Source organism: Protomyctophum parallelum (assembly GCF_964188405.1).
Source record: "Protomyctophum parallelum genome assembly, chromosome: 16".
NCBI lineage: Eukaryota > Metazoa > Chordata > Actinopteri > Myctophiformes > Myctophidae > Protomyctophum > Protomyctophum parallelum.
In genome coordinates, this window is record NC_139711.1 from 30,761,329 (window position 1) to 30,833,417 (window position 72,089).

The 72,089-nt window shown below is 42.7% G+C and overlaps 5 protein-coding genes across 6 annotated transcripts in view; all 5 read left to right on the top strand.

Annotated features, from left to right (window-relative positions):
- Positions 1 to 26,636: 26,636 nt before the first annotated feature.
- LOC310872941 (protocadherin-10) lies at positions 26,637 to 33,269 on the top strand (the record flags this gene model as incomplete). Its single annotated transcript, XM_083785146.1, has 4 exons — positions 26,637 to 29,162; positions 31,966 to 32,015; positions 32,570 to 32,697; positions 32,962 to 33,269. 4 exons carry the CDS (start codon positions 26,637 to 26,639, stop codon positions 33,267 to 33,269), a joined length of 3,012 nt encoding a protein of 1,003 aa, XP_083641272.1.
- Positions 33,270 to 39,975: 6,706 nt separating this feature from the next.
- LOC310873716 (protocadherin gamma-A4-like) lies at positions 39,976 to 46,799 on the top strand (the record flags this gene model as incomplete). Its single annotated transcript, XM_083786265.1, has 3 exons — positions 39,976 to 42,342; positions 44,416 to 45,489; positions 46,734 to 46,799. Exons 1-3 carry the CDS (start codon positions 40,039 to 40,041, stop codon positions 46,797 to 46,799), a joined length of 3,444 nt encoding a protein of 1,147 aa, XP_083642391.1. The 5' UTR covers positions 39,976 to 40,038.
- Positions 46,800 to 46,913: 114 nt separating this feature from the next.
- Positions 46,914 to 53,182, top strand: LOC310873718 (protocadherin beta-16-like; the record flags this gene model as incomplete). The annotated part of the gene is made up of 2 exons (XM_083786267.1): positions 46,914 to 49,307; positions 52,076 to 53,182. 2 exons carry the CDS (start codon positions 46,914 to 46,916, stop codon positions 53,180 to 53,182), a joined length of 3,501 nt encoding a protein of 1,166 aa, XP_083642393.1.
- A 1,506-nt stretch (positions 53,183 to 54,688) lies between these two features.
- Positions 54,689 to 61,402, top strand: LOC310873719 (protocadherin beta-16-like; the record flags this gene model as incomplete). Its single annotated transcript, XM_083786268.1, has 3 exons — positions 54,689 to 57,010; positions 59,835 to 60,908; positions 61,313 to 61,402. The coding sequence occupies exons 1-3, from the start codon at positions 54,719 to 54,721 to the stop codon at positions 61,400 to 61,402; spliced, it is 3,456 nt and encodes a 1,151-aa protein (XP_083642394.1). The 5' UTR covers positions 54,689 to 54,718.
- Positions 61,403 to 63,866: 2,464 nt separating this feature from the next.
- The window catches only part of LOC310872944 (protocadherin alpha-C2-like), an 8,272-nt gene continuing 49 nt past the window's right edge, over positions 63,867 to 72,089 (top strand). Inside the window, exons 1-3 of one of the 2 annotated variants that reach the window (XM_083785160.1) lie at positions 63,867 to 66,335; positions 68,858 to 68,893; positions 70,396 to 72,089. The exon at positions 70,396 to 72,089 is cut by the window's right edge and continues 49 nt beyond it. In XM_083785160.1, the coding sequence (XP_083641286.1) occupies positions 63,894 to 66,335; positions 68,858 to 68,869 (2,454 nt within the window). In that variant the 5' untranslated portion in view covers positions 63,867 to 63,893 and the 3' untranslated portion in view covers positions 68,870 to 68,893; positions 70,396 to 72,089. The remainder of the gene's footprint in view (positions 66,336 to 68,857; positions 68,894 to 70,395) is intronic. The other variant, XM_083785159.1, reaches the window with a different exon arrangement.

Below are 72,089 nucleotides of genomic sequence, written 5' to 3' on the forward strand. Positions count from 1 at the left end.
CACAGGGTAATTGGGACTGTCCCGTGTAATTTGGGCAGAGAGAGGCAGGCAAGTTTGGCCGGCACTGCTGCTGCTGCCGCTTTGTGCACTTGTCTCTCTCTCACCCACCGGCTGTTGGTCACACAGCTCCACAGAGAACATGAGGAGGGGAGATGGAGGAGATAGGGTACACGGGAGACAGATAAGGAAAGGGTTCAGGAAATGGGGAGTGAGTGTTTGCAGAAAGACTGCATGGAAACCAAGGACTACAGAGCAGAAAGATTGTGGAGATTGACAGAGGGTTAGGCCTGTGTCTGCCGCGCACGCATGCGTGCGTGCGTGTGTTTGTGTGTCAAGGATTGGCTTGTACGGACATAGCAACCCTAAACTCTATAAAATCTTTGTAAAATCTTCACAAGCGAAGAACCATGCAGCTATAGCCACCGTGTGTGGGTGTGAGTGAGTGTGTGTGTGAGTCAGTGAGTGAGTGTGTGATAGAGAGAGAGACAGTGAGAGCAGAGAAAGGAGAGCGTGCAGTGTGTATGGCGGGCATTCTTTTTCCCCACGCAGGTTCTTCTACGCTGAGGCAGATGGAAAATAGGAAAGGGGAGTAGGGAGAAATCCAGCTTAGTCAGGTCTTCTTCCAGCCGTGCACTCATCGTGTGTGTGTGTGTGTGTGTGTGTGTGTGTGTGTGTGTGTGTGTGTGTGTGTGTGTGTGTGTGTGTGTGTGTGTGTGTGTGTGTGTGTGTGTGTGTGTGTGTGTGTGTGTGTGTGTGTGTGTGTGTGTGTGTGTGTGTGTGTGTGTGTGTGTGTGTGTGCGTGCGTGTGTTTTCTCTGTCTGTCAGGTCCTCTTCATAAGCAGTGCTCACTCTAAGTGGGAAAGACAACTGTAAGACTAAAGGTTTCTCTGTACTTGGGCCGAAAACCACAGGTGTGTGTGTTTGCGTGCATGCACATACGTGTGTGTGTGTGCGTGTACAGTGTACACGCACTGTTTTGCCTTGCACATTTCTGTGCTTGGCCCTGACTAGATCATATCTATTCGGTTCAGCATGTTGTGTGTGTATACGCATGTACACAAACCACACATGTATTATGCACATGTTATGTATGCCTGTGCAACTGTTTGCATCGGTCCATATGTGTGTTTGTAAAGGGAGAGTGTGTGTAATGTCTTGCTGTGTGTTTGTGCTGGCTGCTGCGCCTCACCTGTCTGTCTGCATGGATTTTCGTATTTAGTGGAGTTACACCACGTGTTCCATATGTTCGGTGCGCGTGCAAGTCCTGTCTGCCTATATCTGCCCGTGTTCTTTCAGTCTGCATGTGTGTTTGTTTGTGTGTGTGTGTGTGTGTATGTCTGCAGGTTCATGTGTGTTTGTTTGTGTGTGTGTGTGTACGTCTGCAGGTTCATGTGTGTTTGTTTGTGTGTGTGTGTACGTCTGCAGGTTCATGTGTGTTTGTGTGTGTGTGTGTGTGTGTGTGTACGTCTGCAGGTGCATGTGTAGCAATAGATGCGTCTTTGCGTGCCAAAGGAGCTGTCTAAGTAGGCCTATACGTACATACCTGGTTGTGTGCGTGTATGTGTGCCTTTGTGTATAATGGCAGGAGTACATACATAATGTGCTTGAGAGTGCATGTGTAGTGGTGGGACTATGTCTGGTTTTGCTTGTGTGTGTGTGTGTGTGTGTGTGTGTGTGTGTGTGTGTGTGTGTGTGTGTGTGTGTGTGTGTGTGTGTGTGTGTGTGTGTGTGTGTGTGTGTGTGTGTGTGTGTGTGTGTGTGTGTGTGTGTGTGTGCGCTCGCACAAATATGTCTGTGTATTACAGGCTCCGGGGTCAGCGGCAGGTCCTCCTCTCGTCAGACCAGGACAGACAAGGTGGGGGGCTGTGCGGCGCGGCACGGGGCAGCGAGGCGAGGCGGAGTGGAGCTCTCTCAGATCTGGGACATGGCCTTGGGCTGCGACTAAATGAAAAATGAAACAGTGCGACGGCGGGGCCTTAAACGTTTGTAAATCGGAGCCCGGCTAAAACCATGCTAAAAACAAAAAAAAACGCGGAGCAGACTCCAAACTTATTCTTTGGCTCTGGCATGGGCCCAAGCCTCGTCAGGTACACACCGACGGCTCTTTCTCTGCTGGTGGCCTGTCTGGAGTGGCCAAGGGCGCGTGTTTGCTTTCTCTCCGAATTGTTTCAGTTTTCACATTATTAATTAGGATGTATAGTATCGTAGAGATTCATGACCACAATTGAAATGGATTTTTAAATTCAATAAACAAATATTTAGCAACTGGTGTTGTTCTTTGCCCCAGATTCTTGCGTAACGTCAATATATTTAACAAAGCACAGATGCTGCATCAGCCCGAAGACATGAGTCTGAATCAGAAAGGCAGGCAGGCAGGCAGGCAGGCACTAGGCAGGCAGGCAGGCAGGCAGGCAAGGCAGGCAAGGCAGGCAGGCAAATCTTTGATTTAACCTCTCCTTACCTAATTGCCACGGCCAAAGGAAGGTATTTGACCAGACTTTGACCTTTGTGTAAGTAAAGTTGACCTAATGTTTCGGTGTCATATTTCCATGGTGAAATGTGGGTTTTGCGCTCCACACCTGGCTCCATGGGGATATTTGATTATACAGGACTATAAGCACATGTAAAAGGAGGAGGAGAAGGAAGACGAGAGAAGTATAGAGAGACGGAGGGAGAAAAATGGAACATAATTAAGTATAACGTCGATGAATAGAGTATGAGGTATACATTCGGCACCAGGGACCAATATCATTCTAAGTCCTTTGTGGAGGAGATGAGGTTATGAATCGTTTCTTTTCTCTTCAAGAAGAGGGGACACTTATAGGCTGAAACTGAGGGACACTTAGGGCGGATTCACACTGGGTCTGATTGATTCAAACTGTTCCCGAATACGATTGCCTCGTCCCCGCTGGCCATGATTCACATTGGCCTTGATTCTCTTCCGCACCCGAGTACACTTCATTCAACTGTATGGTACTTATGTGCCTCAGACTATGGGGCTCTAGGAGAACGGAGAATGAGTGATGTCACGTCCATAACCTTGGTATGTTAACAGTGACGTCACAGACTAATCATTTTTGTCCTAGCTGCAGCGCTTTTTTCCCACGGCTCACACTACACAAATATTATTGCGACTGTAGTTCGCATTTACTATGAAAACCTGCATCTCCCGGCCGTCCATATATGGTCACACCTCGTGACATCACGTCTCCATATGGTCACGCCTTGTGATATCATGGACATCATGGATACCCTTAGATCTCCATATATGGTTGTCAGTCCATCACGCTTCGTGACATCACGCCTTGTGACACACAGTCTGGATCATCACCTAGATCTGCATGGAGCCGGCCAGCAACTCTACGTCTGACCTCAAACCTCAAACCCTTAAATCTCCATATCCTGTATGGAGCTGACCTATTCTGACATTCCTTATGTTGATCTGACCTCATCAAACCCTGTACACTCATGAAACGCTCCATATAGTACAGAATTAATTCCATATGTTGATCTGACCCCCCATGCCAATTGCCAAAGTGCCAGCGCTTGCCCATGCAGTCTGCCGTCACCCAGGCGGATGTGTAAGACACCCTCAGGGCGTCTTACTGGTATATGACTATAACAGTCCACTTCCTTATTTTAGTACGGATGGCTTTCACATTGCAGCGATCCGTATCCAAGTACGCTTCAATAAACTACCTCCCCATGCAGTCCCGGGAACGGTTGGGTGATCCACTCCGGGGAATAGTATGCATCGTTCACATTACGCCAAAGTACCCCATCATCTGCTAAATGGTCCCGAGTGTCCCCATATAGTGTGAATCCGCCCTTAGGCTGAAACTGAGGGACACATAGGATGACACAGAAGGACACTTAGGCTTAAGCAGTAGGGCTTAAACAGATGCACTTAGGCAGACATATATGGACACTTGGGTTAAAACAGAGGGACACTTTGGCTAAAACATACACACTTGAGGTGAACCAGAGGGACATTTGGCTGAAACAGAGGGACACTTAGGCTGAAACAGAAGGACACTTATGCAGAAACCGGGGGATATTTGAGCTAAAACAGTTCAAGTATCCATGCAGCGATACGACAAAAAACATGCCAAAGTTCTGCACGAATGGGAAAGTCCAATCTGACTCATTTGTGGATTCTATTCAGAGCCTATGCGTGTGCATCTGAACTAAACGGTTGCCTCATAAGGGAGGTTTTGTATTTATATGGTTGAATAATGATGAGATGAGGTCCCCTTCCTTTCAGCCATTCCAGTGTTTAGTCCAAACTCCCCTCCATGCAGTAGCTAGCTCCCTGGGCTTGACCCATTAATGACAGATATTCTTTTTGAATGAGGGCTCCATGTTTTGTCTTACAGGATACTGTATTACTGTAACTGTAATAATAAATAATTATATATATATATACAGTATATATATTATTATTGAACCAGATAATCCTATCGTAACAAGAGAACATCTTTTTTTGTTTTGCACTGGAGTCTTCATCACCACACCATCTCCCCACTGGACTCAGATTTAATCTAGGAACAGAATTGCTTCAGTGCACCCAATATGCCTTTTTATAAAGGCCAGGTCACAGAGGTTTTGAGTCAATTGACATATGAAGTAGACCGCTGTGATTTCTGTGAAAGAGGGGCTATGGTTTCTGCCAGGTTGTTGGAAAATAATGGGCTGGTCACTGCACACAGTGCACAGAGACTTGTTTAGATGCAAATTACTTGCTTAGTATTTCAGTCTCAGAGGGAAAACTATCATCAAAAGAAAGAAAGAAAGAGAGAAAGAAAGAAAGAACAAACCTTTGTACTTGTATTGGGACACCTCATATGGCACACATCACACTGAAAACATTGCACATGTTTGTCCCCTTAGTTCCATCCATCCATCCATCCATCCATCCATCCATCCATCCATCCATCCATCCATCCATCCATCCATCCATCCATCCATCCATCCATCCATCCATCCATCCATCCATCCATCCATCCATCCATTCATTCATTGCAGGCTTTACTCATTTCTTTCTCTACTACTCTGTACTGTCAACCCTCCCTCTCTGCTCCCTCCTCGGTCCTCTCCCTCTTTCATCTCAGGCCAGACTTGCCCAACTGTAGCCAATTAGCATTTTTCTCTCTCTCCTTTTCTCGTTCTTGTTCTCTCGCTCTCTCCTCTCCCACCACCCCCTCCTCTCCCCCTTTTCGCCCTCTCTTCTGTCCTCTCTCTGTTTGTTGTGTAAATTAGATTTGGAGGCTCTAGACAGATTTTGGACTGTTTAAGCTCTTTCTTTCTCTTTTCTCTGTCCCCCCCCCCCCTTTTTCTCTCTCTCTCTCTCTCTCTCTCTCTCCCTCTTTCTCTCTCTCCCTCTACATGGATAAACCTGCTGGCAATTAAACATTTATGCGAATGGCATGTCCCTTATTTATCCCATCTCACCCCCTCTCCCTCCCTCCCCCCTTTCTCTCTCTCTCCATTCACATCTAACCTGCTTTTCTATTCTTGTGTCACTCTCTCTTTCTTCTCACATTCTCACATTGACACTAACATTGTGTTTCCAGCCCTTCACCTTTCAACACCTGCTAAACAGGTCGACCAGACTCTCTATTTCTGTCCCTTCAGGTCTCTCAGCCAAATCACCCAAATCACATCACATTTCTCCATCTGTCTGTCTTTCTCCTTGTGAGTGTGTGTATATATATGTGACACACGCACACACGCACGCATGCACACACACACGCACACACGCACACGCACACACACACACACTGTATATATTGCCCACTTTCTCTCTTGTTCTTTCTCTCCCTCTCTCTGGGTGGAATAGGGGAATGATTAGTGAGAACACATTCAGATTTTCCTTCCATGTGTCGTGCCAGTGAAACGCCCGTGTGCCCGCAGCATTCGGGACAGCTGTGCCAGGGAAGAAGTTGAGTGTGTGTGTGTGTGTGCACACACATGTTAATGTGTTTGTGTGTATACGTGTGCAAGTGCATGCACCTACTGGCGTGTGTGTGTGTGTGTGTGTGTATTAAGGATGAGAGAGTGCAGGAGCAGAGTTAAAAAGCAACAGAGCATGATACAATGTGCAACACTTGCATAACATCAATTGTGTACTGAATATTGGGTCTGTATCTGTTGTGTGTGTGTGTGTCTGTATGTGGGGGGGGGGTGTATGCTGAACGTGTAGGTATGTATTTGTTTGTCTGTGTTGTGGTGTGTTGTTGGATGAGGTATTTGTGCTATAGCTGCCGGCGGATGCCGATCATGGATGGTTGTGTATACTGATCGCGCTTTATCAAGGTGTGTGTTTGTGTAACTGTGTGTGTGTGTTGGTGTGTTTGTACGTGTATGCATGCACACGTGTGCGAGCTTATGTGTTTTTGGTCGTGGGAACTCTAATTCTGCTCTCCGAGCCCAGATGTGCTGCATGGTGCTATGAAACCTGAACCCCCCCCCCCCCCCCCCCCCCAAACCAGCTACAATCCCCCCCTCCCCCCCCCCCCCCCCCCACACACACACACACACACACATACACACACCCTCCTCCTGCAAACCCGTCCAGAACTCTGCGTTAAGACACATGTGGAAACAATTCAGTCAATGCCCTGAGCAGGGTAGCCCTCACACACACATAAACACACACTCACGCATGCGCGCATGCACACACGCACGCACACAGTGCGCATACACACAAACAAAGACACACTAACTAATTTCATACTTTCTCACTCGCATACTATGCACTCGCGTGCTCGCACACATGCACACACACACACACACACACACATACACATACACACACACACACGCTCGCTCTCACTCGCTCTCTCTCTCACACACACACACACACGCACACACACACACACACACACACACACACACACACACACACACGCTACTCTCATCTGTCCCCTGTTGAGGTGCTCATTGCATGGCATTTGACAGTGTGTTAACTCTACTGTGATCCTAAACTGCTATCAGGTTCTCCACACCCAATCAGTGAGTCCACCCCCCTGCAGGATAGCACCATGCAGGTCTCTGAGCACACGCAGGGAGAGGTGAGTAGAGGACTCGACCTGCAGCACAGCTTATATGCTCACATAGTTGTATGGGCCAACCAAAATGGATGTCTGAAATGGTCTCCAGTTCTATAGCGCCTTTAACCAAATCGTGCATATTCACTCACCCACTCACACACCTGATGGTCGAGGTGACCGCATGCACTGGTCCTGCTCATTGGGAGAAGTTAATGGTTCAAGTGTTTTGCTCATGGACGCTTCGACACGAAAAGCCTATAGGTGGACCAATCGACAGGTCCATCCATGCATTGAAAGGGACACGTTTAATCAGAGCATTGAATGCTCTCAGTAGCCGTCTACTGACCTACCAAGATCTCAGTAGGCTGCATTCTGTGCGGTGGATCAGCGACGACGCACGTTGTCAACTAACTACGTGGCTGGTTAAGACTGATATGAGGTTAGGGGAGTTGCATGACTGGTTAAAACTGATATGAGGTTATAGGGGACTTAACGTGGCTTACGTGGTTAAGACTAGCCTCACGTACAGTGATACTAATATCACTGCCACTGCGTGGATATTAGTCTCGTCCCTCTCAGTATTAGATCTTGTTTTGCAATGTCCCGCCCCATATTTGCATACTGGGCCATGGTTGGTTATAGTCTGGTTCCAGACGAATCTGGTTGGTCGTCACCACTTCGGCCATGAAATCCTCCCTCAATTGAGAGGGGCCAGACTTAATCTGCATGGGGAAGTATTGCAAAGGCAGATGAAGGCTGGCTACGCAAGGCTATAGTTTAAGACTGAGGTTAGGGTTAGAGTTAGATTTCGGGTTAGGGTTAGAAATGTCGGACAACGCGAGTCATCGCTCTCAAAACAGTAGCCGTGATCAATGCAGAATGCAGCCTACTGAATTTCTCCAAAACGTCACAAGATAACGTTTCGCGCTGGAGACGCTTGCAGGAGGTCAGTAGACACGTCTACAGCAGCATTCAATGCTCTGATTAAACGTGGTTTTGTCCCTTGAACCCTTTCAATGCATTGATGGCATTCAGAACGGGTGACATGATCGTCACTATACCTCCTGAGCAACAGCCATCACACTGCTGTTGTGATGTCTCAAATATTTGAACCCTTTATTTGCGTAAACTGGAACTGAGTTTGCTCTGTACCTTTTTGTCTACACCAAATCTATTCACCAAAAATAGCTGATCTACATGCTTTAACAGCTTGTAGATTTGCTATCATTGGCTAATGTTTCACAGAGAATAGATACTGTGGTTCGACTGGTTAATGCAACGTACTATAATCTCATCATGCACTGACATGCAGTCACACATGGTGTCTGGCTAACCTGAAATGGAACGAAGAAAATGCCAGCACTCAATATGCTCTTTTTCCACATGATTTTATTTACCGCAGACGTGTTTCGGCCTAGTAGGCCTTCCTCAGCGTCTAACCTGAAATGGACATCATATTCCTGACTCCTTATAATAAGGGCATCATAATGCAATATATGTTGCTAAATGATGTCCCACTTGCATTTTTTATAATTTTACATACAATATACATGTGTAATTGTACACGCTCTTCTTTGTATAAACCTGTGTGAGAATATAAAGTTGAACTTGAGTTGAAGCTTTGATGTCACAATTTGTGTGTGAATAGAACCATTTGTACTTACAGTTAGACAGTTGTAAAATAAAATAATCTATCTAAGCCCGCCTTTCTCAGCAAAAGTCAGTCAAGTCAGTGTACTGTAATAGCGGGTCGCTGACCTTTACCATGATGTGCATCTTGAGACCCCAAACGCCATTGTGACGTCATAGCGCTGTCTGTGATGTAATAATGAACGTTCTAACCCCGGCCACTCAGTTCCAAGAATTCACGTCTGTGTTGTTCCAACTCTCTGGGAAACGACCGTCTTCCACCAGGCAGCTCTCTCTCAGCCACCAAGGCGCACAGCAGTTTTGTAACATTAGATTCCATAGATTTCAATGTTTTGTTTATCCGCTGAGTAACAAGAGTGTGTGCCTGTATGGTCGCAGACAGTGGAGTGTGTTTTTTTGTGTTTTTTTGGAGTGTGAGAAAGTGTGTGTCGGGTCTGGGAGCACACGGGCAGGGTTGTTTTTGATATAGCCAAAGTGCAGAAACAAGCCCATTTCTGTAATTTAATATTTCACTGCCTTCACATCTGGAGCTGCATGTAAAAATGGAAAATAGAGGGGTGGGATATGCGAGTGACAGAGAGAGGGAGAAAGAGAGAGAAAGAAAGAAAGAGAAGGAGAGAAAAATACACCCTCTTCTCCAGCACACATTCTTAGCCTTCACTCAGTCACTACACACACACACGCACGCGCACACACACACACACACACACACACACACACACACACACACACACACACACACACACACACACACACACACACACACCTTATGCATACTTTCTTTGTCTTTCTTCCTTTTAATCAATCGCTCCTGCGCACAAATACACAAACACACACGCACGCACGCAAGCGCACACACACACACACACACACACACACACACACACACACACACACACACACACACACACACACACACACACACACACACACGCACCACTCTAGGGTGACTGGTGCTGTAAGTTGGCGTGAGTGTGTAGGTGATCTGGGTGTGATTAGTGCTTGGCTCTCCGACAGCTCTGATGATGACATTCAGTGCTTTGAGCTCCTCGGGCCTGGGCCCGCTCCAAACACAACCAGCCAGTACACACACACACACACTCTACCTCGCAACCACACATACAAGCATGTGGCCTAGATACCACCACACTCTACCTTATAATGCACTGTATACATTGAACCTCGCATTCAGCATATAGGCACTGCATGTGCATGAGAAGGCCATTGCAAAAGCATAGGTGACATCATGAAACCTGTTGCCTGTACTCGGCAATGGTAACAACAACCCCTGCCCCCCTGCACTGCAGTGTCTGTATACTGCACTATGACATGTGCAACTGTGAACGAAGATGTGATAGTATATGTCACGGGGCAACCCGTGCCCTATATATATACATAAAACTGCTCTCTATAACATGAAAGGACTAATGTTTTAAACTGATGGTTTGCTAATTGTCTCTCCTGCACTGCTGGTGGCATTTCCCTTGATTAGGAAGGGGCCAAGTGCTGTGCAGGAGAGGGGTGTTTCTTATGCTGTCTTATTATTGTCATTGAGTTTACATGCTGATTTATACTTGTTAATTGTAACGCATTATTGAGAATGTTTAGTTTACTTTTATTCAAGGTGTTATTCATGGCAGTATTTATTTGAAAGTATTTTTGAGAAGAAATGTTGCTAATTGATTCGATGTCCTGTGGTAGGATCCATTCATATTTAAGGGAGGCCGCAGGGACAGACAAGTTAGTTGGATGTGGGCATTGACACAGATAACATCCCTGAGGGAGAGCTACAGGGCCTTGTGTGGTCAAGGTACAAACTGAAGAGAGCTCTCATCCTGGTTGGTTTTTGTTAAGGAGTGTTGCCTAAGTATTTATTTATCTTTTGGTCCTTTCTTTCTTTTGTTGCCTGTAATCTAGTTTGTTATTGAGGATTATTGCACTGAACAATTGTCTGGATTTTGGTGGAGGAGTTTTGGGGAAAAATAAAGACCCTTAAACTGCATTACTGACTGTTGGAGCCTTGGTCGTTCGGGCAACTTTACAGTATAGAGCACTGGCTCCCATACATTTTCATGTAAAGGACCCCCAAAATGATATGTATGTATTTGGCCACGGACCCCCATTTGAAATGATTTTGCGCCAGGGATCCCCATGGGATCCCCCACTGAGAAGATTGTTCAACATTTCTTTTAGGTGCTCGGGTGACTCAGTGGTAAAGTCCCTTAGCACCGCCATGGAGTTTGTGGGTTCGAATCCACCGTGGTGCAACCGGCTTTCTCTATGCAAACACAATTGGCCTGTGTTCGGGGGAGGGGAGCCAGACGGGGAGGGTGACATTGGTCATTGCATGTAGTCCTACTGGCCGGGGCGGTACCTGTCAGCGGAGAACGTTGAATGGGAGGAGTAGGGCAATGGCTCTATGTCCTCCTCACTGGCAGGAGTCAGTAGAATACAATATCAGTGACAACACAGATGTGTGTGGGGAGGAATTCATTGGCATAACAAATAAATTGGGGAGAAAAGCTCACACACTTGTGAGCTTGAAAAATAAAATGGATCTCAAGTGGTTAAATTGTTCCTCATTTTGCTGGAGACCCCCTGGATCCCCCAACCCCAGATTAAGAACCAGTGGTAGGCTATAGACTGAGAGCATGTGCCTGTGCCTCTCATATAGTACATACAGATCAGTGTGTGAAGTATCTCACTTGTCCCTCTCTTGCTTGTACACTGTATACAATCCTTAGTGTTACTGTAAAATGTAACTAAAGGTCCATTTGGTTACAGTTTTATATATACTCTCAGTGTTATAAAGGGATACATTAACACTGAGGATTTGACTGTTTACCTACCTGGAGTATATACTTTATGCCTTTGTGTATAGTATGCACACTTATTATTCAAAAAGATAGATGTTTGAGCTCTAAACTCAAGGCTTACTAGGGCTGAAAAACAAAACAAACAAACTCTTTGGATTGTTGGCGGGCAAACCGCTCGGCCAGCAGGATACACAAAAACAGAATATTTGGATTACTAAAGTGCAAAAATTGACATGGTGACACAAGTGACACGTTTCGGTCCTGAGACCATCATCAACAGTATTCTTATCTTATCGCATGTGCAGCCACCTTTTTGTGGATATCTCACATACTATGATCTTGTGGGTATATAATTATAATGATCTTAGCCTTGGCACATATAACACACTCTGTGTGCACATTGCACACATGAATAGCATACAGTCTATAGAGCCTGTAACACAAAACCAAATCTGTTGTATACGGCCCTAATATAAACCTGCCTTTCAGTCAGCCCATGCAGCCCCTCAACCATCTTCTATCTGTCTGCGTTGTCACTGCCTCTGTCTGTCTTCCATTTGCACTAAGTGTCTGTTTGCCTCATTTAGATGCCAAGCTTAGAGAGCAGCTGTGTGCTGGATTGTTGCTATCAAGGCAGAGTCAACATATGTACACACACATGCACGCACGCACGCATGCACAGCACGGCCCATGCACACACACACGCACGGCACGACACACACGCACCCACACACCATTCTCTCAGTTGCGGGGCTTCGTGCCCAGATTGTGTTAATCCTCTCTGTCCTCCACACATTTCTGCGCTCACATCAACGTCAACGCTGCTTTGATGAAGACACACACACACACACACACACACACACACACACACACACACACACACACACACACACACACACACACACACACACACACACACACCAGTCTCCATCATTATCATTGTTTCAGCTGGAGAAGAGTCAGCGCTTTTGTTTGTAATTACAGGGGTTTGAAATGAAAGGGGAAGAATTTTCAAGAAGAAAGAGAGAAGAATGGATGGAAAAGGGAAAAAGAAAAAAGAAGAGAGAAAAGAGAAGGTCAGAAAAAAACACACAAGTACGTCTGTGACATATTAGTCACTTTTTACCGTAATTGTTGTTCGACCCCATCCCACACTTATAAAAAAGAAGAAGAAGAAGAAAACACATTGGGAATGTGCTTTTCTGTGGATGGCTTCCAGGGTTTTGTCTAGTGTGTTCTGTACAAAGGGCACAGGAGGCTTTTGTGGCTGGCTGGTATGGCTTTAAAAACAGTACAGCTATATGGGCAGAGGCCTACTCCACTTCCTAAGCCCGGGGCTTGAGTTAGGATTGACCCCATCAAACGAGAAAACATTGTGGCATTTGTAGTGGTAATAAGGGGCCTTGTTGCTGAAGTCCCCCTATGATGCCCTGAAATCAAACACAATCCCTCTGTGTAAGCTGAAGGGAATATCAAACCTGCATGGGTCTTGTGTTAGGGTTTCAGATCATTATCAACATTATTTCAAACATTTGCCTCTATTACAATGATAAGTGATAAGTGAAAATAGCAGATCTACAAGCTCACAATGCATCGCAATGTGATGTGTTGTGCAGCTTGTAGATCAGCTACCATTGTACAACAAGTATAATACAGGGTGTAGTGGTTAAGCAGATTAATCGATTTCGTCTATTCAAATATTTTGTGTCAATTCATTGATATATGAGATAAACCTTGCTTCTCAATTATTCAATTAACCTACATAAGTCGGTTATTTTAGTTCTAAATGTCGTTTTATTGTATTCTTTTTAATTGCCCAGCTGTACTGTGTGGCTCTAAGACTGATTGGTTGGATTGATGGTTGGTACCGTACCGAAGGATTCACTCGTCAACAGGCTGATCGATCTGGAAGAAAACAACGCTGTAAGTCAGAAGTACTGTACTTGAGTACAATTTTGATACTTTGACTTTAGCTGAGTATTTCCTTTTTTTGTTTTTACTTACTCCATCACATCTCGGTGCATGGGAAATATTGTGGGCTACTTTTTACTTCACGATTATTTGAATGTTTTAGTTGCTTTGTGACATTTGGATTAGTAATACAAAACATGCTGCGCTAATTTATACTTTATAAAACATCGCAACGTATTGTGAGCTTGTCGATCTGCTATATGACAAATTTGGAAAAATTCGAGTGCTTTTACTGTGGTACTGAAAGTACATTTTGATAGCCTACTTTTTCTCACGTAAAAGTTTCAATATATGCCTTTTGCAAGTAGACGTTTCAATGCATGCCTTTTAGTTGTAACTGAATATTTCTACATTCGTACTTTTACTCAAGCAATACATATGAGCACTTGTTCCACCAGTGCAGAACGCTCAGTATAACCAACACCATGCGGGACGACAGACAGCGGCGCACAGCGTCCCCGCGGCCTGATGCGCTCCCACAGGCCTCGTAAAACACAAGCCTCGTTAAAGAACCCCCCCCACCCCCCCACCCCCACTGAGACGAGCAAGCCAAGGTCGCAGTTCAGGGACGAGGGTCGTACATTGTCATGAGGCATCAGAGAGAAGGAGGAAGAATTAATTCAGAACATTTGTCCGCCTCCCCCCTTTCCCGCTAGTCGGCCCCCCCTTTTTGATTTTCTGCACCCGGGATGTTTTATTGTCTTGTTTTTTTCTGCATCTGAAGAACGAGTCATCCATCTTTTTCCTTTTTCTTTCACCCCCCCCAACCCGCCATAGACCCATAATGAGAATGAATGTGTAAACATGCAGACCCCCCCTACTCACAACACCATTACACACGCATATACCCACGCACGCATACACCCACGCACGCACGCAGCAACAAAACAATGAACATCGCAAGCTTTGTATTAAGCTCTCTGGAACTTGTGCATTGCCAAATTAACAGGAATACTTATTGAGAGGAAGGGAACACAAAGTATTCAAATACACTACTACTCACTGCTGGAACAATCGTGCAAAACACATGCATGCACACGCACGCACGCACGCACGCACGCACGCACGCACGCACGCACGCACGCACGCACGCACGCACGCACGCACGCACGCACGCACGCACGCACGCACGCACGCACGCACGCACGCACGCACGCACGCACGCACGCACGCACGCACGCACGCACGCACGCACGCACGCACGCACGCACGCACGCACGCACGCACGCACGCACGCACGCACGCACGCACGCACGCACGCACGCACGCACGCACGCACGCACGCACGCACGCACGCACGCACGCACGCACGCACGCACGCACGCACGCACGCACGCACGCACGCACGCACGCACGCACGCACACACACACACACACACACACACACACACACACACACACACACACACACACACACACACACACACACACACACACACACACACACACACACACACACACACACACACACACACACACACACACACACAGTTAGATACGCTCTAACACAGAGTGGTAGGGGTAGGGGTAGGGGGGGTGTGTGACCCATGGACGTCCTCTCCTGACTCCCTGTGTTGCCCAACAGGGAGTGTTTGTGTGGTATCCAATGGCAACAGCTCGGGCAGGCAGGGAGACTGATGTTGAGCGGCAGGCAGGGCTGCAGCCACACTTATACACTATAGTTTGTTTGCCTGTCTGATTGCTGTGTGTGTGCGTGCGTGGGGGGGGGGGGGGGGGGGGGGGTTGTTGGGGGGTGGTTGCAGAGAGCAGTGCACAGGGTGCAGGTGATTTTATGCACGATGTAATTGCGTGGCCATGCTTGAGTGTGCTTCCATGTGTGTGTGTGTGTGTGTGTGTGTGTGTGTGTGTGTGAGCACGTGTGTGTGTGAATACACGTGCGTACGTGTGCGTGCACATGGGTGTGCCTGTGCGTGTGTTTGTGTGCTTGAGCAGTGTGTGTGGAAAGTGTTGTTGTCTACAGGCTAAATGTAACTGACAAGCACACACTGACTACTGGAGTCAAAAAGTTAAATGCACTCTGTGCTCCTTTCTCTCTCCCCTGGGGCTCTCTCGTCCAATCCCCCCCCCCCCCCCCCCCCCCCCTCTCTCTCTCTTTTATTTTCTTTATTTTTCTCTCTCTGTCATACTCTCCTGCTTTTTCTCTCCCTCTGTTGATTTCTTTCTTTCACTCTCTCTCTCCCTCCTTCCTCCTCCTTTCTTTCTCTCTCTCCCCTATGATGATTTTAGCAGAGGTGTGACTCATTGGGCATTGGGCCACAATGTCAGGTAGTGAGGGGAGGGGCGGGGGGGAGGGGGGAGCGAGAGAGAGAGAGAGAGAGAGGGAGGGAGAGACGGGAAAGAGAAAAAGAGTGAGTGAAATGGTGAGGAGAGTTGTTTTAAGAGCAGTGAGGTAGTGTGTGTGTGTGTGGGGGGGGGGGGCTCAAAGATATGCAAAATGGAGTGGAATGTGCAAGAGGAAAAGAGTGAAGGAGTGAGAGGTGGGGGTGGGGGGCTGGGTGTACAGTCAGTTTGAGGAAAACATAAAAAGGGAGGGAAATGAATAATTTCTGCAAACGGTTTCCGTCACGATTGAGTTTTTTCTTCCGTGCATGTTTTCTCTCTCTCTCTCTCTCTCTCTCTCTCTCTCTCGTTCTTGCCTAATTTATGTTCCATCAAACGACAGTGCCATGCATAGAACATAGCAGATCTACAAGCTCACGGTGCGTCACACCCACGGTGAATTGTGAGTTTGTAGATCGCCTATATTTTCGATGCACGACACCATCGTATGACAAAATACAAATTGGACTCTCTCTCTCTCGCTCGCTCATGTTTTTGGCCATGCGGAGCACTGTGTGAGCTGACCAATGTGTTTATGTGCAAACTTGTTCATGGGCCAAGCTCCATTCATGGCTTTTTTTATGCCTTGAAGTAGCTAATTACCGAGGGGATCATTAATATATGCCCGCCTCCCAATAAAAAAGGCCTTGCAGGAAATGGAAAGATGCAGAAGGGAGGGATGGGTAGAGGTGCTTGGGGTCGCGGAGGTAAAGAGGGCTGTTTAAAATGAAGGTAAGGGATGGGCAAAGAGGAGAGAGTGGGTGTGTGTGTGTGTGTGTGTGGGGGGGGGGGGTTGTTGGATTGTGAGGATGTGGTAAGGAGAGGGTTACATAGGATCAGTCATGTGATTGTTTGAGATGTCAATCAGCTGTCACAGCAGCCCCCGAGGCAGGGGTTCTCCACGCTCATCTCAGGCTTGGCACACACACACACACACACACACACACACACACACACACACACACACACACACACACACACACACACACACACTCTCTCTGAGTCTTGGCTTGTACTAGGGACATTCTGATGTTTTCCCTGTGATGAGACATTGTACTGAATGATTTGCTGTAATGTTCCCAATTGTTCAGGTCACCCTGAGGACGGCACACTCATGCACGACGCACACGCACATGCACATACGCAAGCAAGCGCACACACACACGTGCCCGTGCACTCACACACACACACACACACACACACACACACACACACACACACACACACACACACACACACACACACACACACACACACATGCATGCCTACACACAGGCATGTGATCACACATTCTTGCGCTTTGACTTCTGTCCTCAGTAGACATTGAACGTGAGCCAGGGCCATGTCTCTGTCTCCTCTCAGTCTCCCATCTCTCTTCCTCTTGTCTTTCCTTCCTTCCTTCTCTTTCCTGCCGACCCTCTCAGACAACATTGTGGATGACCTTACAACAGCGGCCAACTGAAGTAAATCACACTACTAAACGCTGACCCCCAAGCACGCACGCACACACGCACGCACACACACACACACACGATGACGCATGCAGGTACCATTCATGTTAGCTGCTCATTCCCCTCTTGAGTTTCACACAGCTCAATAACCCAGGGGCTCTTCTCAGCGCTGCCCGCTAGAGATCACTTTCCCTTAATTTACATTAGAACTCATGGTGCAACATAATTATCTCCTGTGAATCTCCTTTAATGTTGGACAGTATATGGGAGTATAGGACTGGGTGAGGTGCAGCAAACAGAATCATCATGCAAGACCCAGGACTGAGGACAACCCAGATAAGGTTTTCATTTGCAGCGTTTTATAAGAAACAAACAAAGCACTTTGATCCACAAGTTGAGATTTACAGCGTGACGATACAATCGTGCATTGATGTTTGTGTGTTTCGTCTGAGGGTGTGCATGTTATTGCCCAAGAAATGTTGGCCCGGTTCTGTTTATTCAGAATGTGTCTGTGGTGGTGACAGAACCAATAGGGGAATCATGAAGATCAAAGTCACACTGATAGATGGCTATCGTCACTCCAACCTGTTCCCTCTGGTATTTCCTTTCCCCATAGTGCCTGCATGCATGCGCCCGCGCACGCCCCTATGTTATGTCTATCGGACTGTTTGTGTTTCTGCATGTGTGTGTGAGTTCGCATCTGTTTCCAGGTGTGTGTGTGTGTGTGTGTGTGTGTGTGTGTGTGTGTGTGTGTGTGTGTGTGTGTGTGTGTGTGTGTGTGTGTGTGTGTGTGGTGTGTAGTGTGTGTAGTCTGTTTCAACACGTCTGCAACTTGCGGGAATCTTATAATCTAGAGCTGGAATATGTGCTCATGTCTGTGTCTGTCTAGTCCTGCTCCACCCCTCTCTCTCTCTCTCTCTCTCTCTCTCTCTCTCTCTCTCTCTCACTTTCCCTCTCTTTTCTCTCACTCCCTCATTCTTTGACAGCTCTAATAAGTTCAGTAGATCAGGTTACACCCCTTGATACATGCCAACTTCTCCCCATTTTGCTCTCCTCTCTCTTTGCCCCCCATACACGCCCCCACCTTTTCTCTCAATCTGTACCCCCCACCCTTCATATACAGGTAAATGCATCTAACATCTCTCCTAACATACAATTTTTCATGAACATTGAATGTATAAACTCACATGACAGGCAGTGACACGCACGCACACGCACGCACACATGCACAAACTGTCTCTGCAGGCATCTCAGGTTGCTGACATTTTCCATTTTTGCGCATATAAAGTAATAATAATAATATTAACGGGTGTGACAGAGAGAGAGGGTCCATGAGGCCGCCATTGCCAGCCTCCTATAAATATCCCCCTTTTTCAGGGGGAATCCGAGACGCACTGCAGAACTTCAGTTTACACAGCTGAGGAGCATGTGAAAGAAACCCTCCTTTTTCTCTCTCTCTCTCTCTCCCTCTCTCCTCCCTTCCTCTCCTCTCTCCCCTATCCATTCCTATCACTCCACCATAAGGCTTGCTACCTACTCTTACTTTCCCCTCTTTTTGCCTCTTTCATTCTGTTCCTCTGTCTGTGCTATTCTCTGGTTCTCTCTGCCTCATGCTGTTACCGTACTTACTCTCTCTCTGTCCTGATCCCCATCTCTCCCTTCCTGTCCCTTTTTTAAGATTTATTTTTAATAGTCTTTATTGATAGGACTGTAGAGTGCAGGGAATGCGGAGAGAGATCGGGAGTGACAAAGCAAATGTTGTCGGTATCGGGATTCAAACCTGTGATACGATGTCAGGCTGGCATTACACTACTTTGCGGCCTGGGCCCTGCCCATATGTATAACCGATAACCAACTTAATCTTGCTCGAGTAGGTTAATTGATTATTCAAGAAGCAGTTTTTTAATACATATTTTTTGATTGCACATATATCAAGAAATCATCAGGGAAAAATGCTAATATTTTTTATAATCAACTAAATCGATGAGTTTCATTAAACACTTATCCTTGTTTTATACTTCGTTGTACAATGGTGGGGAATTAAAAAGTGATAATAGCTGATCTACAAGCTCACAACGAGTCACATCATGACACGGCTGTGAGCTTATAGATCCGCTATATTGTCACATAAAAACAAACATTGTTCACTCATCGTAATCGTGGCATATAGGTTTGAAATAATGGTGATATTGATTTGAAGTCAGCCCTATACCTCCTGATTGATATGGTGGTGACACATCTGGCTGGAGAGTGCAGTGAGTTGTAATGGGAGCCACTGGGGATGTGAAGGTAGCAGCTATGTGTGTGGAACTCTCTCTTCCCCCCATCATTCTTTTAGTCTCCCTATACCTATAGTCTCCATTAGGCGTATTATTATTAGTATTATTAAAATTGCTCTTATTTTTGGAGTGTTTCGTCCTCTCTTTATCTTTCCATTTGCCTTTTCTTTATTTCAGACTCTCCTTTTCTCTAACATCTGCTGCAGTAATCAAAAATGATCTCCCCATAGGGGCCATGCGTGCACACGCCGTGCCACACACACTTTCTTTCTCTCCCCCCCTCTCTCTCTCAACGCACGCACGCACGCACGCACACACACACACACACACACACACACACACACACACACACACACACACACACACACACACACACACACACACACACACACACACACACACACACACACACACACACACACACACACACAAGGTCATCTCATCACTGCCATGTAGAAAGAAATCACACGTGTTCCATGTCCTCACACAGGTCCGTGTACGTATTCTGATCTTAATATATCAGCCACTCTCCAGATCCATTACCTTGATCACCAGAAGAGACCGAGAGGCATTCTTTTCTTTGTATTCATCCCCCCCTAGTGGATATAAGGTCTCAATACAACAAAGTGCTTCTTTGGTAACGTGACGTCTTTCCAATTAAGCTCCATCAAATCATGTACTTTTTTTTTTACCTCTGCCACGTGCAGAGGTAAAAAAGTACATGATTTGATGGATAATAATACACACGCAGAGGCTCTGCGTGTGTATTACTATTTGTAATGTTAAAACTACTCACCTTGTCTTGCTTTGAATTCCTGGAATTCCATGCTGATCCAAAGACTTGCTTGGTGAATGACGTTTTAAGGGCCAATTAAGGGACAACAACAGCAATAATCATCGGTTTTTAAACTCGTGTACGGTGTAGTCGCATGCTGAGTATAATTCCTGCTCAAAGCAGACCTATTGAAAACCGACACGTCACACATACGTCAAAAGCACTGTTTTGATAGGCTAGTTTTCATAGGTGCCATCTTCAAAACTTTCTCAAACTTTCTCGCCAAGCTGATGTGCATAAAGGACTCATGACTAATTGCTGACATCATGGACTCAACGTCACTCACAAGCTATATTTTTTAAACAAGTGCTTCTTCTTAAAGTGGGGTCCATGGACTCCCAGGGCCAGGGGTCCTTGGTTGAGTTCCAGGAGGTTCCCACCCAAATGACACATTTTCACATTGTGGTCCGACTCCGTTGCCAAATACAGATTTAAACATCTTCAACTACAAAACGATGCATCTTTAATAAATAACACGACAAACGGTCTAACAATAATTACTGCACTATTGCGTTATAGCCCTACTATTTCTATGCATAATGCATTTGATGTTGCTTTACTGTAAATCGCTATGGATTAAGAGCGTCTGCTTAAATGCCTAAATTGTAAATTGTTAACATCTCATAGCTATTAGCGCAACAACCTTGAACTAGTGCATAGATGGCTTGAGAAAAGATTTCAATTTAATTCTCACCAATGATTACTGTAGGTATAGACAAGAGGCTATAGGCTATACACGTTGTGTAAATCAATAATTGACCTTCTCTCATGCCATTCAGCACCATGGACAGCGTCAGGGTCAGAGAGCAGAATAGCGAAATACGGTAGCCATTCACAGTGGGGATGAATTATTGCATTTTTGTCAATTAATCATTGAGGCAAGGCCTGTTCTGAGTTTCTATACATATTTCCGTTTAAACAAATTAATAGACATGTTAAGCTTGACAAGCAACATAATACATTTCACTGATTCAATCCATATGCTATGTGCTCTGTTTGAACCCTTCACTAATTATGACACCCTCCCCTCAGGCGTACTAGTATCTCCTACCATGGTCAGTGCATCGTGGTACTGCATATATTCCAGTGATAAATGTTGGAACCACTGCTGCTAAACTTTACCCCTGTTCTGCTCTAGGAATGCTGATCCATGCCCAGATAGTGAGTTTACCTGCAGGCATCAGCGAGGTCCCCCAGGTGCCAGAAGGGTTGCGTACTGAGGTCACCATGAGTTCTCAGGCAGGGAAGGTGAGCAAAATATCAGATACAGGTACCATACAGTCCCTTGAGCTAACAAACTTCCCAGAGGCAGAGCAGGTTAAGGTCAGGTCCCTATTAACCACATATCAGTCTGTCTTTTCAACTGGGGATGGGGATTTGGGGTGTACAGACCTTATAGAACATGAAATACCACTGCTATGAGGTGCCAATGCGACAGCGCTTTAGGAGAATCCCCCCCTCAGATTACGATTCTGTGAAAGCCCACATTAATCAGCTGTTAGAGGCCCAGGTGATCCGGGAGAGTTGCAGCCCATATGCGTCCCCCATAGTCCTGGTCAAGAAGAAGGACGGCAGCCTGCGGATGTGTGTAGACTACCGTCTACACACAGCTCAACAGTAAGACCTGCAGAGATGCATTTTCCCTAGCTCGGATAGATGAATCCTTGGATGCCCTGTCTGGTGTACGGTGGTTATCAACACTGGATCTGGCGAGCGGCTATAACCAGGTACCCGTAGCGGAGAAGGACATGTCAAAAACAGCCTTTTGTACTCCCTTCGGCCTGTTCGAATTCAACCGCATGCCCTTCGGCCTCTGTAATGCGCCAGGTACATTCCAGAGGCTGATGGAGCGCATCTTCAGTGCCCAACACTTCCAGACTCTCCTATTGTAACTAGATGACGTCATTGTTTTTTCATCCTCAGTAGACGAACACCTGGAGCGCCTGGAGTTGGTGCTGTCCCGTCTACAGAAAGAGCAGTTGAAGGTGAAACTGGAGAAATGCTGCTTCTTCCAAACAGAGGTAAACTACTGACACTACTGACATTCTCTTGCACATATACGACCCCAACACAACAGCCAAACATAACAAGCCAGCCAGCTACTCTGATAGCTGGGTGTGGCTCCCTCTTATTCAGTGAGCAGCCAGGTGTATCAGCTGTCCTGAATATGGGTAATTGGGGTGTCACATGATTGGAAAAGCTCAACCCACTACATATGCAACAAATATAACACAAACAAATATGCCAGACCTGGGAGAAAATAGAATGGCAGGTTCTTAGGGAATGCTTTACAATATGTCATTATACCTTAGAGTTGTTGTGTGGAAATAAAATAAAAAGTCCCCCCATTCTGTGTTGCCTAGAACTGGAGGTCTGAAAAAAATCAGTAACATTATGAAGTACATCTCAGTGACATCACAAAGACGTACTCATAACAACTCATAATAAGAAAGAAAGAAAGAAAGAAAGAGAAAAGACTCGAGGGAAACTTTGGCTTTTTGGCACTGGGCCTTGCGCAGGGTGTCTAGACTATTAGTTTCTCACACAGTTGGACAGACTGTTCCATCGCATCCCTGAAATGGCTGGACAGTCTGTTCCTCGGCAATCACCACTCTACTCCGGGAGAGGAGCAACCCAGCCAAGACACGGCCTGAATGAATGAACCAGTACAGTTAGCTAACCACTTAAACCCCAGCATCCATTCTGGGGGAAACTTTCGCAGAACATAGCAGATCGAAAAACTCACAACGGGTGTTATTTGTGAGCTTGTGGATCTGCTATCTTCAGAGAAGATGTTTAATGTACAGCAAAAACAGAAAGGTCAATAGAATAGAGCCCTGATGTGGACTCTGGTCAACCAAGCATAGGGTTAAACTTGGCCGCCGTTAACGTCAATACAATTCATCAAGCAGTCTTTTTTGGATTATCTGTTGACCGTGCGGATGCATGCCAGACCGCAAGAAGCAAAGTCTCGAAATCAGCACGGGGTGAGTAGGTTAATTGATATAACAATGTTCATTTTGGGGGTGAAGAATTCCTTTAACCTGCACGAGTGCACTGTGTGAGTTAAATTAGATTAATGAGATTATTATAGGCCGCCTATGCAGTGCACAGACCTGATTCACGATGACAAGTTGATCTTTTATCATAATTGTGCACAAGATTGCTATAAAGTCAAAGCCAAATTATGAGGGAACCATACCAAGCTTCCTCCGTCGTTTATCTTTGATCATGTTAATATAATAGCCTATACTGTTTGATATAAAGTAAAGCTTTGTGGTGATTACCTTTTGTTGATAAAGATATTGATTAATGTTACAGGCTATATTACACCTATTCAAAGCTTTGTAACAACTCAATACAACTGAAATGTCCCATATTGATTCAAATGTTTGACTATCCTTTTCCATTTTCCCATTTTCTTTTGTAGTAACTACCAATAACCAGTAGATGGAGGCATTAGATTTAGAATGAAAACAGAAATTTAAATCTGCCTGGATTTTGCCTCTGTGCAACATGCTATTCATATGGCGTCTATAGCTATTTGCTGGTTCTTATTTAACATTATCAAATTAAAAATAATTATTTCTTCAATAGTTCATATAGGGCTACAGCTTCAATGATTTTTTTTTAATAAGTGAATGTTAACAATACGATCATTTAATCCTATTCCATGGAGTTATAAAATGCTAAATTATGCATCATAATTTTCATATATATATATATATATATATATATATATACACACACCGTTTTCTTCCAAGTGGACATGGATAGTTCTATAATTAGTATTGGAAGGTGCACGGACTGCACTGTGTGTGGACATAATGATTGGACTGGACTGTGTGGACACTGATGACTTTTTTAGCCTGTTGGAGATCTTGTTGGTGGAGTAGGTCTATATGGCTCCTCGTGAACTCTGACCCTTGATGTTCTATCCTCAATGTATTTCACACACACACACACACACACACACACACACACACACACACACACACACACACACACACACACACACACACACACACACACACACACACACACGCACACGCACACACGCACGCGCGCAACCAACCAACCAACCAACCAACCTGCAACTATACTGTGTATATCGTGTCACGGTCAGTCATTCACAGGTGCTGAGTGCGCTCCAATGTTTGTGTTTTGGTGTTGTTGTTGGACAATTGGGGTGAAGGAGATGGTGGGGGGCTGCTGCTGGTGGTGGTGGTGATGGTGGTGGGGGGGGTCTAGACGTTCGGACGCTACATTCAACAGAGCTTTGGGATTATTTATCGCAAAACATTTGTATTCTCCTGTCGGAGGACGGTTGATCCCGGATAGCTGCACACTAATCCTCCACTCCGTTAATTAAAAAGATGGAGAAGCAATGGAACTGGTGTGTTTTTTCCGCCTCCCAGAAATGTAATCATTTCTGGAGGAGCTTAACCATCTGCTGGAGGTTAAGTCTGCAAGCAGATTGTGTTTTCTGCTTACTTAAACCTGGGGATTTTGCTTACTTTTTCCTCAAAAGGGGCGGGGCCGCGGGGGTGTTGCTTTCTGGGGGTGGGGTGCTGAAACGTCAGGGGAGCAAGGTCGGAGCAAGAGGACAACTTTCTTTGGTTACAATGTGACCGCCCAAGACTGACCCTGCAGGAGTGGACTTGACTACTCCGTCGCGCGACTCCCCGAAGAACAGATCTAACAAATCTGCCTCGTGTTTCAATGGCAAGAAAGAAACATCGTCTTATATATGCCTACTATACGGAGTATAAATTAGGCTTTACGACCTCAACAGACGGATTTTTTAATTAGAATGCGACTCATGTCTTATCCAAAGACAAAGTGGAATTCACTAACGCGGGCCCTTTGCTCAGTGGTCGTCTATCGGACCGACCAGGATTACAAGGAAAACATTACATCTGATTAAACATGTGCCATATACTCTTTGAACCCCGAATGGCCCCGTGCATTTTTACTATTATCACTATTAATCATCTGTAAAATAATACAGCACCAAATGATAGTTTGATTTAATCCCAATAGGCCTAATGCTTGATAATGGATTAATATCAAGTATTATCGTGGTTTCATGGTGGCATATAGCTTTTATGTTGATTATGTTGATATGCGTTCAGGTCTATGCGAATTAAAACTCATGTAATGCGTATATATATCCTATTTGTATGAGAATCATCCCTCTTTCATGGTTGTCATGCACTTTAATCATTTTAAGCTCAGAAACACAACACTGACTCTTTTAAATATCGATTGAAATTGAATATCCACATGACCCCATCATGGATTCTTTCTTTTCCCCCCCCTTTTTTTGCAAAGCCCAAATCTGTGTGTGATGATTAATGAATGGGACTGTTTGTGCGCCGTGGCCATCCTTCTTCAAAGATCCTCATTAAAAGGCATACAAGGCTTTTAGATCCCAGAGCTACTGGACACTGGCCAGTTTGAGGCATGCAGTGCCTATCCCCTAAACGTGTTTCTATACTGTTATGATTCAACTGCCTTTGCGTTAAAGAACTGTGTGCACCACAAGGGCCTTATCCGGTGTTATCTGGAAAACGACACCCTTGATGAAAAGTAATTTATCCCCTAATCCAAATCTGTCCACATGTCATGTCTGGAGTGGAAATTACGCTTTCTAGGCCCTATTAAGGAGAAGATATAGACATGATATGAAGGGGTTAAACCAAAACTGCTACAGTAATTAGAGTCGCTTCTCTCGCGGCGGCGCCCTCCATACCGAGCGGCGTCCACCCCCACCTCTCTCTTCTCTCTCTCTCTCTCGTTCTCTCTCTCTTTCTCTGTCTCGCACGCGCGCGCGCGCACACACACACACACACACACACACACACACACACACACACACACACACACACACACACACACACACACACACACACACACACACACACACCGCCGCACCATCTCCTCAGAGTGTCCACAGTGAAAAATCAAAGCGCGAGCCTCCCCTGCTCACACAGCACTGGCGCTGCGCGCGGGGAGCACAACTGTCTTCTTTGCCTATATATATTGATGTCCAGTAAAGTTACTCCTGCTTCATTTTAATATACATAGCTGTTACAAAAGTACACCTAAACGCCTTTATCTGAGCAATATCTGCTTTTGGATGAAAATCTAATTTTATTATTTTCCAAAACAAGCCAATGTCACAGATATGTGTCCCGCGCTACTTTCACTGGTGAGGGTTTTTTACGCGCGTCGCTGACATGGACCACAGGCTGTCGAGAGGCAGCTGGACACCGCTAACCGGGCTGGTAGTATGTCTACTGTTGTGCGCGTGTGTGGTGGATCTAGTTCTCGCGCAAATTCGGTATTCTATTCCAGAGGAGCTGGAGCACGGAGCGTTCGTGGGCAACATAGCCGAAGATTTGGGTTTGGATGTGGCCAAGCTGTCGGCGCGTCGATTCCGTATAGTCTCCGGTGCCAAGAAGCAGTACTTGGAAGTGAACTTGGAGAATGGCATTTTATTCGTCAATGAAAAGATAGACCGAGAGGACCTGTGCGAACGGAGCCCGGGCTGCTTTTTACATTTACAAGTGGTTATTGAAAACCCATTAGAACTGTACAGAGTGGAGGTGGAGATTTTAGACGTGAACGACAACTCGCCCAGCTTCCCGTGGAGCGAGTTCAATCTGGACATCACCGAGTCTGCCGCTCCCGGCTCCCGCTTCCCGCTGGAGAGCGCGCAGGACCAAGACGTGGGCATCAACTCTCTGCGCACCTATCAGCTGAGCGCCAACGAGCACTTTGTGCTGAACATTCAGACGCGCAACGACGGGAGCAAGTTCGCCGAGCTCGTGCTGGACACGCCGCTGGACCGCGAGCAGCAGAAGGCGCACGAGATGGTCCTGACGGCCGTGGACGGCGGCTCTCCGTCGGAGCGCTCGGGCACGGCGCTGATAACCATCACGGTGCTGGACGCGAACGACAACGTGCCCGTGTTCGATCGGTCCGTTTACCGCGCGAGTCTGGTGGAGAACGCGCCGAGGGGGACGCTGGTGCTGAAGCTGAACGCCACCGACATGGACGAGGGCTCCAACGGGGAGGTGACGTACGCCTTCAGCGGGCACGCTCCGCTCAAGGTGCGCGAGCTGTTCAGCGTGGACCCGTACACGGGTGAGATCCGGGTGAAGGGAGTAGTGGACTATGAGAAGGCCAGTGTGTATGAGCTCTATGTGCAGGCTAAGGACAGGGGTCCCTCGGCTGTGGCGGTGCACAGTAAAGTGCTGGTGGACATTCTGGACATAAATGACAACGCGCCCGAAGTTATCCTCACGTCAGTATCCACTCCCGTTCAGGAAGACGCGCCGCCTGGCACTGTGATAGCCGTTATCAGCGTCATGGACCGAGACTCTGGAGAGAACGGCAACGTGGACTGCCAAATACCCAATAATGTGCCCTTTCAGCTCCACTCCTCATTTAAGAACTATTACACCCTGGTGACCAGCGACTTTTTGGACAGAGAAGCAGTGGCCGATTATAACATCACCCTCACGGCGCGCGATTTGGGCTCCCCGTCGCTCTCCACAAGGAAAACTATCCTGGTTCAAGTGTCCGACATCAACGACAACCCCCCGCGGTTCACCCAGCCTTCATACACTGTCTACGTGACCGAGAATAACGCCCCAGGCGCTTCAATTTGCTCAGTAACTGCGTTCGACCCCGATTCTAATCAGAACGCCTATCTGTCCTATTCTATCCTGGACGGCCAGATCCAAGGCATGCCCGTGTCTACATACGTCTCCATCAACTCGGACAACGGCAACATCTATGCCCTTCGCTCCTTTGACTATGAGCAGCTCAGAAACTTTCAGATCCTGGTGCAGGCGCAGGACGCCGGTTTCCCCCCGCTTAGCAATAACGTGACTGTGAACGTTTTTGTCTTGGACCAGAACGACAACGCTCCAATCATCGTGTCGCCTCTCCCCAAGAACGGGACCGTGGCCACAGAAGTGGTCCCCCGGTCAGTTGACGCCGGCTATCTGGTCGCCAAAATCACGGCGTTAGACGCAGACGCGGGTCAGAACTCCCGGCTGTCGTACCAGGTGATACAAGCAACAGATCCCGGCCTGTTCAGCGTGGCTCTGTACACGGGGGAAATTAGAACTATCCGCAGTTTAGTGGAAAAAGACGCAACACGGCAGAGACTGGTGATATTAGTGAAGGACAACGGACAGCCTCCACTCTCCGCTACCGTCTCCATCCTCCTCTCCGTGGTAGACAGCGTGCCTGAGTTGCTCTCAGATTTCGGAGACCTCACGCTCAGCCCCCAGCAGCCATCAAACCTCGCTCTGTACTTGATTGTTTCACTCAGCACCATATCACTAATATTCCTGGTGGCGATCATCGTGTTGGCCGCTGTCAAGTGCTATAAGGACAGGGAGACCCTGAGCGGGTACAACCTCCCCCCGTTCGCGTGCTGCTGTTGCGGGGGCTTTCAGCCCGAGCCGCCGCCGGAGGTATTCAAAAAATCCAACCTCAACCTGCAGATCTCAACTGGGGCCAAAGTGCCCACGAACTGCATGGAAGTGAACACCAACAGCAGCCTCTCCCAGTCGTACTGCTATAAAGTGTGCCTGACCCCCGAATCAGCCAAAAGTGACTTCATGTTCCTGAAGCCTTGCAGCCCAAGCAGCACTCCGAGGAACAACGAGGCGAAGGGCGCAGACAACTCGTGGAACTCGCAAAGCCGAAGCGCGTCTGTGAACAACGGAGCCACGACTCCGAGTGAGGTATGAATTCAGCCCTCTGTCTCTCTCTGAGCTTGTATCAAATGTATCATTTATTTTAATGTTTAGAATTCACACCATTTGAGCTCTGATAAGCATTTAGCGCACGTCTCCTCTCATGAAGGTCAAATCATACACTATATGCTGATATATTAAAACTGAAATAAGGAGCTGCAATTCTATACAAGTCTCCATTTCTCTTCATAAGAAGTGCGCGTTTTGTCTGATTTATATATGAAAATTATTTATCCCACTTGTAATAATTGGGTTTAAATTTGTTGAGGTGGCATACAATTACAAGAGAGCTGTCACGTTAATCAAGTCCGTGCGGCGTGCGACATTATAGTAGGCTACATATCGTATCTGAACATGCAGTCTAAGATCATTTTCAGTATAAATCATTTTCAGTATAAAGCCAGATGGGATTAAATATTCAAATATCGATATAAAAGTTAATGGTTCCAGTCCTTTAGTGTTCTCAACTCTGACAAACATGTCATTCATTCGCAAAGATTTTGAGATCAATTCCAAGTCCATCAACGCTGTTACTTTGTGAGAGGCGGAGACGCGCGTCTCCGTGTCATTCAGTGACATTGCTTTGTGTTCATATCGCCAAATGAAAGCAGAGGGCAGGCATAGGGGGCAGCTGTCTGAGTTTGTATAAACCGACGTGAGCTCATTCAACCTGACTATAGATCAGAAAGTCAAGGTTAAGCTAAATCTAGACAAGGTGATGCATGGCAGTCCTTTGATTTCCACCTCTATGCCACGGCGACCAGTCGGGCTCCATGCAGACAACAGAGCACTATACCTCCGTCTTGTTTTCAAACTAACGATATAGGACAGATACCCTCACTGACCATGCCTCAAGGGCACAGACGAGGCAGAGCCATTATAACTGTGCACAATGTGGCGCGTAAGGGGGGTCGTGTCCATTATGGATGAAAAATGGCTAAAGGCCTGTTTTAGGGAGACAGGTGTGTGTGTGTGTGTGTGTGTGTGTGTGTGTGTGTGTGTGTGTGTGTGTGTGTGTGTGTGTGTGTGTGTGTGTGTGTGTGTGTGTGTGTGTGTGTGTGTGTGTGTGTGTGTGTGTGTGTGTGTGTGTGTGTGTGTGTGTGTGTGTGTGTGTGTGTGTGTGTGTGTGTGTGTGTGTGTGTGTGTGTGTGTGTGTGTGTGTGTGTGTGTGTGTGTGTGGGGTAGGTATAAGGACCCGGCTGGAACGTGGCGAGCCTGTAGATCGACTCCAACCTTGTCCCCAGTGAGAGAGCGCGAGGAGAGGGAGACTTGGGTTCATATATATTAGGAAGGAAGGAAGAGACAGGCCAGCCGGGGTGGCATAATATTGACACCCCTAGGCCTTTAATAACGAATATAATATGATCGGCAGACCGTGAATATATACGCATAGCCTATGATAGTCCTCATTGTAATCACAACAATGTTTACTCCATAGTACAGGCAGACGCAGGCAGTAGGCCAGGCTAACTGAGATTCCAGTCCACTATGCAGGCAGACTATAGAAATGTCAGTTCGGTCACTGCATGGCATATAGCTATAATCCACCTCTGGACATCGACATATAAAGTGAGATTTCGAGGTCATGGTGATTGTTTCCCCCTGCGGCCATGATGTCCCCCCAGCAGGATGGTGTCCTTCCAGACGTTAATTGGCTCCCTTAAATCACCCAGTGTTTTTTCCACCCCCAGTGTCCTCTCGTGAGTCACATTATGCGTGCACATCAGGTCGTCAATGACACATTAGTCTCAAAGACAAACCGGAGAGGAAAAACTGCCTGGCCATTAAACAAAACAAGTTCGTAGACCCCATAAAAGGCTAATAATAAACTGAAGGTGAAAAGGACAGATTCAGACAGTCAGTTCACGAGCGCAGCGTAGTAGAGAAGCACATACGCGCACACATGCGTGCGTGTACGCTTGTGCAAGTGTAGTGAGCGAGAGAGAGATGGTTTATAGAAAGGTGTAAACAAGTTGTCCTAGATTATGTGAAAAGCTGCAACGACCGCAAACTTTTCCATGGCCCTCGAAGAGACTTTTAATTAAAAGGCTTGCTCGAGGAGCATCAGGCCAATATTAATGTAAAAATGTTGCATAAAACCCACAAAACAATTACGTGTATAATTTTCTTAATTTCCTCCGTGGCACGCTTTCCTTTGAAGATTAAAATCGTGTTTCGTTTCATCCCGGTGGGGTTCTAATTGGTTTTTGTGTGTAGCACTAGCTGGATAGGAATGTAGTTTGAATACCGATTCTAATAATACGCTTACGTCGCATTCTCCTTGTTAACAAGTCTAAGTGAATTAATAGAGCGTGCAATCCATACTACGAGCAGTACGAGGCTCATACCCGGAATAAATATCACTCGGGAGCACTCCTTCCCCCCCTCCCGCAACGCCACAGCGGATGAAAGCAAAATTAAGTGACAAGGCGAGTCATTGCTCAAGGCATGGCGCACTGATCACGGTCCTTAATATGCATTCTGCTATAGATCCACAGGATGGCAGCCACGTTCCATCTAAAAAGCCCCATGCATACCTCCAGGAAATCTCGAGCATCTATAGCCCTTTATGACATGTATTAAATGATAATTAGCCAATGGTGATGCTCTATAAAGAAAAGGGTAACCTTTTTGACAAGATCCCGTTGGGGAGAATAGTCTATTGGGCAATTAGTGCATCTGCTTTACTGCTTGTTATATAGCAGTACAGCTGTTATATACTGTAGACCTACATGTATACATCATTTAAATTATGTTGAAACTAAGCTTTGATACTAATCTTCTCTTCCAGCTCAAACAGCCAAACACTGACTGGAAAAATCAGAACTCATCCATCAAGAGGTAAAACATGCTGACCTTTCATCAGTTCTCATGTTACCATATAGCAAAGTTCATTAACACTCTACTTAAAGGTCGGGTCTATAATGCATTATAATGTGTTTATAATAATGAACAACGACAACTTATAACAACTTTTATAATGTATTATAAGTTCTAGTCATAATGCATTATTAAAACAACACATTTTAGTTAGTTAAAGTGTATATATAAAGTGTACATATTTAAAATTAGTGCTTGAAGCATTATAAGTGCATTATATGTATGAATGTATCGACCTTTAAGTAAAGTCTTATAGTTATGCACTGAGTTTATAATGTATACATTATAGCCTATTATTATGTTACGATAAACCTTGTTATAAGTTGTTATGCATAATTATATACACTTGTGTTATAATCGTCACTGTTAATTCATCCATTCAGAGTGTAAAACATGCAGCCAAATGGTCCATTTGGTTTCATCTGTACTGTGCATTCTCAGACTTTAAAGATTAAAACTCAGGATTGGGTTGCTTCAATTGATATGGGTCAATGTCAATGTCCTCTCCTCTGCAGCTATAACTCTATCAACATGGATGGCACCCTGATGCGCAAGGCCATGCACGCAGACCCCGACAACTACGTTACCTCCATGGCCCCCGGGCAGTACTGGACCTGGGGCACTCACATGAGAGGTGGGAAAGGTAAGGAAGGTAGACCTGCATGCACACACACACACACACACACACACGCACGCATGCACGCACGCACGCACGCACGCACGCACGCGCGCGCGCGTACGCTCACGCTCACGCTCACGCACACGCACACGCACACGCACACAGCACACACACACAATGTAACACAACTGAGACAGATGAAATGTTGTGTGAAATTTGACAGTTGCAATAAGCTCACAGGGGACGATGTGTTTCTCTTTCCCCTTTATTGACACCCAGCTCCTGCAGAATACAAAATGTCTTCTCCAGCCCCGGGGGTTCCTCCTCGCTCCTGGACACCTCGCTGCACACCTCCTCCGCCCCAGCAGCAGCAGCCATCGCTCCCACCCCACCCGACGCACCCCCCACCTGACTATCAGCACAACGTGTACATCCCCGGGACACCTTCAGGCTTTTGCACCTTGAGGCCCACTGCTGTGCAGCGCAGTGAACTGGACGTCCATAATGCCTTCTCCACGTTTGGCAAGAAGAGACGTCTTCAGATGTCCCCCCAGGGAGAGGCTGCCATCATCAACAATGACCTGTACAATGATTAACAGACAGACCGCCTGAACGAGTGAACGAATCACTGACTCCTGATGAAGACATGAGAAACAGTGAGAGTGATAAAGAAATGACCAAGAAATGACCAATCTATATGGTCTAAAAACAAATCAAAAAGACAAACACTGTATAACTTTGGTGAGCAAGCTAAAAAAAATGATGTATCAAAAGTCCAGGAATGAATGAACCACTTTCAACCTGCCGTTGAAAACAGCAGATCTACAAGCTCACATGATGTCGCATGGCGAAGCTCTGTGATTTTGTAGATTGGCCATTTTGTTGTGCGACACCGTTGTACAATGAAGTGTAAAACAGGGCTTATGGTTAACAATCGACCTCTGTGACCTCTGCCGTCCATCTCCGATGGAGATGCTCGGACAGCCATTGAGTTGACATGTCACTGTCTGCAATGTTCAGCATAAGCATTTTTGCTGATTATTAATTGTTGTTGGTATTATTATTGTTATTATTATTTAGACAATCATGCTGGATCCGTTGTTGATACATTCAAAAGGTATTAAATGGTGGACAACACATTTTGCACATCCATATGAAATTATATTTTGTAATGTTTTAAAATGTTATTTTTTTCGGTTTGTTCACTATAGCAGAACTTGTTAATATAAACAAAGTATAGTGTGGTGTATAATATGCAAGCTGCAACCTGGTGCAGGTAAGAGTAAAGAACAGAGGGAGATCTTCCCAATACACGTACTGTATACATTTCTGAAAATAAAGTATTTTTTCTCATATTCTTCACTTAATGACCATGATGTCTGGACTGCTAGGCTAATTCACAAGGTTTTTGACCCCATCTATGAGTACAAACACTGCACAAAAGCACCCAAATTGTTTAGATGGCATGAGAACAGCCTGTGCATCAAATATTTATAGTATATTCTTACTCCATGTCCATGTTTAATCGGCTTGAGTTAATTATTTTGGAGTGCAAAAGTTGTACTGCTTGTTTTACAGCGGCGGCGAGCCTTTTGCTTTCATAAGCTGTTTTCCACAGCGAGGAATAAACAAAATATTATAAAATAAAAGAAAGCGAGAGAGAAAGAGAAAAAAGGAAAATGCTAACATATGCTAATTGGAGTACTTGCATTTCCATTCGCCCGCAGAGAATAGTGGTGGTTCATTAACTGAACAAACAGAACCTCCTCTCTCGAAATATCACTTTAATTAAGACCACGACACCAATACAAGTGTCAGGGGAAGGGGAGTTGGGAGGTGATGGGTTCTGCTCTAAATGCCACACCTGGATGCGATTTACAAGGCCCTGTGGTGTGGCCCCTCGCCCTATGCCCTTTCACGTCTAAGTTATGTGCATCAACAGATGAGAATTGGCCAGAATTGAGTGAGGTAATTGGGTTGCCACATGGCTCAGATTGAAAATAATTCAATTAATAAGGAAGCGGATGCTAACAGTATAGGAATGAAACCACTTCCCGTGAGTCGGTTAACCTTCTCCGTGCTGGGGTGGTCCGTGGGGACTTGTGGTGGAGGAAGGTGCCGTGGTATTTAGGTCAGATTGACTTTTCAAATGAGTGGAAAAATGGAGCTGTCGCTTAAAATAGAGTAGGCCTATTCCATTTACAAAAAAAAAAAGAAAAAGAAATCTCCTCCAGGAACAAGTATCAAGACTGGGAATAAGCTTATCTATAAAGTGGAACTGTGGCCATGGAGTTCAATTATACATGAATGTGTCTTGCGTAGCCTATATTCATTGAATTGGACCCAACAGTGATTTTAAATCAACACAGATTTTGCTGTGTATGTTTTTGAGTGGTGCAACCACTCCAAGGAACAGCAATGTCCGTGTCCGCCTATCTATGTGTCCGCCTATGTGTTCACCTATGTGGCCATGAGCACCAGTATATGACTATTAGTACCAGTAGGGGCGCTGTTTGCCAGAAACGGAGAGAGACGTGGCGAAAGGGCCTTTCTGTGTGGAGTTTGCATGTTCTCCCCGTGTCCCCTAGGGTAGGTACCCTCACAAAAAACATGCAGTAATCCTGGTCACTAAACTGCCTCCCCCTGGCCAGCCGGGGCGCCTGATGGAGGGGAAAGGAACTGGTTGGAATAACCACGCGCTACATCCAACCAGTGAAACTCCCCTCTGTCAGGTGTAAAGGAGCAACTTGGACACTCCGGCATGAAGGAAGCATGAGTTCAAGTCCGTTGCTCTCCCCTTGTCCCCCATATATGGGGACTAGGTTGGTGGAGGGTGTGTAGAGCCCAGGATCACATTAGATGATTGACACAGGGGTGAAAAATGGGTTACAAAATCGTGGGATAAAAAATATATTTATAAAAAAGAAACAGAGAGAGAGAGAGATAGTATTAGTGCTGCACTGTTGCCTGCTAATGAGAGAGAGAGAGAGAGAGAGGAGAGGGGGGGGGGAGAGAGGGGAGTTGCACCACTCAGTTCACACGGGTGTGATTTTATTTTGTATAGATTGCTTTTTGTTTGTAACCTTTAACTTGTTTTCTTCCAGTCACGCTGGGAGCTGTCCGTGGTGCTGAACCAGACCATCCTCATTTCTTACATAAAGTAATTCTTCGCATACCCACCAGAGGGCAGCTGTGACATTTATTTTTTTACTGCTTCATGGTGAACACACACACACACACACACACACACACACACACACACACACACACACACACACACACACACACACACACACACACACACACACACACACACACACACACACACACACAATATGAACTGCATTCCATTGTTATTGTTGCTGAAGGAGTTGCTGGCTAATGCCACACTAACATCTTTTCAACCCACATTTCCATGAAGCACAGTTTGTTATTTCTGGCCTGCAGTAAAGGATTCTGTTTTTGAATAACATAATTAACATCCTTTAACTTCTCATATAATTTGTATAATATAATGATAGCTCAACCAACGTTAGTCAATAAAAAAAAAGCTTTCATAGACGAAAATTTAATAAATCCATATTAATTCCATTCAGGATTTTTATGATTTAATATTTAAGCCCTATAATTTGTTGTACAAATAATTAGCTGATTAGCTATTTTTTGCCATATATGACAATTCTGGAAGAAAAAAAAGAAAATATATATTTTTAAAGATTTTAATCTAATGACATGACTAGGGACGCTAGGTTGACAGCTTTTAAATATCACAATAAAATAAATGTTGAATATACCTTTACAGCACCATAACATTGACATCAGATTAAGTATTTCCAGCAGAGGGTGTCATTGAGTAAGACATGTCATAACACAGATATGACTTATCACTAGAAGTCATCTACTGCAATAAACTAGACACCATAAACAACGTGTGTGTGTGTGTGTGTGTGTGTGTGTGTGTGTGTGTGTGGAAACAGGAGAGATGTTGGGGTTATCCATGACCACGGGAGTAGTAGTCTTGGTTAATATCACCATATCATTGTCGCTCACTACTCCCTCAGAATCTGACAAGGAAAACAGAATAGTGTCACTCAAAACACATAGTATATGTTCTCTCTGCATGCCTGCATGTTATCCCTAAGTAACACAGTTAGAGGTGGTTAATAATATCTGGATGTTCCGGGGACCCATGCACCAAACACTACAATACAGGACAGATATCACTCCAGATAAATTAAATACATTTAGTGTAGATATTCCAGATACTTGTATCAGATGTGGTAAAGACAAAGGTACACTTTTCCATTCTCTGTGGGCATGCCCAAGAGTGAAATAATTCTGGGAAGAAGTAAGGAGGGAGATTCAGAAGATATTGTTGATAGATATTGAGCTTGACCCGAAACTGTTTCTGTTAGGTCTTTACCCACCTGGTCATAAGAACAAAGATTTCTAGATTTATGTTTACTACAAGCCAAAATCATTGTGTCTTCCTCTGGAAAGAATCACTTATACTTTGAAGAATAAACTGGCCTGACAGTGTGTGTGTGTTCAAGTCCCGTTCATGATGTCCTTTGCTGCATGTCTCCCCCTGTCTCCCTCTTTCCTGTCAATCTTCACTTTGTATCTATCAAAAAAGGCAGAAAAGCTAAATCAATACATAAATAAATAAATAAATTTTAAAGGACCACTTCACCACTTTTCAACCTATCTTCATATAATAGCTCCTCACAAATAATCATGAAAGAATGGCGCAATTTTCTTCTACTCGGTCTGTGTCTCATAGGAGGACTGTGGGCAGTTCAGAAACCGTCCAGTGACATCATCGATGGGGAATACAAGCTAATAGAAACTGCAGACTTTCTAAACTGCCCACACCCCTCCTATGAGACACAGACTCATGAGTAGAAAACAATTGTGCCATTTTATCATAATTATTAGTAAGGAGTGAGCTCGGACCTATTATATGAAGATAGGTTGAAAAGTGGTGAAATGGTCCTTTAAGGAAATCACTACCTGGTTATCTGAACTGACTGGCCTGGAGGAGAAAATTCCTTATGTTATGATGGATAATTCAAGCAAGTTTCATGCTATTTGGCAGCCCTTGCTCAAATCTCACACTGAACCCACTTAGCATTTAGTCTGCATGCATCTGTATATATATATATCCACTTTCCATATGATATACATACTTTCTAGCAGTGTAACTTACTGCAATGACATTTTTAAATCATGCCCTGTTCTTCTTATTTTCCTCTTTCTTTTGTTGTTGTTTATGCTTTTTCTTTGTTTTTCCATTGTCTGTCCTTTTATGCAAAAACTTAATAAAACTAGAACTGCACTCTATCGAGTGACTTGCTTGTACTGTAGACCGCTACAAACTTTCAAATCTCAGCCTCTCTATGAAAGAATGTTTGCAATATTGAATTATTAGGTTTAGCTATTTGCTACGTACCTTGCTTTTGGAGGAGAAAAAGTAGTATTTTGAAGTATAGTAATGATTACTTATGCATGTTATGGCAGTGGTGTCAGATTACATACATGTATACATACATGTATTACCTTTAGACCACCCGACACTGAAACATGTCATCGTTACGTCACCATCAATAACCAATTATACCCTGGCATTGGTACATATATTCATCACGTCATATGCTCATATGTCTATATATGTGTATATGTCTATATGTATATGTAGTTTCTGAGTGATTAGTGGTATAATGTGGTTACTCGGGTGGTTTGATACGTATGTCCCTGACACTGAAACATATCATCATTATGTCACCATCGTAAACCAATTATACCCTGGCATTGGTACATAATCTTCATCACGTCATGGGACATCCACGGAAAACATACCTGCACGGTCTGCTTCCGTATGTCCGGGGCCAGCATATGACATCATATCATATGCATTCTAAGGGACATTGGTACATAATATGTACCAATGTCCCTTAGAATGCATATACGTGATGAAGATATTATCTTGATCACGTCATGGGACATATGCTTCGTAGCATGACGGAAAACATACCTGCACGGTCAGCTTCGTGCCAGCATATGACGTCATAACATATGCTGGCCCCGGACATACGCATCATATAGCACCTGACCATAACATTACTTGCACGCTCTGCTTGCGCAATTAAATAGTAAATACAAGAGCGCCCACTTCACATAAGTGTGATATTTATAAGATTTAAAGGGTGTTGCAACTCTAGAATCAACGCATTATATCTAGTGTTTATCTAGTGTTATAATGTTTGTGTTAACACAAAAATAGCCAAAAATAGCCGACACATACCGGTATGACGTAAATTCTCCATTAATTGTCAATGCTGGCATTTAATGTTTGAAGAATCTACACTATGCTGAAGCCACCTTGATTCTTTAATATAAGATTTAACAAATAGTATTGTGCAGTTTATCACCCAGCGTCGCCCACCAGTACAATAGCGCGCCAATCTGAGGAAAAGGTCACCTGTCTGTGTCTAATAAAACCTCGCAGGTGTAACCCAGTTCAATTTGACTAAGCAGAACATGATTTGACAGGCTATACCTTCCTTCAATCAGCACTGCAGGCCAGGGGATGTGCGCTGTCCATGGTGCTGAAGTCTCTCCTGAGACCTCAGCTCCCTCTGGTGGGTGAGCTTATAAACCCAATGAAGTTATTAAGTAATATGTTTTAGTTAATTAGTGTGCCCTAACAGAGCGACCAGACAATAGTAATTGCCCTACGTTATTTATAGAGTAACCCCAAAAAGTACGTTATTTATTATTCCTCTAATTATGTTATTTGTAAGAACACCCCAAAGTCACTGAGTGACATGTTGTTGACCAAGAAACCATCGTCCTAATAAACGATATTTACATAGGCTACACCTGATACTGATATATATTGATAAATACGTATAATCTTTCATGACAGGTGTAGAGATGCAGGGTAAAATCTCACACTGTGCCAGTCATGCATGCATGCTCATATGATTTTGTCACAGGGTGTCACTGTTCGCCTACTATACAAGTCTATGTGATTCCAAGCAAGAACTCCCATCATGACACAGTCACACGCCCATTCATGAATGCAGAGGAACAGACCTGTAGGCTAAGCCCTCTGCTCTGTATTATTTTTTATTTTATTTTAACTAGCATTAATGTGGCCCAAATAGGCCTACAGTATACTGTACCAGTTCTGGGCTATATTTCTTCTATATCCACTTAAGAAGACCAATCCTTCAGATACGGGATTATTCTTTTTTTCTTAAAGGCAAAACAATGTATTTTCGGGGTGTCTCCACTGTCTTTGTCCTGTGTGCAGTATGGCCCAGGGCTTTGTCCGTGACACGGTACTCCGTACCCGAGGAGATGGAGAGGGGTTCTGTTGTGGCTAATTTGGCGGCTGATTTGGGACTTGAGCTCGGAGGCCTGGCTCAACGCGAGGTAAAACTTGATATTTTCCATAACAAAAAATATTTAGATGTTAACAAAAAGACAGGAGAGCTTTACATCATAGAAAAAATGGACAGAGAATATCTTTGTCCAACTAAAACGACGATAACATGTTTTCTAAAGCTAGACGTTATTATAGAAATTCCCTTGCGAATATTCAACATAGAACTAGGTATAACAGACATTAATGACAATGCACCCCATTTTAGAAGAGATCGGATAGAACTCGACGTTTCAGAAGCGGCCACACCAGGAGAGAGATTCACTCTGGCCAATGCTGTGGACCCAGATGTCGGAATAAATACAATTAAAACGTACAAACTGAGTGCCAGCGAACATTTTACAATAGAGATCCAAACCGGCAGTGATGGCACTAAATACGTCGACCTGGTCCTGACCAAATCTTTAGATAGAGAGGAGCATGCTGTTCATAATCTAATACTGACCGCAGAGGACGGCGGGGTCCCCGTACGGTCGGGAACAGCTAACATTCTTGTTCGGGTACAGGATACAAACGACAATGCCCCTCAGTTCGACAAGCAGGTTTACACGGTGAACATGACGGAGAATAGCCCGATAGGTACTCTTGTGTGGAAACTGAACACTACAGATCTAGACGAGGGTCCCAATGCGGAGATAGTCTACTCTTTTACCCTTTACACATCAGAGAAAACACAAGATGTATTTGCATTACATGCCAATACAGGGGAGATAACAGTGAAGGGAACAATTGACTATGAAGATATGACATTCTATGAGATGCACATTGAAGCTAAAGACAAGGGAACCCTTCCCTTATTGGGGCAGTGTAAAGTAGTGGTCCATGTAATGGATATGAATGACAATTATCCAGAGATTACCATACAGTCTATAAAGGGCACTGTTAATGAAGACATTTCTGTAGGAACAGTCATAGCGCTGGTGGGCATAAGCGACAGAGATACAGGTGATAATGGAAAAGTAAGTCTATCCATTAACAAACCATTGCCCTTTATTCTGAACCAGTCCTCTGATCGGCCAATCCATTACAAACTCATAGTTTCAGAACCTTTAGATCGAGAAAAGGTGCCTGAATTTAGCGTCATGTTTATTGTGACAGATGGAGGCACGCCCCCTCTATCTGATAATGAAACAATAACTGTCCATCTACTGGATGTAAACGACAATGCACCGCAGTTTCCCCAGCCCTTTTACACTGTACGTGTAATGGAAAATAATGCTCCCGGGGCTCTAGTGAGTTGCCTCACCGCGTATGACCCAGACCTCCATGAAAACCAGTATTTAGTTTATTTCATTGTAGAGAAGGAGATAGCCAACACCTCAATGTCCATGTTGTTCTCCATAAATCCGGAGAACGGAAATCTTTACGCACTAAAGACGTTTGACTATGAGTTTGAGAAGGAGTTTCTTTTCCACATTGAAGCCAGAGATTCTGGAGTTCCGCCTCTCAGCAGTAACATCAGTGTTCACATCATTATTGTGGACCAAAACGACAATAAACCGGTCATTGTCTCTCCGTGGCGCCCGCACGGCACTGTTGTGGAGGAAAAGATCCCAAGATCAACGGATAAAGGTTCCTTAGTGTCCAAAGTAATAGCCCTGGACACCGACTCACCACAGAACTCTCGAATTAGCTATCAGTTTCTACAAGTGAGTGATGCCACATTGTTCAGTCTGGACCAGTACAATGGAGAGATCCGGACAATGAGAATGTTCAGTTACAGAGATTCACGTCACCAACAGATGGTTGTTGTTGCCAAGGACAACGGGGAGCCTGCTCTCTCTGCTACAGTTACCATCAAGTTATCCACAATAGAGACTGCTGTCAAGGCCTACTCTGACATGACTGAAGTCCCTCTGGAATATGACATATTTTCAGATTTAAACCTGTATTTGCTCATCGGTCTGGGCTCAGTGTCCTTTCTCTTACTCATCACCATATTGGTCACCATCGTACTCAAGTGTCAGAAACCCAATTACAGCAAAACGGCTCCTCCCTGTAGGAACAGTGTTATAAGCAGTGAGAGGAACTCAACCATCGCGGATTCCACCCTAGTCTCTAATGATGCCTACTGGTACAGTATGTTTCTAGCAGAGACCAGGAAAGGCAAGCTGGTGGTTAGACAGCCAGTGCCAAAGGGCTCCAGATACTTTGTGTCAAGTTTACCAAGAAGTACAGGAGTGACAGACACCAGCGACTCAGCAGCTTCAACTCTGCAGGTGAGAATTAATTTTACACCTATAGCTATACTGTATTCTGTAGGGCAGGCCTGGCTATCAGTTTTGTTTGCATTCCGTTTTAATGTCGTGAATGTTATGGTGCTCTGATTGTGTATTGAAATCCAACAACCATAATAACAACAAGAACAAGAACAACAACTACTAAAACATAATAATAGATTAATATTAATGATAACAACATCTACTAAAATAATAATACATTTATAACAACAACATTAATATAACAATTATGAGGATGATAATAATAACAACAACAATAATAATAATATTAATACATATTAATAATAATAATAATCATCATCATCATGGTTAAAGTATTCAGCCATAATAAAATGTATGAAAAAAGTCAAGCTGGTTTATGGTTTATTTAAAAAGTCAAGCTGTTCTTATGGATTTAACGTTTATTTATTATTATATGTTTTTTTTTTAATTATTTAAGGTTCAATATCAATTGCATTATGTGCAGAGGCTTATTATATGCGAAGTGTCGCTGTTTACTACATAAAATACTGTGCTTGTAGTCGCCATGACAGTACATTTCAATAGAGTCACCGGACAGCTCCTGGTGCTGAAACACCCGTTTGAGAAACACGGAATGGATTTTCGCTTCTTTCGGATTATATAAAACATTTTTTAAATCGAGATCACAAGTAGCAGTTTCCAGCAAGAAACATGCATTACATTGGCTGAGCAGCTGCGCACTTACATTTAACAATGGGGTTATTTTTAACAATGCCTTCATGGAAAAGGTACGTCTCGCTCATTATTCTCCTGTCCGTTGTTCAGTACATATCGTCTTCAGTCACTCATTATTCTATACCTGAAGAAATGAAGGAAGGATCTGTTGTTGCCAATCTAGGCTCTGATTTAAGCTTGGACGTTAAAACGTTGAATAAAAGAAAGATGCGCCTCGACATAATTGCTAATAAAAAATATCTGGATGTGAACAAAGAGACCGGAGAGCTGTATATCGTGGAGAAAATTGACAGAGAATATATCTGTACTACCAAATCATCACTATCATGTTATCTAAGATTGGAGGTAACACTGGAAAACCCTGTCCGTATGTTCAATATAGAACTCGAAATTTTAGACATTAACGACAACGCCCCTAAATTTAGAAGAGACACGATACATTTAGACATATCAGAGTCAGCACCCGTTGGAGAGCGATTCTCCCTGAGCAATGCAGTTGACCCAGACGTTGGAAGTAATTCAGTAAAGACCTATCATTTGAGTGACAGTGAACATTTTAACATTGAAGTTCAGACTTTGAGAGATGGAACAATGTCTGCTGATTTGATTCTGAAAAAGGCTTTAGACAGAGAGCAGCAGGCTGTTCATCATCTAATACTCACTGCTGTAGATGGCGGCACACCGACACGTTCTGGTACTGCCAGCATTATTGTCCGCGTTCTAGACACGAATGACAACGCCCCAACATTTGATAAAGAGAGTTATCAAATCAGTATAATGGAGAACTCTCCTATTGGAAGCCTTGTCGTCCATGTTAATGCCACAGACATGGACGAGGGACCAAATTCTGATATAATCTATTCTTATAGTCTGTACACCTCAGAGAAGGCACAAGAAACATTTAATCTGAATCCATCCACTGGTGAGATCAATGTAAAAGGAATGTTAAATTATGAAGACGTTCAGAGTTATGACATGGAAGTTATAGCAACAGATAAAGGAGCCAATGCATTATCAGGGCAGTGTAAAATAACAATTGCAGTTGAGGACATGAATGATAATCACCCAGAAATATCTATCAAATCATTTCATAGTCCAGTCAAGGAAAGTATAGAAGTAGACACTGTGATAGCAGTGATTAGTGTCAGTGATAAAGACTCAGGAAACAATGGAATAGTTGATCTCCATATTCCTAAAAATATGCCTTTCAAACTCAGAGAATCATCTGATAACTATTTTGAATTAGTAGTGTCAGAACCATTAGACAGAGAGAAGGTTCCAGAATATGACATCACATTCACAGTGAAAGACAGAGGCTCTCCTCCATTATATGACAATGAAACAATGACTTTAGAACTTTTAGATGTTAATGATAATGTTCCACAGTTCCCCCGGTCATTTTATACAATACGTGTACAGGAGAATAATGCTCCTGGGGCCTTGTTAAGTTCTGTCACTGCGTTTGATCCAGATTTACATGAAAACCAATATCTGGTTTATTTCATATTAGAGAGAGAGATAGCCAATACCTCCATGTCAATGCTCTTCTCTATAAATCCAGAGAATGGCAATCTTTATGCATTAAAAACATTTGACTATGAGATTGAGAAGGAATTCCTCTTCCACATTGAGGCCAGGGACTCTGGTGTTCCTCCACTCAGCAGTAACGTGACTATTCACATTATTATTGTGGATCAGAATGACAATAAACCTGTCATAGTCGCTCCATGGCGTGCGCATGGATCAGTGGTGGAGGAAAAGATCCCAAGATCAACTGATAAAGGATCTCTAATTGCCAAGGTCATAGCTTTAGACACAGACTCCCCACAGAACTCTCGGATTAGCTACCAGTTTCTACAAGTGAGTGATGCCACATTGTTCAGTCTGGACCAGTACAATGGAGAGATCCGGACTATGAGAATGTTCAGCTACAGAGATTCACGTCACCAACAGATGGTTGTTGTTGCCAAGGACAACGGGGAGCCTGCTCTCTCTGCTACAGTAACCATCAAGTTATCCACAATAGAGACTGCTGTCAAGGCCTACTCTGACATGACAGAAGTCCCTCTGGAATATGACATATTTTCAGATTTAAACCTGTATTTGCTCATCGGTCTGGGCTCAGTGTCCTTTCTCTTACTGATCACCATATTGGTCACTATCGTACTCAAGTGTCAGAAATCCAGTTACAGCAAAACAGCTCCTCCATGTAGGAACAGCGTGATCAGCAGTGAGAGGAACTCAACCATTGCTGATTCCACCCTGGTCTCTAATGATGCCTACTGGTACAGTATGTTTCTAGCGGAGACCAGGAAAGGAAAGTTGGTGGTTAGACAGCCTGTGCCAAAGGGCTCCAGATACTTTGTGTCAAGTTTACCAAGGAGTACAGGAGTGACAGACACCAGCGACTCAGCAGCTTCAACTTTGCAGGTGAGAAGTCATTTTACACCTAGCTACTGTGTTAGGCCTATCAATTTGGTTTGTATTCTGTTTTAATGCCATGAATGTTATGGTGATTTGATTGTGTATTAAAATCCAACAACTATATCAACAACAACCACAGCAACAATTAAAAGATATACATTAACAACAACAAATAATAATAATACTACTAACAACAACAACAACAACAACAACAAAAACAAAAACAAAAACAACAAAAACAAAAACAACAGTATACTATAAACAAATTATTATTATGATAACAACAATAATAAAATAAATAGGCTAATAACGAACGTGCTGACCCAGCAAGGCAAGGACTCGTTTACTGACTGACCTTGCAATGCAATGACTCGTTGACACAGAAAGGATGATTGACTGCCCCAGTAATAATTGTGATTAGGTTCAGCTTGCTTGCTTTACTCAGTCAGTTTTCTGCTTTGTTTGACCTGAGGAGCAGTGTTTTATTTTCCTCTGACTGTGCTTGTTCACGACAGTAAAAGTAAGTGTCTGATCGTTTATTGTAGGATATGGTGCTTTCCTTTTACATATAACCATCATGTTGTTATATATTTGTGAATGTTTTGAATATGCAAATGTGATTATACTTTATGCTGAATTATGTTTGATGGCTGTGCTGTACCTATACTGTAGATTATTTAAACAGTATTTTGGTTTATGTAAGAATAATTTGATGATTGTTTTGACCGCACTTCTGCACAGATTTATCCAAGTAAAGAACACTCTATAAGCTCCTCTCCTGTGATTATTTTATCGGAGTCCATCCATAAGTGTACCAGCTCTACTCCAGTAATTTCCAGAGGCCCTATAGTCCTCTATTTCAACGATGATATTAGTAATGATAATAATAATAGTAATAATATGATGATGATCCATATACACACACACACACACACACACACACACACACACACACACACACACACACACACACACACACACACACACACACACACACACACACACACACACACACACACACACACACACACACATTCTTTCAGCCATAATTAAATGTATTAATAAAGTCAAGCTGGTCCTTTAATTTTTATTATTAAAGGTTCAATATGACTTGCTTGATGTGTAGGCTTATGCTATGCGAAAAGTGTCGCTGTTTACTACATAAAATACTGTGCTTGTAGTCGCCATGACAGTAGCCTATACAGTAGCCTACATTTCAATGAGAAGTGTTGAGTTGTGCCACCGGACAGCTCCTGGTGCTGAAACAACCGATTGAGAAACACGGAATGGATATTCGCTTTTTTCGGATGATATAAAACATTTTTTTTAAATCGAGATCACAACTTTCAATTTCCAGCAGCATGCGTTATACTGGCTGAATATTGATGCACTTACTGTACAGTTATACAACAATGGGGTTATTTTTAACAATGCCGTCATGGAAAAGGTACGTCTCGCTCATTATTCTCCTCTCCGCTGTTCAGTACATATCGTCTTCAGTCACTCATTATTCTATACCTGAAGAAATGAAGGAAGGATCTGTTGTCGCCAATCTAGCTTCAGATTTAGGACTGGATGTGAAAACGCTCAGTAAGAGGAAGATGCGTCTTGATATAATCGCCAACAAAAAATATATGGATGTGAACAAAGAGACTGGCGAGCTTTACATTGTGGAGAAGATTGACAGAGAATATATTTGCCCTACGAAATCATCAGCATCATGTTATCTAAGATTGGAGGTAAGCCTGGAAAATCCTGTCCGTATGTTCAATATAGAACTCGAAATTTTAGATATGAACGACAACGCCCCTCAATTTCGAAGAGAGACTATACATTTAGACTTATCAGAGTCAACACCCGTTGGAGAGCGATTCTCCCTGAGTAATGCGGTTGACCCAGACGTTGGAAGTAATTCAGTAAAAACATATCATTTGAGTGAAAGTGAACATTTTAACATTGAAGTTCAAACGTTGCGAGATGGAACGAAGTCTGCTGATTTGATTCTAAAAAAGGCTTTAGACAGAGAGCAGCAGGCTCTTCATCATCTGATACTCACTGCTGTAGATGGCGGCACACCGACACGTTCTGGTACTGCCAGCATTATTGTACGCGTTTTAGACACGAATGACAACGCCCCAACATTTGATAAAGAGAGTTATCAAATCAGCATAATGGAGAATTCGCCTATTGGAAGCCTTGTAGTCCATCTTAATGCCACAGACTTAGACGAGGGGTCGAATGCTGATATAATCTATTTATATAGTCTGTACACGTCAGAGAAAGCACAAGAAACATTTAACTTGAATCCATCTACTGGTGAGCTATCAGTAAAGGGAATGTTAAATTACGAGGATGTTAAAATGTATGATATGGAAGTTATAGCAACAGATAAAGGAGCCACTGCATTATCAGGGCAGTGTCAAATAACAATTGCAGTAGAAGACATGAATGATAATCACCCAGAAATATCTATTAAATCATTTCATAGTCCAGTCAAGGAAAGTATAGAATTAGACACTGTGATAGCAGTGATTAGTGTCAGTGATAAAGACTCAGAAAACAATGGAATAGTTGATCTCCATATTCCTAAAGATATGCCTTTCAAACTGAGAGAATCATCCGATAACTATTTTGAATTAGTAGTGTCAGAACCATTAGACAGAGAGAAGGTTCCAGAATATGAAATCACTTTCACAGTCACAGACAGAGGTTCTCCTTCATTATCTGACAATGAAACTATGACTTTAGAACTTTTAGATGTTAATGATAATGTTCCACAGTTCCCCCGGTCATTTTATACAATACGTGTACAGGAGAATAATGCTCCTGGGGCCTTGTTAAGTTCTGTGACTGCGTTTGATCCAGATCTACATGAAAACCAGTATCTTGTTTATTTCATTTTAGAGAGAGAGATAGCCAATACCTCCATGTCAATGCTCTTTTCTATAAATCCAGAGAATGGCAATCTTTATGCATTAAAAACATTTGACTATGAGATCGAGAAGGAATTCCTTTTCCACATTGAGGCCAGGGACTCTGGTGTTCCTCCACTGAGCAGTAACGTGACTATTCACATCATTATTGTGGACCAGAATGACAATAAGCCTGTCATAGTCTCTCCATGGCGTGCACATGGATCAGTCGTGGAGGAAAAGATCCCACGATCAACTGACAAAGGATCTCTAATTGCTAAGGTGATAGCTTTAGACACAGACTCCCCACAGAACTCTCGGATTAGCTACCAGTTTCTACAAGTGAGTGATGCCACCTTGTTCAGTCTGGACCAGTACAATGGAGAGATCCGGACTATGAGAATGTTCAGCTACAGAGATTCACGTCACCAACAGATGGTTGTTGTTGCCAAGGACAACGGGGAGCCTGCTCTCTCTGCTACAGTAACCATCAAGTTATCCACAATAGAGACTGCTGTCAAGGCCTACTCTGACATGACTGAAGTGCCTCTGGAATATGATATCTTTTCAGATTTAAACCTGTATTTGCTCATCGGTCTGGGCTCAGTGTCCTTTCTCTTACTGATCACCATATTGGTCACCATCGTACTCAAGTGTCAGAAATCCAGTTACAGCAAAACGGCTCCTCCCTGTAGGAACAGCGTGATCAGCAGTGAGAGGAACTCAACCATTGCTGATTCCACCCTAGTTTCTAATGATGCCTACTGGTACAGTATGTTTCTAGCAGAGACCAGGAAAGGAAAGTTGGTGGTTAGACAGCCTGTTCCAAAGGGCTCCAGATACTTCGTGTCAAGTTTACCAAGAAGTACAGGAGTGACAGACACCAGCGACTCAGCAGCTTCAACTTTGCAGGTGAGAAGTCATTTTACACCTAGCTACTGTGCCTATCAATTTGGTTTGTATTCTGTTTTAATGCCATGAATGTTATGGTGATTTGATTGTGTATTAAAATCCAACAACGATATCAACAACAACCACAACAATACAAAAATATATACATTAACAACAACAACAACAACAACAACAACAAATAATATTAATAATAATACTAACAACAACAACAACAAAAACAAAAACAACAGTATACTATAAACAAATTATTATTATGATAACAACAATAATAAAATAAATATGCTAATAACGATATAGGAACGCGCTGACCCAGCAAGGCAAGGACTCGTTTAATGACTGACCTTGCAATGCAATGACTCGTTGACACAGAAAGGATGATTGACTGCCCCAGTAATAATTGTGATTAGGTTCAGCTTGTTTGCTTTACTCAGTCAGTTTTCTGCTTTGTTTGACCTGACCAGTGTTTATTTTCCTCTGACTGTGCTTGTTCACGACAGTAAAAGTAAGTGTCTGATCGTTTTATTGTAGGATATGGTGCTTTCCTTTTACATATAACCATCATGTTGTTATATATTTGTGAATGTTTTGAATATGCAAATGTGATGATACTTTATGCTGAATTATGTTTGATGGCTGTGCTGTACCTATACTGTAGATGATTTAAACAGTATTTTGGTTTATGTAAGAATAATTTGGTGATTGTTTTGACCGCACTTCTGCACAGATTTATCCAAGTAAAGAACACTCTATAAGCTCCTCTCCTGTGATTATTTTATCGGAGTCCATCCATAAGTGTACCAGCTCTACTCCAATAATTTCCAGAGGCCCTATAGTCCTCTATAGGCAACGACGATATTAGTAATAATAATAATAATAATAATAATAATAATATGATGATGATGATGATCCATATATATATATATATATATATATATATATATATACACACACACACACACACACACACACACACACACACACACACACACACACACACACACACACACACACACACACACACACACACACACACACACACACACACACACACACACACACACACACATTCTTTCAGCCATAATTAAATGTATTAATAAAGTCAAGCTGGTCCTTTATTTTTATTATTAAAGGTTCAATATGACTTGCTTGATGTGTAGGCTTATGCTATGCGAAAAGTGTCGCTGTTTACTACATAAAATACTGTGCTTGTAGTCGCCATGACAGTAGCCTATACAGTAGTCTACATTTCAATGAGATGTGTTGAGTTGTGCCACCGGACAGCTCCTGGTTCTGAAACAGCCGATTGAGAAACACGGAATGGATATTCGCTTTTTTCGGCTGATATAAAACATTTTTTTTAAATCGAGATCACAACTTTCAGTTTCCAGCTGTTAACATGCGTTATACTGGCTGAATATTGATGCACTTACAGTTATACAACAATGGGGTTAATGCCGTCATGGAAAAGGTACGTCTCGCTCATTATTCTCCTCTCCGCTGTTCAGTACATATCGTCTTCAGTCACTCATTATTCTATACCTGAAGAAATGAAGGAAGGATCTGTTGTCGCCAATCTAGCTTCAGATTTAGGACTGGATGTGAAAACGCTCAGTAAGAGGAAGATGCGTCTTGATATAATCGCCAACAAAAAATATCTGGATGTGAACAAAGAGACTGGCGAGCTTTACATTGTGGAGAAGATTGACAGAGAAGATTGCCCTACCAAATCATCAGCATCATGTTATCTAAAATTGGAGGTAACACTGGAAAATCCTCTACGTATATTCAACATGGAACTAGAAATATTAGATATGAACGACAACGCCCCTCAATTTAGAAGAGACGCAATACATTTAGACATATCGGAGTCAACACCCGTTGGTGAGCGATTCTCCCTGAGTAATGCTGTTGACCCAGACGTTGGCGTTAATTCCGTAAAAACATATCATTTGGGTGAAAGTGAACATTTTAACATTGAAGTTCAGACAGGGAGAGATGGATCGAAGTTTGCTGATTTGATTCTTAAAAAGGCTTTAGACAGAGAGCAGCAGGCTGGTCATCATCTAATACTCACTGCTGTAGATGGCGGCACACCGACACGTTCTGGCACTGCCAGCATTATTGTCCGCGTTCTAGACACAAATGACAACTCTCCTACGTTTGACAAAGACAGTTACGAAATCAGTATAATGGAAAATTCGCCAATTGGAAGCCTTGTCATCCACCTAAAAGCAACAGATTTAGACGAAGGATCAAATTCTGATATAATATACTCTTATAGCTTGTACACCTCAGAGAAAGCACAGGAAACATTTAACCTGAATCCATCCACTGGTGAGATCAATGTAAAAGGAATGTTAAATTATGAGGACGTACAGAATTATGATATGGAAGTTATAGCAACAGATAAAGGAGCCAATGCATTATCAGGGCAGTGTAAAATAACAATTGTAGTTGAGGACATGAATGATAATCACCCAGAAATATCTATCAAATCATTTCATAGTCCAGTCAAGGAAAGTATAGAATTAGACACTGTGATAGCAGTGATTAGTGTCAGTGATAAAGACTCCGGAAACAATGGAATAGTTGATCTCCATATTCCTGTAAATATGCCTTTCAAACTCAGAGAATCATCCGATAACTATTTTGAATTAGTAGTGTCAGAACAATTAGACAGAGAGAAGGTTCCAGAATATGACATCACATTTACAGTCACAGACAGAGGTTCTCCTTCATTATCTGATAATGAAACTATGACTTTAGAACTTTTAGATGTTAATGATAATGTTCCACAGTTCCCTCAGTCCTTTTATACAATACGTGTACAGGAGAATAATGCTCCTGGGGCCTTGTTAAGTTCTGTGACTGCGTTTGATCCAGATCTACATGAGAACCAGTATCTTGTTTATTTCATTTTAGAGAGAGAGATAGCCAATACCTCCATGTCAATGCTCTTTTCTATAAATCCAGAGAATGGTAATCTTTACGCATTAAAAACATTTGACTATGAGATCGAGAAGGAATTCCTTTTCCACATTGAAGCCAGGGACTCTGGTGTTCCTCCACTCAGCAGTAACGTGACTATTCACATCATTATTGTGGACCAGAATGACAATAAGCCAGTCATAGTCTCTCCATGGCGTGCACATGGATCAGTGGTGGAGGAAAAGATCCCACGATCAACTGACAAAGGATCTCTAATTGCTAAGGTCATAGCTTTAGACACAGACTCCCCACAGAACTCTCGGATTAGCTACCAGTTTCTACAAGTGAGTGATGCCACATTGTTCAGTCTGGACCAATACAATGGAGAGATCCGGACTATGAGAATGTTCAGTTACAGAGATTCACGTCACCTACAGATGGTTGTTGTTGCCAAGGACAACGGGGAGCCTGCTCTCTCTGCTACAGTAACCATCAAGTTATCCACAATAGAGACTGCTGTCAAGGCCTACTCTGACATGACTGAAGTCCCTCTGGAATATGACATATTTTCAGATTTAAATCTGTATTTGCTCATCGGTCTGGGCTCAGTGTCCTTTCTCTTACTGATCACCATATTGGTCACCATCGTACTCAAGTGTCAGAAATCCAGTTACAGCAAAACAGCTCCTCCCTGTAGGAACAGTGTGATCAGCAGTGAGAGGAACTCAACCATTGCCGATTCCACCCTGGTCTCTAATGATGCCTACTGGTACAGTATGTTTCTAGCAGAGACCAGGAAAGGAAAGTTGGTGGTTAGACAGCCTGTTCCAAAGGGCTCCAGATACTTCGTGTCAAGTTTACCAAGGAGTACAGGAGTGACAGACACCAGCGACTCAGCAGCTTCTACTCTGCAGGTAAGGAAACAACTGTCAAAAGAAAGCATATAGGACCCACCAGCATCTTGAGTCACTTTAATCTAGTATCATCCAGACACATGCAGGCTGGCAATGACTCCATTGTTCCCATATCATTGGTAACAGCGTTGCTTGCAATATAAGTCGATGCTTCTGCTGACCCACCGTGAATGAGAAAATTAAAAATGCTTGATATACTTTGTGGCCTTGCCGTATAAGCTCATCAAGACAAGAGGGACTGCATTTAAATTAACGTATTTAACTTTTGAAACATTTTAAAATTAATCGTCGTTACGCACGGGGAGCTGTGCATAAAACTCACCAAAGCATACATACAATATAATTGTATTAGCATGTTCAGAATAACATTTGCATAAAATATACAGCTATATCAGATTTGTTTGTATTCCATTTTTTATAACCGATAAAATAAACTCAACAGATAATAATGCAAATAATGTCAATAATAGGCTAATAATAATATTATAAACAGTTTAACTAATACATAAAATAAATACAAATTTCATTGATTGTTTTAGATGCAGATGTGTATGATATACAAAAGGTGGCACTGTTCTACTACATAAAACACTCCATGGCCATTGTCGCCATTATAGTAGCCAAAAGTGAGAAATGTTGAAATGTGGAGTGGATTTTTATTTTTATTTATGTGTTGTGTCTGGTGTCTTGTGTTTTATGCGTTGGAATTACACCAATAGTGTCAATATAAAATACGTTTCGTTCAATACTAATTCTGGAGCCACTGGACAGCTCCCTGGTGCTGAAACACCCTTTTGACAGATACATTCCTTTGGGACGGAGAAGAAAATGTATAAACATTTTCTCTCTTAGTTGGAAACATGTAAGCTGAGCTGTTGCATACATATATATATATATGTATATATATATATATATATATATATATATATATATATATATATATATATATAAGCTTAATTCAAGAGATTTTAAAACAAAGAGGTGCATTGATTGTAAGATATCACTGACATACAATCAGTCGTCAAACACGTACATGCCTATATTTAAAACAAATTGCTCTGTGGCGGTTTTGTTTGACCTTTAATTTTATTTAAAAACTGCAGTTAGCTTTCAGTTTTCCTCATAAAAAGATTAGCATTCCGTCTAATGGTAAAGTAGCCTATATCAAAATAGACTACAGTAAACTTTTACATTTTATTATTTATCTATTTTTGTAATGAAGTGTCGCTGTTGATCACTTTTACATCCAGCTCACCGTGGCAGTGCGCCGAGCGGGACGGCGGAAATGCAGCAGTGCTTAATCTCTCTCTATAACGCCAAGGTTTCTTTCGCTCACTTAATAATCTCTCCCATATTAGGTTACTTGTGCCATAACATTTGGCCATCATTCTTGAAAAGTACGATTATAAGCGCACGTATAGGTTGTACCAAGACGGATACGACAAAACCTTGGAAACAATGGGGGCAGAGATCTTCCCCAAACCATGGAAGCGGTATGTCTCCATTTTCATTTTAGTTGCTTCTCTGAAAATGTCATCTTCCGTCACTCACTATTCGATTCCTGAAGAAATGGAAGAAGGATCTGTTGTCGCCAATCTAGCTGGGGATTTGGGCCTAGATGTGAAGTCGTTAATTGGACGGAAAATGCGGTTAGAAATAATAGCCAATAAGAAATATCTGGACGTGAACAAAGAAACGGGGGAGCTGTATATTGTAGAGAGAATTGACAGAGAGTCTCTCTGCCCCGCCAAGACATCCTGCTATCTAAAAATGGAAGCCATTATTGAAAACCCCAAAAGGATATTTTACATCGAATTGGAAATTATGGACATCAATGACAATGCGCCTCATTTTAGAAGGGATACAATCGATTTGGACATATCGGAAGCAACCCAGGCTGGTGAACATTTTTCTGTCAACAACGCAGTGGACCCGGACGTTGGCTCAAACTCTGTCAAAACGTACCTTTTAAGCGAAAGTGATTATTTTACTATAGAAATTCAAACAGGAAGAGATGGATCAAAGTTTGCCGATATAATATTGAAAAAATCTTTAGATCGCGAAGCGCAGGCGGTTCATAACCTCATTCTTACTGCTATAGATGGGGGCGTCCCCTCCCGCTCGGGCACAGCCAGCATATTTGTTCGTGTACTCGACACCAATGATAACGCTCCAACATTTGACATGGAAAACTACAACATAAATATTATAGAAAATTCTCCAATTGGAAGTCTTGTAGTTCAGCTTAACGCTACGGATTTAGACGAGGGATCTAATGGGGAAATAATGTATGCCTACAGTCTGTACACCTCGGAGAAAACACAAGAAGCATTTTATCTGAACCCCAACACCGGTGAAATCACGGTAAAAGGAATGTTAAACTATGAAGATAACAATATTTATGACATGGAAGTAATAGCAACAGACAGAGGCACAAATTCATTAACAGGACAGTGTAAATTAACAATTCATGTCGATGATATGAATGACAATCACCCCAAAATATCGATTAAATCGTTCCATAGCCCTGTCAAGGAAAATATAGAATTAGAAACAGTGATAGCAGTAGTTAGTGTTAGTGATCATGATTCTGGTGATAATGGAGTTGTTGATCTCCGGATCCCTGAAAATATTCCATTCAAATTAAAAAAATCTTCTGAAAACTATTTTGAATTAGTGGTGTCAGAACCTCTAGATCGTGAGAAGGTTCCAGAATATGACATCACATTCACAGTTACAGACAGAGGTTCTCCTCCATTATCTGACAATGAAACAATGACTTTAGAACTTTTAGATGTTAATGATAATATTCCACAGTTCCCTCAGTCATTTTATACTATACGTTTAATGGAGAATAATGCGCCTGGTGCATTGATAAGTGCCCTTACTGCAGTTGATCCAGACCTGCATGAAAACCAGTATCTAGTTTATTTCATCTTAGAGAAGGAGATAGTGAACACATCCATGTCCATGCTGTTCTCCATTAATCCAGAGAATGGTAATCTTTACGCATTAAAAACATTTGACTATGAGATTGAGAAGGAATTCCTTTTCCACATTGAGGCCAGAGACTCTGGTATGCCTCCACTCAGCAGTAATGTTACTATTCACATCATTATTGTGGACCAGAATGACAATAAGCCAGTCATAGTCTCTCCATGGCGTGCTCATGGGTCAGTGGTGGAGGAAAAGATCCCACGATCCACTGATAAAGGCTCACTGGTTGCCAAGGTGATTGCCTTAGACACCGACTCCCCACAGAACTCTCGGATTAGCTACCAGTTTCTACAAGTGAGTGATGCCACCTTGTTCAGTCTGGACCAGTACAATGGAGAGATCCGGACTATGAGAATGTTCAGTTACAGAGATTCACGTCACCAACAGATGGTTGTTGTTGCCAAGGACAACGGGGAGCCTGCTCTCTCTGCTACAGTTACCATCAAGTTATCCACAATAGAGACTGCTGTCAAGGCCTACTCTGACATGACTGAAGTACCTCTGGAATATGACATCTTTTCAGACATAAACCTGTATTTGCTCATCGGTCTGGGCTCGGTGTCCTTTCTCTTGCTGATCACCATATTGGTAACCATCGTACTCAAGTGTCAGAAACCTAATTACAGCAAAACAGCTCCTCCCTGTAGGAACAGTGTGATCAGCAGTGAGAGGAACTCAACCATTGCTGATTCCACCCTGGTCTCTAATGATGCCTACTGGTACAGTATGTTTCTAGCGGAGACCAGGAAAGGCAAGTTGGTGGTTAGACAGCCTGTGCCAAAGGGCTCCAGATACTTTGTATCCAGTTTACCAAGGAGTACATGTGTGACAGACACCAGTGACTCAGCAGCTTCCACTTTACAGGTAGGAAGAAAGACCAGTTAAAACCTTTTACACATTATCCTGAGCCAACTTTAATCAACTATCATTTTGACAATTTTATCAAGAGTGGACAATTCGGGTAAATTGTAAAATTATTACCTCTAATTTCCAACAAAATTAAAGTGTTTAAGTTTTCCAAATAGGTGACAATCAGGAACAAAATAAAACAGACAAAAACAATATCCCCTATACGGAAGGGAAACCATGCATAAACGGCAATACATAAACTCAATGCAATACATATTGTGCATAACCAAGACAGAGATATTATACAATTTTATTTTAATGCATGATCAGAAAGTATGCTATATAAAATCAGATTAGCATGAATTACATTTTAATAGTGCGTGAAACATTACAGGAATGACTTATTTACGTGCACCTGTGACCTGTGATGTGATGATTGATTAGCTTCTCTGCAAAGGAAAACCCTGTTGAAACAAAATATTCATATTTTACTCAAATCCTCATCAAACTTCAATCAAATATAATCCAGGCACTACTGTACAGTTTCCATATTATTGGTTGTCATTTTGGTGATTTGGAATACTGCTGACCCACTGAATGCACTCGTGGCCCTATTTAACAAGCCCATACGAGCGGGCCTGAAATTAAATATTAACATTTTCATAGATGTTTCTCGTGTAAATTGTAAAATGATGAACCATATCTTATATCAAAGAATCTGAAATAGGTTGGTGTTGTGAGTCAATCTCGTTATGCGCAATTGTTTACGCACATGGAGCTATGCGCAAAACTCGACAAATAGCGTACATATAACTGTGGCATAAAGAGGGTTGTTCTAGAATTATCAACAATAGTCAACAATAAAAACTGAAATTGAAGGGGAGAAAGAACCCACAAAATACAGCAAAAACGAAGAAAAACAAATCGAAACAAAAACAATATCCATTACGCATGGCCTTTACGCACGGGGAGCTATGCACACGACAGAGATATGATGATGCCCTTCTATGAATTAGCATGATAAGAACACAAGCTATATAAAACAAGCAACATTTTGGTAATAGCGAGATGGTCAGACTATTAAATATTGGTTTAAACTCAAATAAAGTACAATACGATTGTCAGGAAGTAGGCCTATATTAAAACAGCAGCATATGTTCATATTTTCAACTGAACTGTGGTTGTATTTTCGGCTTATATAATATAATTATACAACATTATGTCAATATCGAGGCCTTAATTTCTACCTCCATAACGTATCCACTGTGTAGTCTTTGTCGTAAGTCTTACCCAAAGTTTTTATTTCGTTTTTTGTTCCCGAGTCCAAAGTAAACATGGGCGTCGCTGCTCACCGCGAAAACACACCAGTCAGTGAGGTTACCATACGCATGCGAGTTGATCGTATGGCTCTGGAAGCAACACATTTCATTTGCACTCAGTATTGTGAAAGGCTATCACAAAGAGCCTGCGCGCTACACGGTTTTTCCCTGGCTTCACGCACGGATTGTACACAATGGTTTACCACATTTTTCAAACGTCTTGCAGTTGGTACGTTTCTCTATTTTTGCTTTATTCTACAGCCACATACACAGCAGCTTCAGTAATTCACTATTCTATTCCCGAAGAAATGGAGGAAGGCTCTGTCGTTGCGAATTTGGCTGCTGACTTGGGCATTGACGTGAAGACCCTGATTAAACGAAGAATGAGGATAGATGTAGTTGCCAATAAAAAATATCTCGACGTTAACAAGGAAACAGGAGAACTGTACGTTCTAGAACGGGTGGACAGGGAATATTTATGCACCACCAAGACAACAACGTCTTGCTTTCTTAAATTGGATGCCACCATAGAAAATCCACTAAGAATGTTTAACTTTGAGATAGAAATCACAGATGTTAATGACAACGCCCCACATTTTCGACGCGGTACAATGCAGTTGGATATCTCGGAATCTACACCCGTTGGAGAACGTTTCTCACTGAATAATGCTGTGGACCCAGACGTTGGAACGAATTCTGTGACCAACTACCATTTAAGCTTAAGTGACCATTTTGCCATTGAAATTCAGGCTGGAAGAGATGGATCCAAATTTGCTGACTTAATTTTGAAAAAGGCTTTAGACAGAGAAAATCAGACTGTACACAATTTAATACTTACAGCTGTGGATGGCGGGGTTCCAACACGCTCTGGTACCGCCAACATTGTTGTTAGGGTGCTCGACGTCAACGATAATGCTCCTATATTTGACAAAGATAGCTACAAAATAGAGATAATGGAAAATGTTCTTGTAGTTAAACTAAATGCCACTGATTTAGATGAGGGCTCAAATTCGGATATTGTTTACTCTTATAGTTTATACACATCAGAGAAAACACAAAACACATTCACATTGAATTCGGATTCCGGTGAAATTAGAGTGAGAGAAATGATTAATTATGAGGATTTAAATACTTATGATATGGAGGTTATAGCAACAGATAAAGGTCAACATTCCTTATCTGGACAGTGTAAATTAACCATTTTAGTGACCGATATGAATGACAACCACCCAGAAATCTCCATTAAATCATTTCAGAGTCCTATAAAAGAGAGTGCACCATTAGACACAGTGATAGCAGTAGTTAGTGTGAGTGACAAAGATTCTGGTGATAATGGAATAGTTGATCTTAAAATTCCTGATAATATGCCATTTAAATTGAGAGAATCATCTGAGAACTATTTTGAATTGGTAGTTTCAGAACCGCTAGACCGTGAGAAGGTTCCAGAATATGACATCACTTTTACAGTTACAGACAGAGGTTCTCATCCATTATATGACAATGAAACTATGACTTTAGAACTTTTAGATGTTAATGATAATGTTCCACAGTTCCCTCAGTCATTTTATACGATACGTGTACCAGAGAATAATGCTCCTGGGGCCTTATTAAGTTCTCTCACTGCAATTGACCCGGACCTCCATGAAAATCAGTATCTAGTTTATTTCATTTTAGAGAAGGAAATAGTAAACACCTCCATGTCCATGTTGTTTTCCATTAATCCGGAGAATGGAAATCTATACGCATTAAAAACCTTTGACTACGAGATTGAAAAGGAGTTCCTCTTCCACATTGAGGCCAGGGACTCTGGTGTTCCTCCACTCAGCAGTAACGTGACTATTCACATCATTATTGTGGACCAAAATGACAATAAGCCTGTCATAGTTTCTCCATGGCGTGCGCATGGATCAGTGGTAGAGGAAAAGATTCCCAGATCCACTGATAAAGGTTCACTGGTTGCCAAAGTGATTGCATTAGACACTGACTCCCCACAGAACTCTCGGATCAGCTACCAGTTTCTACAAGTGAGTGATGCCACCTTGTTCAGTCTGGACCAATACAATGGAGAGATCCGGACTATGAGAATGTTCAGTTACAGAGATTCACGTCACCTACAGATGGTTGTTGTTGCCAAGGACAACGGGGAGCCTGCTCTCTCTGCTACAGTAACCATCAAGTTATCCACAATAGAGACTGCTGTCAAGGCCTACTCTGACATGACTGAAGTCCCTCTGGAATATGACATATTTTCAGACATAAACCTGTATTTGCTCATCGGCTTGGGATCAGTGTCCTTTCTCTTACTGATCACCATATTGGTCACCATCGTACTCAAGTGTCAGAAACCCAATTACAGCAAAACGGCTCCTCCCTGTAGGAACAGTGTGATCAGCAGTGAGAGAAACTCAACCATTGCTGATTCCACACTGGTCTCTAATGATGCCTACTGGTACAGTATGTTTCTAGCAGAGACCAGGAAAGGAAAGTTGGTGGTTAGACAGCCTGTGCCAAAGGGCTCCAGATACTTTGTATCCAGTTTACCAAGGAGTACATGTGTGACAGACACGAGCGACTCAGCAGCGTCCACCCTGCAGGTAAGGGAATACAACAAAACATAATAATATTTTAGCTGCTGCTGTTAAATGCTAAGATCCTAGACCCAAGGACAGCCAAGAAGCAGGCCGTTTAGTACAAAAGTAAAATAGTTCAGTTGAAATATATATCCAGTAAGCCCACATATAAACACAAAACTATACCTATACCAACCTGAGTCAATTACCCTCTAACCTAAAATAATATACGGTGCACAATACAACATGAATGAAACCCAAAAAGGTTAATTATAAAAAAACATCAGTCTGAATTTCACGACGCCAGTGCCCGGGTCCTTTTCCTTCTTCCAGTGAGACCCAGATGGGGTCAATTGACATCATCGACCCCTATCCAGTCTGGGCTCTTGACGTATGGATACCGACTGTGAAACGCTGTGTCATTGCAGGGAATCCATCTGCACTGTTGTCATTACACTGCCGGCTACTGGTCCGCGGGAAGGGGTCAGGCCTCAGGTATTCCACCCGGTGGGATATAGCGATAGCCGATGTCCACGCCAATCAGCAAAGAAACACCAGGCACTCCACCACCGTGCAATTGTCTAGTATACTGTTCTGTTTGACTGTTTTACCAAACATTGTAGATTCCACCCTGGTCTCAGATGCCTACTGGTATACAGTCTAATTCTAGCAGAGGTCGGTATAGTTAGACAGCCTGTTCCAAAGGGCTTTGGGATGCATTGTGTTCAGTATACCTTCAGTGGATCAAACTAATCCACCTTGTTGATCCACATATATGTATGGATTGCACACAGAAATATTGAGGCACCAGTGCCACCCACAAAATATTATCATAATTAATTTAAAGAAAGTTAGCCCTCATCAAAAGCTTTATTACATCCATTGTCAACATCCTGATGTCTGGTGTAAATGTAGTTATAAAATGTAACCAGGGCCAGAGAACACAAAGGGGCCTGAGATAAACCTAATAATATTCAGGTTATCCCATGACTCACTTTTTAAAGTTAAGCAAACAAACAAACTACTAACTAAAACCAGACCACATGTCTTGTCTTCCAACCAATCACGTTGATTCAGAATTTTTATTGGCTGTTGATTGAATTGGCAATACACTTTTGTCAGAATCCTTTATAATCTGAGTTTAAAATAGTATATAATTAATTACTCTTTATTTTGTTTAAGCAATTATTTCTAAGCTGAGACATGGAAAACAGTTGCTGAAAGTGAAGAAAACACTAGCCAAAAAGTGAAGACTTGTCGCCAAAAGGGGAAGTCATCTCGCCCCGGGCCGAATGGCCTTCTGCTTGGGCCGAGTGGACTTGACTTTTTGGCGAGTCGCCAAGACCACTCGCCCAGACCACTCGCAAAGGGCGAGTGGTTCTGCTACCGAAAACATGTACAGGGAACCAGCACAATTTAACAACATAAAGAAGGTTATATTATATGACTATACAATACAACACAAATTAAATGATCGGTTTTCACAGATGAAGTAAACAAATAAGGTGGGAGACCATTACACAATGAATTTACATTTATATTTGAAATTATTATAGGCCTACGACGACAACAACAACTAACTTCAAAGTGCCACATTTATAAATGATCAACACGGATACAATTAAGTAAAATTTCAATGCGCAAACTTCATGAAAAAATAAAGGGAGGCCTGACGAAGGTCAATAGACCGAAAGCTTGCAATAAATCGATAACGTTTCGGTCCCTCCAGTCTCCAGAGTCCAGACCTTCAGCTACCAATAATTATTCAATGAAGTCGATCAATTATGTAAAAATTACGTGCAGGTAACAGCATCAATAGGCCTACATGGCAGTTGTTCAATATAAATATACCTTATTAAATAGAGCAGCAATCACCTTTCTGTTGAGCTGAATCTCATAAGGCTATAACACTGTCCTTTCATTAACTGCGAGATATCACATGAGGCTGGAATGCAACAAGTTCTCACATTGGCATGGAACCCTTTCGTATTTCAGCGCAATTCACAATGGACGGCAGAATCATTGCACCCCCGCACCCCCCTATAAAAAAAATAACATTGTATTATTTTCAAGGCATATACAAACATGCAGACATACAAGGCAAATTTAAACTTCTGATACTGCAAACTCAGAGTTTGATGCGTTCTGCTGCTGCCTCCGTTACTTAGTAACTTTCTGTCACTCACCTTAACGCGGAATGGTAAGCAATAGCCACCCCTTAATCAGGCCATTGTCCCCATGTTCTACATTTACACTCAGATGTGTCAAATAAATGATCATACTTTATTGCATGAAACATTTTCTTCCACCCAAAATGACAAATATGAACAGCTATTGATAACTATGTTAATTTATACATGGATTACACACAGATCTATATGCGTAAAAGTAGTTATTTTTTCTATTCTTACAGGCTCATAACCGGTTAAGGCTACTCTCCTATGTTATTTTCTTCTTGTATTACAAAATATGCCACAATTCAGTCCGTTTTTAGATTTGTTCCTCAAGTTTAAGTTCAACAGCACAAAAACACCAACGCACACTAACATCGCGTAAAATGCTTTTCACAGCCACCGGCCACATGTCCTAGACCTAGAGTGTGGAAAGCCTGGTTTCTATTCCAAACTAGCAAATTAAATGAACGTAGTCTGTATCCTGTAATACGGGGGCGCGCGCGCGCACACACACACACACACACACACACACACGCACGCACGCACGCACGCACACACACACACACACACACACACACACACGCACACGCGCAACGCTTCCGTATCCGCTCGAGACAAGCACCGGAACAGTAACCTGCAAATGCCTTTATGAGGTCATCGTCGTCACGGTGATTGGTTAAAGAAATTAGAAAGATCTTTGTGGGCGGCTCCTGGTCTTCTCTAAAGCATCTATCCATTTGAAGGGTGCACATTGTGGTGTGACGCTGAGCTACAATTTACAAGATTTGTTCTCACACCAACATCGCAATCAGAACGTTTTGGCGTGGATTTTGGAATGCACTCCACCATAATGGCGCATCGCTTCCTTCAGTCATCATCTTGGATATGGTATGTGTTGCGCTTCCTAGTTCTTGCAGCCATCATGGACACAACCTCTGCTGTTACTACTCACTATTCTATTCCTGAAGAAATGGAGGAAGGGTCCGTTGTTGCAAATCTAGCATCTGATTTGGAATTTGACCTGAAGACGTTGAATAAAAGAAAAATGCGTATAGATGCTGTCGTGTCAAATAAAAAATATCTCGACATAAACAAAAACACCGGAGAGCTGTATATATTGGAAAAGATTGATCGAGAACTTTTGTGCCCCTCGAAGATTACGTATTGCTTTCTTAAATTGGATGTTACAATCGAAAACCCGATACGAATGTTCAACATTGAGGTGGAAATCATGGATATTAATGACAACGCTCCACATTTTCGACGAGGAACGATGCATTTGGATATATCGGAGTCAAGCTCCGCTGGAGAACGTTTCTCGTTGAACAACGCAGTAGATCCAGACGTTGGATCTAATTCCGTTAATGACTACCATCTGAGCACAAGCGAACATTTTGGGATTGAAATTCAGACCGGAAGAGATGGGACCAAATTTGCTGACTTTATTCTGAAAAAGGGATTAGATAGAGAGAGGCAAGCTGTTCACAATTTGATACTCACTGCTGTAGATGGCGGCGTACCAGCGCGCTCTGGTACCGCCAACATAATTGTTCGCGTGTTAGATATAAATGACAACGCCCCTACATTTGATAAAGACATGTATCAAGTGGATTTGATGGAAAACTCTCCAATAGGCAGCCTTATAATTAAAGTCGAAGCCTCTGATTTAGATGAGGGATCTAACTCAGCTATTGTTTACTCCTATAGTTTGTATACATCAGAGAAAACGCAAAACACATTCAGCTTGAATCCAGATAATGGGGAAATCAGAGTTAAAGAGCTGGTTAATTATGAGGATTTTAAGACTTATGAAATGGAAGTTATAGCCACTGACAAAGGGTCAAATCCCTTATCTGGACAGTGTAAATTAACAATAGCAGTGACTGATATGAATGACAACCACCCAGAAATCTCCATCAAATCATTTCAAAGTCCTATAAAAGAGAATGCACCATTAGACACAGTTATAGCAGTAGTTAGTGTGAGTGATAAAGATGCAGGTGATAATGGGGTAGTTGATCTTAAAATTCCCAATAATATCCCATTTAAATTGAGAGAATCATCCGATAACTATTTTGAATTAGTAGTGTCAGAACCTTTAGACAGAGAGAAGGTTCCAGAATATGACATCACATTTACAGTCACAGACAGAGGTTCTCCTCCATTATCTGACAATGAAACAATGACTTTAGAACTTTTAGATGTTAATGATAATGTTCCACAGTTCCCTAAGTCATTTTATACTATACGTGTACCGGAGAATAATGCTCCTGGGGGCTTGTTAAGTTCTCTTACTGCATTTGACCCTGACCTCCATGAAAACCAGTATCTGGTTTATTTTATTTTAGAAAAAGAAATAGTGAACACTTCCATGTCCATGCTGTTCTCCATCAACCCTGAAAATGGAAACCTCTATGCTTTAAGAACCTTTGACTATGAGATTGAGAAGGAGTTCCTCTTCCACATTGAGGCCAGGGACTCTGGTGTTCCTCCACTCAGCAGTAATGTTACTGTTCACATCATTATTGTAGACCAGAATGACAATAAGCCTGTCATAGTCTCTCCATGGCGCCCACATGGCTCAGTTGTGGAGGAAAAGATCCCACGATCAACTGACAAAGGATCTCTAATTGCTAAGGTGATAGCTTTAGACACAGACTCCCCACAGAACTCTCGGATTAGCTACCAGTTTCTACAAGTGAGTGATGCCACCTTGTTCAGTCTGGACCAGTACAATGGAGAGATCCGGACTATGAGAATGTTCAGTTACAGAGATTCACGTCACCAACAGATGGTTGTTGTTGCCAAGGACAACGGAGAGCCTGCTCTCTCTGCTACAGTTACCATCAAGTTATCCACAATAGAGACTGCTGTCAAGGCCTACTCTGACATGACTGAAGTGCCTCTGGAATATGACATCTTTTCAGACATAAACCTGTATTTGCTCATCGGTCTGGGATCAGTGTCCTTTCTCTTATTGATCACCATATTGGTCACCATCGTACTCAAGTGTCAGAAATCCAATCCCAGCAAAACGGCTCCTCCCTGTAGGAACAGTGTGATCAGCAGTGAGAGGAACTCATTCAACTCAACCATCGCTGATTCCACCCTGGTCTCTAATGATGCCTACTGGTACAGTATGTTTCTAGCAGAGACCAGGAAAGGAAAGTTGGTGGTTAGACAGCCTGTGCCAAAGGGCTCCAGGTACATTGTGTCCAGTATTCCACGGAGCACAGGAATGTCAGAAACTAGTGGTTCAGCACCTTCAACTTTGCAGGTGAGAATTGCTCTATAAAAAATCCAACATTCTATATCCAACATCTAATATTGGAAACTGATTCATTCAAGGTTTCACCCAAAACCCCAAACTAATTTCATTAATATAAATATTATTTTGCTCTGGACCTGCCTAAATAATAATCCTAATGTCAGTGACAATGCACAATGATAACTAACAGCGCCAAGTAAAGATGGGATTTGTGTCCTAAAAAACAATGACTAACACATCAGAATAGTAGCCTATTTACATTTCTAGAGTTTCTAATTTCATATACTGATTCAGTCAAAGTAGTCTGTTCAAAATATTTGCTAGACTAGGCTGCTTATTGCTGCTTTTGCAACTCTTTAGATTTTACACACTTTTTTGAATTCTTGTTCAAACAGTTTTTTTCTTTAACCCATTTAGGCCTGACGTCGAAATCAAAAAACGTTCGCTCTGAAAGAATATATATTCAAAGATGTGTGCCGCATTTTTAAGATTTTTCAAAAATAGCAGACTTACAAGCTCTGAGCTTGTAGATCTGCTATTTTTCAATAGCTAAAGTATAACATAATGCTTAGTTAAAACACCAAAAGGGGTTCCTGCCCAGAATGGGTAAGGACTGCATTAAAAATGTACCCAATATTGTTTTTTTTAACATACTTTGTATTCGGCGGCGGCGGTGGCTCAGGGGTATAGAGTGCCTGGATGGTAACCATAAGGTTGCCAGTTCAAACCCGGGCTCCCCCAGAGTTACTGTCGAAGTGTCCTTGAGCAAGACACAGAACCCCTAATTGCTCCCGATGTGCTAGTTGGTGCCTTGCATGGTTTCCGCTGCCATCGGTGTATGAATGGGTGAATGTAATGCACAATCTCTGTAAAGCGCCTTGGATAAAGGCGCTATATAAATGCACCATTTACCATTTTATTTATTCATATTACATTATTCAAATTATTCTTGCGGACCAGTGATCAATCACTATTTCACTGGTTGTGAAAGTGAATTGCCTTCTCCTTTCTCTGCAGCTGCCATATACCTACTAAAAGCCTCACTAATTTGTTCTGACTGGTTGAGTGACATGGTGGTGTGTGACTTTGGCCTGTAGCCTAGATTTTAGTACAGCAAACATGCCTGCATTGCTACAGTCACTGACAAAAATGAGAATATACAGTAGCTAATATTGTGTGTATGTGTGTATATCCATGCGCAGACATAAACATATAACAAACAGCTGAATGATGCTGGGCATATACAGTAGGTTGATAGTCTGCATCTCTTTTTTTTGGCTCTTTTTCTCTCCTTCTATGACCCAGTATTTATGCTGAACTCCACTTTACTGCACATTTCTTTCTGCAATCTTTCTACAGTGTTTGCCAGATATACTGTATGTAAATGTATACATACGGGGCGGCATAAGGGCACTGCATTCATGTTCAGAGCTACCTACGTTATGGGTGGTTGGGGGAGATGACACTTACACACTTACACCTACACAAGTGAATTTGGTTGGCACCTAACCAAAACATTTTCATATCAAGCAAGCACATCGTCCTCTTCTGTGCTTGACAGGGAAGCACAGCATTGCTGCGAATGGAAAGTCCATTCTATATGTGGTATTTCTATGCTACATGCAGCCAAAGCCATATACACTATGTTACAGCAGCAAGAGCCAACTTTGATGTGGTCTAGTTTGTAGTGTACGTATGAGTCCTGCCACACCCCTTCTCTGTGGTGCATAGGGCTACTGTACGTCCCCTTATACATTACCTCACTCAATTGTGGGAGAGAAAGCAGGAGAAAGTCTGCTGCAGGGTCAGGGTATTTGTGTAGAGCTTGCTTTTGCATTGATCCCAGTACCCCTGTTTGAAACACTGGACGCTATACAGTGCACCTGCAACTTTGAAAATCAGCTATTTCTATATGTCAATGTCCTTTGTTAACCTCTAAACTGAGTGAGCACATGTTCACTGCTGCTGTAAAACAGGTAAGTATGCCTAGAGAGAGGGGTGTGTGTGTGTGTGTGTGTGTGTGTGTGTGTGTGTGTGTGTGTGTGTGTGTGTGTGTGTGTGTGTGTGTGTGTGTGTGTGTGTGTGTGTGTGTGTGTGTGTGTGTGTGTGTGTGTGTGTGTGTGTGTGTGTGTGTGTGTGTGTGTGTGTGTGCAATCTAAAACCGTTTAACTGTTTGTTTGACTCTTTCTTACCTTTCCAGAATTACATGCTGACATGATTGTTTTCAATGTTCTTATATCTGCTATTAATACTATGTCTCTTTGTTTCGTTTTTTATATGCCCCAAAACAAAGGTTTATATTCTATTGATAGTGCCTTGACACACTGTATATAAAAAAGACAAAGTAGTGTTAATTCATACACTTCTCAGTGTTAATTTAACTTAAATAATTCACATTTCCACTTCCATACTTTAAATCAATTAACACTTGATTTTGGATTTTACTGCGTAGACATACACATGAGTTTCATTTTTTTGTTATTGCAATGAGCTCACCATTGGACTGCTTGTTTCTTTTCTCCCCACCAAAGTACCCTAAATGAGGGAAGTCCACTCTGCAGCTGGAGGTATGCAGGAGTCTCACACTCCCCCATCCTGGATTTATAACCTTTTGAATGATGTGTTTTTTTCTCTCTCTTGTCTTTTCCCCCTCTTTCTGTTGTCTTGTTCCCCCTCCATTCCTCTCAAAGGAGGAGGCTTTTGTGATTTGCAAAAGATCATTCAGTCCAAATCTAATATTAGCCTGAGCTCCTGTGCTGTATTACTTTTCTATTTGAGCAGCCTCATGGCTACTCTAACTAACTATACTAACTAACTGACTAACTTGACCTCAATGCCACTACTAAACTGGTCTGTCCATTTTAATTGCATAACCAATGAGCGCTACTGCTATAGGTGCTGTGCTGTCAGAAAGAATACATGCAGTTGGTGCTGCAGTGCACATCTCTTTTTTCCTTTGTACTTAGAATGTGACACACACACCACGTCACAAGAACGTAGTCTGGATTATTCTCATAACATTGATTGAGCCCAGGGGCCAAAGAGAAGAGGCAATAATATTAACGATGCTGATTATAATAATGATAATCTGTGCTCTGTTTATCAGGGAATCAAGCAAAAGTGGGAATACAGTGTAACCATATGAATCCTAGCAATAATAATCTATTCAAAATAGCTGGCAAGCGATCAGATTTGGTGTAGAGGGAAAAAGAGCAGGCCAAGCACAAAGCTAACCCCTGTCAATTAAGTATTCATTTTCTATTAATAGAGGGTTTAAGTGGTTACAGGGTTTCAAGGTACATGTCCTCCCAAGAGATTACCTTTTTGTATCAAACAGAGTCGCACTGAGTTGACTGCAGCTAGTCTCTGAGCTACAAACCTGTCCCCTGGGCTCACAGTATGACCATTATTTAATCAAAAATAAAGCTAATGTGAAATTCATTAATCACAACATTTTTAAACCCTCACTGATGCACCTGTGAGGTGTTGCTTCTCCCTGGCCTTGATATTTTAACAATTTATATGTGAACATTATGATAAATCAAGGCTATTTAAATTCAGTTTTTTGTGCTTTCAAAAACACCCCTGTGCATGTGAAATGTCCATCCTTTATATTTCCATCACTATACAGATTAGGAATATGTATATGTCTGCGAATTAATGTGGGATTGATTGTTGTGTTTTTTGTGTGATTAGATGGTTTAGAACTAGACTAAGTGTTGATATGCTGAGATCATGACACTTGTGAATTTCTGTTTTCTGCAGTGTGATTTGTGACCCAGTTCTTTGTGCAGGGGAGACGCAAAGTGAAACCAATCACCCACCCAGTTACCTAGCAACCACTCTCCCTCACATAATATCGGAGCATGGTATTCATTGATATAGACCCACCACCGCATCACTACATGTTCAAGGGCCTGCCCCAACCCTACCCACTCTGTTGTTCTGCCTGATGCCCCTGTCTGACTCGACAGATCTCGGCTGCATGAGGCATGTCAAGAGTCTGGCCAATCTCAAGGCTGTGTGGATCCCGCCCAAATTTGTCTAATTTTCTTTCTTTCATTTTCAGGCATCTACCATCAGCAGCAGCAGTTCCGCAGCATTATAAGGCCCCTTCCCAAGCATTGGAGTGCCACGCGGCGCCCGAGAGAGGGGACAGGAGAAGCCCCATGCCGTTTTACCAAACACCTTTTGACCCTTGACCTGGTCCCATGCTACTATCACGTATTACTGTCATGCCCAAGGACCACAAGACACTATGGTGACTCCCCCTACCCAAAGTAAACCCTGACTCCCTCCTCCCCCGGCCCCATGCCAATCTTACTATAAGCACATGTTTAACCAATCAACACAATATTCCTGTCCATTTATCATGCATGACAATACTCTGCATGGCTGCAACCCATCAGTCTACTGTAGGCCTTTGATATAAATCATACTTCAGTGGAGAAAACACAAGGACAAAGACTGCACAATAAATTGCGTATGGAATGGAAATTTGAAGAAGCTACAAAATGGAGTAATGGAGCGGACACAGGAATGTTGAACTGCCTTCATAAGGGACTGAATCCCCTCTTGCAAAATGTAATGTTTTTTCAACTTTTATTTTTCTTGTTCTACTGGCGCATCCTTGTGGGATTACATAATAAAGTAAAGAGAAAAGGGAGGGAAATGGCACAAGAATCTACAAAATGTGAGAAAAGTATCAATGGAGATTTTGAAAGTACAAGATAAAGGGAATCAGTGTTGTGTAAATGTGGTAGCTTTTAGCATAATGTTGTGTGTTTTGTGCTTTATATGCGTGTGCCATGCCTAAATATGTGACGGACGGAATAGGTTCCATTAATCAGCTTATCAGGCAACAAAGAGTGAGTTTCTGCATGCGGTATTCAAGACGCTTTTATAGTTTTAAGGGTAAACATGATATTGAACAAGCCATTGTCTCAATTTAGGCCTAATTGTGTCATTGTCAAGATTTGGAGGAAGAGTCCATTGTGACGAGACAATGGTGGTGAACTAAAGCTAAACAATGTACTAGTAGGACATCGCAAATACATTTTGTCTTCTAGGAAGAATACAATATATTTTCATGGTTAGTGAGGTGTGTAATTTAGTATTTAGCATTTTTCTTTTTACATCAAAAGTGTAAATGAACATTGATAACATGATTTCATTCCAGTGTGTGAAGAAATTAAATTCAACACAAATTACAAGATCCCATTCACTGCCAAATTGCTAAGAGATCGATTCACTTGCCAAAATGGCTGTGTTGTAATGAGTATGACAATTTGAAATGAGCACAACTCTGAATATTCCATTGGGTCTTTCAGTCTGGACTGATTGATTCCTCATAATAACTATGTCCATATATGATGATGTATTTTTGATTTTATGATAAACTATTGGTGCTCCTGAATATCAAAGTGTTAACATGTCATACATTTGAAAACAGAACTGCACGCACTTACAAAGCCTCATGTTTTCTTTAATATAGGCCTACTGAAAATGTATAAATGTGAGCTATATCAGTGAATGACTGAATGACTTTAATACAACATTTTACTTATACTTACTACTATTACTATGTTTTTAATGCTTTATTCTTTAAGTAAAAAAAAGTGATGACGTGCAATGATAATTATGGTGTAATGGCAAAACCAAAATTATGTGACCAAAATTCTGATCATTAACTCACTCCCACTCATCCATTGTACAAAGTTATTTTGTATTTTAAGGCAAGCATACAGTTACTTCATGTACAGT